Below are 69,576 nucleotides of genomic sequence, written 5' to 3'. Positions count from 1 at the left end.
GTTGTTCATTTAATATGCGAGTCTCTTTTCCCTTACACAGAAAATCCTCGTCTCTAATAGCATTAATGTATGTATTTACTTGCTTTATGTTACAATATACATAGTAACAACAAGCCTATTGAGCAAAGCTTGAGGTTTCTTCGTAGTTTTATTTGTCCTTAGAATATATGCCACCGCAGGTATATGGCCAGGGTATTTTTTTCCCAGGTTATTTGAATTCACTGTCTGCGCTGTTAGGTCCCCAAATTAATTTGCAGTTATGTTCGGTTGTGTATGTGTGTGCATGACCTGGGGGGTTTCTTTTTTCTTATTTTTTATTTACTTTGATTTACTTTTTTGAACATATAAATCATGTCCATAGTGAAAAACACATAACCATGTTAAAAGTCGTATTTGGAGAAGTTTTACTCCCACGCTAATGCTCTCCACCCTGTTCCCATCCTCCTCCGCTAATTTCTGGTATATTCTTCCTGTGTTTATAGATATGTGTAGACGCATGCATATTGCTGTTTCCTCTTTCCTGCAGAATTCATGTTAAGGGTGTAGATGGGAGCCCAGAATCCTGGATAAATGAGGCGAATTCGGGGGCACCTAGGTGACTCGGTTGAGCATCTGACTTGAGCTCAGGCCGTGTTCTCACAGTTTGCGAGTTCAAGCCCCTCATCGGGGGCTTTCTGCTGTCAGCTTGGAGCCTGCTTCAGATCCTCTGCCCCCCTTTCTCTTTCTGCTCCTCTCCGGGTGGCTCTCTCTCTCAAAAATAAATGAATAAACTTTAAAAAAGAAAAATAAGTGAGGCAACTGTCCTTTTGAACCTCACTCCCTGCTAGCCGTATGACATGAACTGGTCCCATAGGTTCTCTGAGTCTCACCTTCCTTATCTGGGAAACGGGGTAATGATTCCCACCTTTTCTGGTTTGGGCGAGGATTAAGGTCTTCCTCGTATCGCATTAGAAAATTAAATCCTTGATAGTTGGATGGTGAGTGTTCACACGCATTCTTACATGTGTGGTGGGTGTAAAGGTGTGGGGAAGGGGAATCCTTTTTTTGAAACTTAATAATGTGGGCTGACAATCTCTTACCCAGAACCCTGGGAGCCAGATGTGTTTTGAAAAATTGCACGATTTATAATCGGGGCGCCTAGATGGCTCAGTCAGTTGGGCGTCCGACTTCAGCTCAGGTCATCATCTCACGGTTGGTGGATTCGAGCCCCGCGTCGGGCTCTGTGCTGACAGCTCGGAGCCTGGAGCCTGCTTCCGATTCTGTGTCTCTCCTTCTCTCTCGGCCCCTCCCCGACTTGTCCTCTGTCTCTCTCTCACTCAAAAATAAATAAGCATTTAAAAAAAATTTTTTTTAAGATTTATGATTTTAGCAGGTGCTGGTGTACAAAATCTGTCTGCTTCCCAGTACTCCTGGCAGAGCCTGGAACGGCACCTTCTAGTCAAACACTGCATTTCTGCGGCAAAATGCACGAACGTTCACACCAAGTATAAAGATTGCATGGCCACAGGTCGGCTTAAGTCAGATTCTGCTGCTAAATGAGTCTGTGCTGAACTGTCAAAATCAATTTTTCGTGTTTGAGAGCTTCCCGGATTTCGAAACTGTGGATAAGGTGCCATATCCCAAGATCATCCCTAACCAAGTCTCCACTTTTGCAAAGCCATTTCTGACAGTGCAACGTCAGCATGTTGTACCTGCACCCCTGCGTCTTCGTATCTGTCTCTCTTCCCATAGTTAAGGGCACAGTGGACACAACCGAGTTACGGGGGTGCTGGCGCCCCTGAGGTCAGCCTTGGCCATGCTAAATAATTTCCACGTGTGGCACAACAGTACCAAGGTTAGGAAATCTATCGCGCCTACCCCAGCTTTCGCATTTACCCATTTTCTGCTCACGCCTAGCAAACGATATAGGACAAAATGCGATGGCTCAGTCACGTGCATGCACACGCCCTGCCCAGTGGACTGAGCGGAAGCGCTCTTTCGTGTCCAGGCTCGGATCCTCATTAATCAGTTGATGCGGGGCAATCCAAAGTCAGCAGGCGAACGTCAGCTCCGAGCCATCCAGGGCTAACGCACAAAACTTCACGGTGCCAGTTCTCGCGGGAGTCTGGGGTTTGAATCTGTGCTGCCGGGGGTGGGGGTTGGGGGGTGATGAGGGACCCCCCCCCACCCCCCGACGCTGGAAAAGTCAAGTGGTCCAGGTTGGCAGTGCCCCCTGGTGGCCGGAAGAAGCAAATGCAACCCCTCCCAGGAGGGAAGTGCGTTCTCAATCGGATTTGCCAAAGAGAAACTCCAAACACACACACACACACACACACACACACTCAAAGCAATGAGTCACCCTGAGCAAGAGTCATCAGAGACAACGAGCAACAGATTTCAAACACGGTTTCTCAACCTCAGAGCCACTGACATCTTGCCAGGTGATTCTTTACTGTGAGGGCTGTCTGTGCATGTTTTGGCATACCTGACCTCTACTCGCTGGATGCAGGTTGCATGCGCGTGTGAGCACGCACACGCACACATACACACAGTTTAGTTTTGACAGCGAGAAATGTCTCCAGACATTTCCAAATGTCCCCGGAGGGAAAAATTGCTCCCGCTTGAAAAGCACTGATTGAGATCCTCAAACGGTTTCAGATATTAGAACGATGAGCTAGGTCACCAAATAACTATGTACGGACTGTTTAAAGACTTGAAAGATGGAATGGAAGAAAAAAGAAAAACAGATGATCAAGGAATAAGAAACTACCAAAAATGATAGGGAGATGTTTATACAGACTCAAATAGAATGGCTGAAAATGAAAAATTAACTTTAAAAGTCGGTGGGTGTGTGAGACACAGATAAAGAAAGAATGAATGAACTAGAAGAGAGATTGGAAGAAATGACTCCAACTAATCAGAAGAGCCCGAAAGAAAGAAACCAGGAAGATGTGACAGAGTGGATGAAAGACAAGGACAATACGACAGAGAGGTTAAGATACAACCAACTGAGGCACCAGAAGGAACGAATAAAGAGAATGAGAGAAAAATAATATTTGCAGAGGTGATGCGGGAGGCTTTTCAGGGTCCATATTGGCTAGAAGTCCCAGAGATCCCTGGCAGGATGGAAGTTCAAGTTGTTGCTGTGAGTTTGCGGTAGGAAAGCTGGGGACTGAGCCGCGAGGCATTATCACCAAAACAGAGACACCAGCGCAACCCAGGGTCCACAGGAGGGCCACTCTGGCCTCAGTGGAACGGCCGCGGGATTCCTGCAGAGGGCATAATTCCCGTGGACAGCTGACCTGAGCCCGGCCCTGAAGGATCTTGAAGGATGTTCGTCCAGTGTTGAATCCAGAGACCTTGATCTGAGCCCTTTGCTTTACAGGACAACCTGGGAGGTTGAAGTGCAGAGAAGAAATGGGATGTTCTTCTAAGCAGGAAGAAGAGTCTGAGCAAAGGCACGGAGGCAAGACCGGAGGCTTCGTGAGCAAAGAACAAAAGGTGGGGCGCCTGGGTGGCTCCGTCCGTTGAGAGTCCGACTTCCGCTCAGGTCGTGATCTCGCAGTTTGTGAGTTCGAACCCCACGTCGGGCTCTGTGCTGACAGCTCAGAGCCTGGAACCTCCTTCGGATTCTGTGTCTCCCTGTCTCTCTCTCTGCCCTCCCCCGCTCACACTCTGTCTCTCAAAAACAAATAAACATTAAAAAAGAGAGAGAGAGAGAACAAAAGGAAATTTTGTTTGATAGGGTTGGGAAACATTTAAGAGAACAATGGCAAACCTGACTGGTTGGACCATGTGAAACCAACCTGGGGAAGTCCCTTGAGGGATAAGCAGGTATGTTTGGACTTAAAACTTTAGGCCAGAGGTTGGCAAACTACAGCCTGGGGGGGGACAAATCTGGCCCACTGCCTGTTTTTGTCAATAAAGTTTTATTGGAACACCGCCATACTCGTTCATTTACATATCATCTATGGCTATATCTGCACCGTGACTGTAATGATGAGTAGTTGTGAGAGCTACCTTATGGCTCCCAAAGCCTAAAATATTTACTTTATGGCCCTTGGCAGAAAAAAGTTTGTTGATCCCTGATCTAGGCAGAGGCAGCCAGCCGTGAGGCCTCTCACCCAGAAGACCCAGATGAAGAAGATAAACCCAGAAGTCGCTGAAGGATGGTGTGTGTTGTAAGAGGAGAAATGTGCCACAGCTTTATTAATTCCCTACGGTATATACCATCCCTCCACCCACGTTATCCTTATTGCTTTGCATAACCACCCTGCTGAGAAGTCGTCACTCTTCTAGTAAAAAAAAGGTGAGGAAAATGGGGTCCAGAGATATTGAGCGGCATAACCAAGGTCAGCCAGTGTCTCGGGCAGCGTTCAGATCTAATTTCAAGCTGGTTCAACCCCAAAGCCAACGTTCTTCCCACCACACCTCACGGCCTGCCAAGGCACTGAGTATTCAAGGGGCTGAGGGTGGCCCCAGGCCAACGGGTTGGCTACTGTGCCGTAGATAGCCAGCAATAGTCCCAGTTGGAGACGTGGTGAATGTTTCCCTCCTCTCTTGCAAACACACCCAGGGTCCCACTCTGACCTGGAGGGGGGTACCCGTGGTTCCTCCAGCATCGGCTCCCAACTTGTCCAACCATTGACTCCACCCTGTCCCCCCTCCACCCCATGCGTCTGGAGCCACGGGTTTGGCCAAAAACACCTATCATACATCTTCCCTCCGGCATCGTGTCACGGCCCGATGCTACAGGCAGTTGGGTGAGACGATACCATCTCCGTATCTATGAAAAAAAACCAAAAAAAAAAACAAAAAAACACGAGGGTTGGCAGTTCTGCACGCTGCCACCCACAAGAGATGACCCAGTTGATTTGCAGTGAAATTGCAACACAGCCTCTGCTCCTGCCCCAGCCGGATCCCGGGTCCTGGAGCAGAGCCCGCTGAGGCTTGTTTCCACCCCCAGACGGGCTCCTGTTCCTCCCGTGACTAATTTGGATCCTCATCTGACAGCTACCATGACCGCTCTGCCCAGATAGGGCCTAACAGACCAGCTTCTCGGTTTTGTGGTCAAACTGGTTCTTGAAACTTCCCCCAGGGTTCCAGCACGGTTTCGTCTGTCTGTGGGGAAATGGAACTGGCTGCCCCTTGGGGTTGAGCTGGCTGGGGATTGGAGAAACCAAGAGAAAGAGATCAAGAAAGTGTGAATTCTACTTAAGGCCTTGGCTATCTACATTGGTGCGTGACTTAATGGGAAGGCCCCCCCGCAGTGGATCCCAGTGGATGGGTCTGTTCCTTATCAGCTGTCCCTTGGCCCAGATGCCATGCCGCATGACCTCTGACCCTCAGGGCCACCTATGAGGAAATGGGTGCAAGCATAAGCCGACAGCCTCCCCGAGCAGATGGGGAGGAACCCCAGGCCTACTGACAGCTGCCAATGGGTTTACACCCTCCTCCTCTCCCGCCTTGGGAAACAGTCAGAGGGATATGTCAGCTACGGGGGACGCCACCCACGTCTGCTTGTTTGCTATGGTGCCGGCTGTCCCAGAGGCAGAGGGAAGTGAGAGACCACTGGCCCGTGCTTACTCTGCTGGCCTTTCCCGGACGCAGCCTACTGGCTTCGTTGCTGTAGCCACAGCGTGTGCTCACCTAGGGGGTCTAGAAGGAAAAAGACGAGCCGGGAGAGGACAAGGTAGGTGAGCCTTAATGAGCTCAGGGCCCAGCACAGAGCTTGGCACATACAGATATCATCACCATTTGTTACCTACCTGGTGAAGTAGACATTATTGATGGGACTATACGTGTGCCTTTCTGAGACGTAAAGGGCCAGGACTGTGGAGCTAACTCCTCCTGGATCCTAGCACTGCTGGACGTGAACTGCCTACGTGATCTCAGTTTACTCACCCGAGTACGTGGAGACTGAAATATACCGATGATTGCATATCCTAGTTACAATGGTTGCACAATTTATACGAAGCACTTAGAATTATGCCTGACACACACAGAGTAAAAGAGTTAACTAATTGTGATTCTTTTTTTTTTTATTTGTCACCTTCACTTTGGCCTTGAGGAAATTGAGGCTCAGAGAGAGCGGTTGACCTGCCCCAGGTCACACGACCAGAGAATGGTGACGCTGGGGCTCACTTCCACGCGCATACGGTGCCACTACTCCCCGTTCAAATATTCTGAGCCCACAAGGGTTGAGATAGAAAGAGAAACTTGGGTACCTTTCAGCCTCAGGGCAAGGTCACTGCGAAGGCAGATGCCAGGAGCAGTGGCTGTGTCCAAAGAAGGGAGAGAGTCGGCGGCTCCTGGGTGGCTCAGTCGGTTGAGCGCCCGACTTCGGCTCAGGTCATGATCTCAAGGTTCGTGGGTTCGAGCCCCGCGTCGGGCTCTAGTGCTGACAGCTCGGAGCCTGGAGCCTGCTTTGGATTCTGTGTCTCCCTCTCTCTCTCTGCCCCTGCCCTGTTCATGCTCTCTCTCTCTCTCTCTCTCTCTCAAAAATGAATATGCTTTAAAAAATTAAAAAAAAAAAAAAAAAAAGAAGGGAGAGAATCAACTGCGGCGGGTTGGGGGTGGGGAGGTGTTCATGGCTCCTCAACACCCCCAGGAGGGGAAGTAGCTCTGGGTGACAGGAGTCTGCTGATCCTGGAACACCAGCGAGTGATCGTGCAGCCAAGAGTCAAAAAGAGACCTCAAGACCTCAGTCTCCCTCCCAGAGGGCGAGGCCCTGGCAACAGATAAACAGGAAGACGGTTTCCTGACACCACGGGGACAGACGCACAGACACGAGACCAGCACCCACGCCTGAGCGGTGGCGCTGAAGTGTCGTGCACCAGCCCAACATCAAAGTGTCAGAAGCCCCTTCGGGTGCAGCATCCTTCCTTAGCAAGCCCGCGCCCGGCCACAAACGGGGCCCGGCCCCTGGAACCCGAGGGCAGGTACTCAGCCTCCAATCTTGCCAGCTGTGAAATGTGAGTGACCAGATCCGCCCCCCAGGGTGGTTCTAAGGACTGAGGTTAGATTACAGGGCAGGATAACAGAGCGTCCTCCTGTTCGGGGGGACCGGGGGCGTAGTCTGAGCTGTCTATACACGAGGTCCCTGGCGGCCTCCAAAATACCGAGCTCTCCATCGTCAGTGGTTAGAGAAGCCAGTGCCACCTCGAGAAGAGGTTGCAAAGGGGAATCGGTCGTCGAATGGGAGCCAGCCAGAATCTGTAGCCTTTGAAACTCTCATGGGAAGGCTGGGGCCTCTGATTCTGCAGGCAAAGACCAAAGCCTTCTTGATAAACAGCGCTATCTCCTTAATGAATGCATTGCTAGGGCATTCAAGTTCAAAGCCAGTACAAAACGGGCAGGCAAGAAGGGGAGAAGAACGGGAAGACAGGGTGGGGGCTGCGGACCCCCGAGGCCAGCAGACTTTTCTACCTAAAGGGCCTCCTTACTTGCCGGGATCCCCGAGACCCCGCCGGAAAGCCCGAGAAGGCTGGGCTGTGACAAAACCGGCCCCCTCCCAAGGCCTAGGGCGCACTGGTGTCGGAGAGAGCGAGAGTCATGCTCACTGCCAGAAGCATCTTTGGGCTTCATAATTGTCGCTCTGAAAATCTGTCAGGGACCCCGAGGGGCACCGAGGCAGCTCTTTAAGCCTCAGTTATTCTGGGGACTGGAGCCTTTGAAAGGAGATGCGCTAATGTGGAGGGCAGGCTGTCCTCAGCTGCTTTTCTCCCTGTCCCCTCCCTCCCTTCCCACTTAATCGGGAGCCCCTGCCCAGCCCTGCAGCCCCAGGACCCCAGTGCCTGAGGATTCACCCCTGCAGGGGTGGGAAGGAAGGAACTAGACAGCATCCAGGTGCACAGGCCAGCTTTCTGAGGACCCCAGCTTGTGGCCTGGAGTCTGTCCCCCACCCCAGGCTGTGACCCTGGGTTCTGGACATGTTCCTGCTGATGCACTGTCTCCCACTCCCAGACTAGACGGTGAAGGCATTGCAGCCATAGTATTTTTCTACAGTACAATTCACTGTTTGACCCAGGGGACATTTAGCACAGACTTAATCTCTAATGAGTACCTACCGTGACAAGTAACTTCTAATTTAATCTTGAAGCCATCTCTTGATACGGGTACTGTTATGATTCCATTTTACAGATGGAACAGTTGAGGCCCAGGGAGGGAAAGTAATTTGGGCGCGGCCACACAGTTAGTGAATGACGGAGCAGGGATTCGAACCAGGCAGGCTGGCCCCAGAGCCAGCTCTCACACTGTCGTCCGTCCGTAGCTCTAATGCTGACCCTGTCTTGAGCGGCCATCCAGACTGCTCACCCGATTGATTCCCGATCCCTGGCCCCACCTTTAACCCCCAGGTGCTTCAGAGTCAGGCCTCCCCCTCCTCAACCTCCTCTCTCCGGCTCTGCTCGCCCTCCTGGGTTCGGGAGGTGCTGCCACCTACAGGCCTCGTGTGCAAAGACGCAGAGCTCTAACAGGATCTGGGGCAGAAGGGTGGCCCCGGGGACCCAGGCCTGGCGTCCTCTCCCGCGGCGGCTAAGAGAAAGCAGAGGGGTGCAAGTTTCGGACCTGAGACGTTCTGCGTCTGGGTTATTGTTCGATGATGATCCAGACCCCATCGGGGGAAAAAAAGGATCAGGGGCTCTGAAGGAAAGTGCGCGGGAGGCGTTGAGATGAGCTCCAAGAGACACCCAACCATCTGGGATGCGTCAGTCCCCTGGTACGGTCCTGCCTGAAGACAGGAATTAATTGAGCTCAGAAAGAATATTTCCCGTTTCTGTCCCCTCCCTTTCTTTTGCAGCTCACTAAAGTCTTCAGCGACGGCACCCTAATCTAGCCGGAAGAAGTCCACAAGGCCACAAGCGTCCCCGTGCTTCAGACCTAGGATGCACTGTTCTCCACGTAATGGGGACAAGCCGCACAGACGGGTGACAGATGAAGAGAGGGCCCAACCTCTGGGGACAAACAGGTTTAGAACCTGCGTCCACGATGCCGAAGGAGCTGCAAAGCCGGGCGTTGATTGCCAAGGGACCAAGAGAAAAGGCAAGTCCCCACCTCTGGTTTTGTTTCTAGACTTGCCACCGGGTTGCTATGCCAGCCTCCATGGCCACCTCCCCGGGGCCTCAGTTTTACGTGGAAGGAGGAAGGAGGAAGGCGGGGGGAGGGGGAAGAGAAGGGTGGCTAACTTTGCAGCGATGGAGAGGTGGGCACCAGGCAAGGTGCTTTACACAGAATTTCTCCCCCAGCCCCCGAGGATGGCGGGTATTAGAGCCGTGTTTTACAAAGGAGAAAACGGGCTCAGGGAGGTGAACTCACCCCCCCCCCCCCCCCCCCCCGCCGCTGGAAGCTAAAACAATGACCCCAGAGATAACAAGCATACCAATACGATGTTAGTACTTGACATTCATGAAATGCATGCTGTGCCCTGGACGGCATATTGACTTGTTTAAACCTCACCAAAACACCGCTACTCAGGTATTATTACCTCCATCTTACAGATGAGGAAACCGAGCATGAGACGCGTTGCTCCCTACTCCCCAACGGCCAGCAGCACCACGGTCTTTCTCCCTCACATCACAGAGCTGTCACGAGGGCGGTGGCATTGGGTCGCAAAAAGGACCGCGTGTTCTTCCAGAAGAAAAGCGGCCACTGGGCCTGCCTCTGCTGCCTTCCTGAAGCGGGTCCCTCCCCGGCAGCAGCAGGCCCTTAGCCTCTGTTGATGAACTGAGAGCCCAAGAGCTCGTCCAGTTGACTGCGGTATCTTCCTGCGTCCCCAGAGCGTTGGGAGTCGGCGGTTACAGAGACGCAGAGCTCAGCTGGGAAACATCCCGGAAGAGGAGGCAAAGAACCGCTTTAGACAGGAGTGGGGAATGGCTCCCGGTTGATAAAAAAAAAAAGTCAGAGACAGAGATGGAGAGAGAAACACACACACACAGAGAGCGACCGAGGCAGAGAGAGAGTGAGGGGGGAAAAGAGACAACCAGGGACCCCAGCAGGCCGGGGCTGGCCTGGGCGAGCCCCAGTGAGCCAGCCTCCAGCTGGAGTAGGGCCCACACGGGCCGACCGGTCCCGGGGACTGACCCCACCGTCCCACGCACACCCATGCACACGCCGTCTGCAGTCTCTCCTCGAGTCCCCCCTGCAGCGCCGAGGGGTGGGGGCGCCTGGACTCTTCCGTAGGCTCTGCCCAGCCCCTCTCGACACCAGCCCAAAATGAGCATCACTCAGAAGGAGAAGCCTCTGGCTCAGGGTCACCGGCCGGTGGGTGCCTCATGAAGGCCCGTGGGTGCTGGTTCTTGGAAGTGAGGCACGGGATGAAGGCCCTAGGCCACAGGAGGGTGATGGGCACAGGAACCTTCTCCACCTGCCTTCCCCCCCCCCCCCACCCCGTGGGGAGCTCCAAGCCAATAAGACAGGGGAGCCAAGGCATCTGTATCTCTCCATCTCTGGGTGGTCGCTCCCCGTGAGCACCTCTTCCCCAAAGTCCATTTGGTTCTAGAAGGCCCCAGCTCTCAGGGGCCTGCTGCTCAGCATCCCCCGCCAAACCCACTCACCCTGCAGGTCTCGTCTGCTCTGGGAGCACGACTCGGGGGTTATCGGGCCAGTGGGGCGGGGGGAGATCAGGCCCTTCTCTGCGTCAAATTTGGTCCCGCGTGGTCCCTGTCTGACCTTGTCACAAACGACTCAGGGATGGTCCTGCCTTCACAGCAGGGGGACGGACACATGTACAGGAATTCCTGTGACACACGCAAACGCAGAGGCGTGTAGACAGGGCCGGGGAGGACGGGAGAGGCGCCTACTCACCAGGCCCGGCAGGAGTAGGACTGGGCCCTGGAGGACAGACAGACAGACAGAGGAAAAGCACTCCTGGCAGAGGCCCAGTGTATGTCGCAGCACAGAGGGCGGGGGACACGGCTGATGGGGTGGGGCCAGACTGTAAGATACACATGGGGCTGCGGTTCTCCTAGACCCAGCCATACAGACAAGGCCAGTCTCTGGTCCCCTCCACACCCCCCTCACGGAGTCTGGGCTCAACCCCGGAGGCCACAGGCAGATGCAGGGGGTATTCAAGGGCAGAGGGGGGTAACACTTTCCCACAGCACAGGCCCAGGGGTGTGTCCAAGGACAGGTGCTTGGCGAGCCCCTACTGGGCGGAGGGCTCCTTCCTGCATGGCCACCCTCCCTCAGCTCCTCTGTCCTAATGTCTTCCTGAGGTTTGCTGGCCAAGGGAGGACCCAGTCCCCACTCCCTTGGCCACTGGCCTGCACCACCTGCCCCCCTTCCTGGTTTAACGGAGGCAGGAAATCACGTCGCAAGGAGAGACTTCTAGGGAAGCCTCCCTGTGGAATCGAACATTCTGGGGCTGCAGGAAAGCCGCTGGCGTCCCTATCGCTTGGGTCACCAGCTGATTCCCCAGCAGTGCTGAGGATTCAGTAAACACCGGCCCTGTGGGTTTTCCCCGTGTTCACACAGCTGCCCCCAGGGTTTCCTGTGTGCGTTTTTGCGTGTGTCATCTATGCGGGATGACATAAGCACCAGCCATGAAAGCAGTGGGGGTAGAGGGGCTTGGCTGAGGAATCTTGATGCTAGCTCTGGACCCAGTTGGGAGGTCCAAATATGCCAGAGCCAAGCTTAGGGAGATGGCTGTTCGTCGTGGTGGCTTTGTTGGGGCTACGGTGTTAGTGCCGGGGCTGCGGACTCACGTCAGGCTATATGCTCTAGAACTTGAAGCAGAATTTCCCAGGAGCTTGCAGTGAGGAATCTTGTCCCTTCAGTGCTTCCCGCTTCCGCCTGGCCTGGGACACAGACACGGGCAGGGTCAGGCTCAAGACATGGGCTCTGCTCCCCACCCAGGGCCCAGGAGCTGGTCAGAGAACCCTCCACTGCCTGAGCACCTGTGCCTATCACCCCAGGCCCTGACCTCGCTCTCTGATCCCCTGGGACCTGGGATCCGTAGGCCTGAGGGTCAGGCTGGGCATCGGAGAAGCCAGGGCGGGGAGCCAGACACAGAATTTTGAGACTTGCCTCTTCCACTTCCTCACTGTGTGGCCCTGGGCGGGTTACTTAACCTCTCTGAGCCTGAACCTCGTCCCTCACCTGTAAAAGGGAGATTATAGCCTTCCCTTATAGGCATGATGTGTGGACGAAACAAGGTAATGCCCGGACAGTCCCAAGCTCAGCAGTGATGGGCCCCCAGCAGAGCTAAGTAAACTTTGGCTACAATTATAAGCTGTTATAAAGCACTTGGCATGGAATAAATACTCTACAAATAAGCACCATGCAAGTCTAAATAGTTATTAATTATTATGATGACTAATCATCATTATTGTTGATGATAAACGTGAGAACTGCTACCCAAACACCAGCTCCCCCACTCAATCTGTCTGCAGATGGTTATCCCTCCTCAACCACGAAGAACATTCTGGGACCCAGAAAGATCGCTGGTCCCAAGTTGGCACGCAAGGAGCACTGTCCTCCCCCCAACACTTTGGGCAGCACTGATGGGCTGGTCTCACCCAGGCAGGTGACATTCACCCAAACGCATCCCATCTGGCCAGTCAGGCTGCTCAGTCTGCCTCTGCCTGCTCGGCTCCTCCGTCTCTGGGTTGTTACATATTTTAGAGATCGCCTAAATGAGAACACCCCTTGGCAATTCCTTGCGTGCCGGCTTGTAGGCGAGAGGGAGACGTGAGTGTAGAGTGTGACCTGCGCAAATCCTGGTCCAGCTCCCAAGAACTCTGTCTTTAGGATGAGAGCAGATAGGTAAGGAGGAGGCCCTGGTGAGCATATGACTTTCACCGCCATCCTGAAATGAACCAGAGGAAGGCCTCCCGAGGAACCCGGGACCTAGCTCAGCCCCAGCATAGGAGGAGCCCAATAAATACATGGATGGATAGATGCATGGACAGATGAATGGATGGGTGGATGGATGGAAGGATGGATGGGTGGATGGATGGGTGGATGGATGGAAGGATGGATGGGTGGATGGATGGATGGGTGGATGGATGGGTGGATGGGTGGATGGGTGGATGGATGGATGGATGGATGGATGGATGTGTGAATGGATGGATGGGTGAATGGATGGGTGGATGGATGGCAGATGGAGGGAAGGATGGATGGGTGGATGGATGGATGGGTGGATGGATGGCGGATGGATGGAAGGATGGATGGATGGGTGGATGGATGGGTGGATGGATGGGTGGATGGATGGGTGGATGGATGGAAGGATGGATGGGTGGATGGATGGATGGGTGGATGGATGGGTGGATGGATGGCAGATGGAGGGAAGGATGGATGGGTGGATGGGTGGATGAATGGATGGTAGGCTGGATGGACGGATGGATGGGTGGATGGATGAGTGGACAGATGCAAGGATGCAAACATGCATACATGCATAGATGGATGGAAGTGAGTATATTAATCATACCTTTTTATTTTTGCTATTTCTGATGCTTTGATATCTGGGACTTTGCTGACCAAGGAGACACAGCCCCTCCCAAAGGCAGTCAATTCCTAGAGATAGTAAACAACTTGCCTGTGAGTATACCTTTCAGATGCAAACCAACCAATCCAAAACCCAGGCCCCTCCCAACTACCTCCTTTATCAGACTCTCCTACTCCAGGCCACTACCCACCTTCCCTAATCATCCCTGGGACAGGTACAAGACAACCAGGGACAGTCCCTATGCCCCAGAGCCTACGGAAATTATTTAGACTAGCTAATCCTGAACCTGCTCGCCCTGCCCCACCTGTCCCCTCCCACGGAAACCACTATAAAGACACTTGCCCTGCTTTCCTCTCACTCCTTCTGCCTCCAGACTGACCCCAGGACTTCCCCAGGGGGCCCGGCACGACATGCAATGAACACCAGTCCTTGGGACTGGAAGTAATAAGCTCTGTCTTCACTGGCAATCCTCTCCTCATCTGATGGCCTCGCTGTACTTGAATAATAATAAAACCTGCATTTTAAAACAGAGAGGGGTGGAAGAAGGTGGGGGGGAAGGAGGAGAAGATGGAAACAAGGGTGGAGGGAGGGAGGCAAGGAGGCAAGGGAGCAAGGGAAGTTGAAATGAAACTGGGTCTCAAGTTACTGGAGGGAAGACCTGACGCGCAACTTTGTTCTATGCTTGGAAGAACCAGCTTCCTCCTAGAAGATTCTGAATATGCTGGAGAGAATGTTTCTTCAAAGTGTCAGAGGCCAGCGATGAACACAATGTGTTCTCAGGGCCTTCGGGGACAGACCTGGATCTGAATCATGGCCCTGCTGTTTACTGGCCGTGAGACCTTGGACAACTGACTTAACCCCTCTGACCTCATTTCCTCAACTATTATACACACACACACACACACACACACACACACACACATATACCTACCTTCCAATGTCTTTGATGCTAGAATAAGAAGACACATGCATAACATAGTGCCCAGCTCAGAGCAGGCACTCCATAAATAATGAATGTTATTACTTGGCTCTTAGGCTGTCCTGCACCCCCAGTGCCATCTGCTAGAAAGACTGTGCTATTAGGTCTAAACGTCTTCCTGACTCAGAAGCCCCTATTTGGGTCTCTTGGTCTCGGCCTCCCAGAAAGTTGTCTTAACCTCCCAGAGCTTGGGGCTCGGCAGGCAGAACGCTCGCTGCCCCGTGTGAAGGAACCTTCCAGAAGGGCCCCTGCGCCCTGCGCGATCCTCTCCCTGACCCCTGCCTGTGGAGATTCTGTCCGGCTTCCCCTGCTGATTTGAAAGTGAGGAGGGATGGACCTTTCCACTGGAATAGCATTTCAATCTCCCCATCTCCCCGGTACACCATCACTCAGTAAAAATAGCTAATTTTAAAATGGCTGCTCTTATGATGGACGAGATTAATGGATCTTGAAGAGCAGCCAGTATCCAACTGCTCCTGCAGCCATGATGAAAGCTAATAATGTAGAAAATTCTGCCAATTCCTTTAATTCATGAATATTTAAGCCTGTGAAAAATCTGTCAGATTATATCATTTTTTTCTGGTGATTTTCCGCCTAAGTACATTGGTGGCGGCCTGCCAGTTGCTCAAGAAACTTCAGTGGGAGCAAAATCGTTTTTGTTGTTGTTGTTGTTACTATGGGCTGTCGTGTTCTTGCTGAATTTATCCCTCATCCCAGGACTGAGTCAGGTTCGCCTGAGACAGCCAAAGGCAACTCCGGGGATTTTCACCTCAACGAATAGATGGATTCCTCTCCGAGCCCAAAGGCTGGAAGAGGCCTTTGAGAGCAAAGCCCGTGGTTTTCAAACTGTGCTCCACGGTACCCCAGGGTTCCCCGGGGTGGGGGGGGGGGCTCCAGGGGATCTCCAGGAGGGGGTGGGGTTGGGAATGCGGAGTGGCTGGGGCTGCGGAACGTGAGCCTCCCCACCCCCCCACCCCGCCCCCACCGAGCCGTTCTGCTTTCCGTATTGAGGTTCCAAGTAAAATTTCCTTGGAAAGAAGTGTTGCCCCAAATTTTAAAAAATTAAAAAGGGGTGAGTATGGAAACCACGGCTTAGCCCACCCCTCAAACAGCAGATGAAGAAACTGAACCCCCCCCCTCCCCCAAAGGGTAAGGAGTTCGTCCACGTCCTGGAAAACGTCAGCGGCAGCACCCGAACCGCGGCCGGGGTCCCCTTTCCAGCACGTTCCGGCCGACCTCTTGACGGTCCAGCTCGGCCAGTCTGGGGGGAGGCAGGAAGTGGGGCTCTGATGGCAACAGCTCCCTGGCCACCGCGGAGGGGCCCCGTCCAAAGCCAAGACGCTTCCCTGCAGAGACACGCCGGAGACAATGAGCACGTTCAGTGACTCGGGAGGGAGGGGCAGCCAACTTCAGAGATGATTATCGTTCGGGGACTTGGCTGGAGGAAGGAGCGAGCTGCTTTTTATAGGAACGGCCGTTCCTCGTTTTGTTCTCCTCGGGTTATTCTCCAAAGAGAGCGGCTCAAGTCAGCTGGCGGGAGCGCCAGGCAGAGGCGGCGGCTGTGGCCGCGATGGCCCGGGTTCAAGGCTTGCTCCAGCCGGTCACGTCCTCACCGGGGCGGCCGGCCGGCCCCCCCCACCCTCTGCCAGGGGCCCAGGTCGGCCTCCGCCTCGCGGGCCGGACCCCGGCCAAAATCAACAAGTCTTTTGTGCTTCTCCTTCAGACACTGTATAATTACAGCCAACACGTACTGGCCGTGCGCAGCGACCGTGAGGCAATCGTTGCCGGCTCTCAGATGCTCTTGGCACTGGGTCCTGGAGAGCCGCGCGGGGGACCGCGGCTCCAGTTGGCTCGCGCTGGCCGAGAAAACAAGAGATTTTCAGGAGTCGTGAGTGGGGCGCTGGCACGGCACCCACGGTGGGTCGCTCATCGGCTATTTCCTTGACAGTGGGTTGCGTCCTGCCACCGACCCAACCGGCTGACTCACGAGTCAGTCACTTTAAAACTAAATAGGCCGTCGAGGCCGACCGGGCCCAGCGAGCAAAACAACCCCGGGCTGCCGACAAAACGGGCCCCTGCCGCTTTCCGGGTGGTTTCATTTTTCCTCTTTTTGCCTTCTTGGTTGCAAACCCCGAGAACGAAACCGCACACCTCCCCCCTCCAGCTGCGCTGCTCCCAGGGGGCAGCCAGAGGGGGTCCCCGTGCAGAAGGGAAGGCGCCCCGGCGACACGGCCCCTCAGCAGGTTCACGGTTCCATCAGGCAGGCTGGAACCGGGTACCCCCAGTGCCCTGCTGGGAGCGAGGCCCCGAGGGGGAGGGGGCCAAGTGCTAGGTGACCACTGACCGTGGCTGGGAACCGCGCCCCCCCCACCCCCAAGGCTGGCCTGCTTCGTCCTCTCCATGGCTTTATTGGGAAAACAGCCATGGCCTCTATTTACAGATGAGGAAATAAAGGCTCTCAGTCTGTAATTCGGATTGAAGGGTCCCGTGGAGGGAGTGGGAGAGGTGGGGGCTGAACCCGGATTTGCCTGACTGCAAGACTCTGCAGGTTCCCAGGCTCACCATCCCATAATATCTAACGTTTTGGGTGTACCAAGTGAGGTATGTGGGCCTACAGGGTGATCGACACCCATAGGGCCCTCACCCCCACCCCCGACCCCCTCCCTCCAGGCTGCCGGTCAGGCTGGGGAGCCAGAGAGGCAAGGTGAACCAGACGAGTGACCGGCTCACTGCGATTGTGGTCGAATGCTCAGGAAGCACAGGGTGGTCTCAGCACGAGGCAGAGGGCCTGGCTTGGCCGGAGAGGCCTGAGGGACGGGTAGGAATTAAGTGGGCAAAGTGTTGCTGGCCCAAGGAATGGCAGGCACAGAGACCCTGAGACCGGCAACGCGGGGGGCTGACCTTCCGGGACCTTCAGGACACAGAGGGAGGGGTCACGAGGGTAAAGAACTTGTCCCAGGGGCCTTGAAGGCCAACCAAGAAATAGTTGGGGGGTCGTTATCCTATGGGGCAGCCCTTGATGGGTTTTAACCAGCCGCATAATCAGCTCTGTTTTTTTAAAGGGTCCCTTGGTTGTTTTCTGAATGATAGATCAGAGGGGCAGGGGTGGGCAGGTGGGGGACAGTGGTGGCTCCTGCTTGAGGGTCAAGCTGAACCAAGCACGTCACCTCATCGCAGTGACGTTCCTAAGGACCTATCGGCTAATTAAGGCAACCTCATGATGGACAAAGTTTATAGACGTGGAAGTAACCCTAAAAGGGCAGAATGTCCTGTCGCCCTGGCAGCAAATGCATGGCCTGGGGTCCTGTGGCTCTCAGTGCTGTGCGCTGTCCCCCCCCCCCGCCCCTCTGCGGGTCTGGGAAGAGCCGGGCCAGAGCCGAGGGCAGCCTGCGCTGACTGCAAAAGCGGCACCCCCTTTCCCTCCTCCCCCTCTTCACATCGCTGTGAGTCACTCTTCTGAGCAGTCCCTTGTGTTCCCCTCAAGGTGGCTTTGAAATCCACTTGACCAGATTATACCAGTATTGAAGAAGATGCCGGTGTTTCTGCTTCCCTGCCTTTGCCCTGGAGGTTTCCTCCGCCAAGATGGCGTCTCCTCCGCCAAGAGGGCCTCTCCTGGTCCTGCCTTGGCCATCTGGTGATTGGCGGTCAAGTGGAGCTCCAGTTGCCTGATCCCTTCTCACCCCACCCCCACCTCCTTCCTTACCCCTCCCCCCAAGCCTGGAAGAGCCCAGGGCCAAGGGAGATGCTCAGCGGTGCCAGCTGCACGGGGGTGGGACTTCTCTCCCTCCAACCCCTTGCAGCGTCAGCTGGGCCAGACCCTCTGCCCTGGCCCAGAAGGCCTCTGGCTGGCCTGGGCACTGAGTCTGGGGACAGGCGCCCTCCCCCCACCCCCGTCTGGCCCTCCCTCAACTGTTCCCACCCCCTTACGGGACACAGCAGGACTGAGATCCGGGCCCCAGTGTAGGGTAAGGGCAGAGGTGTCCCAAGCCCCGCAGTGTGGGCGGGCACCATGCTTCCAGCTCTGTAACGTCTGCTCTTTTGCCACAAAAAGCCCTCGGGGAACTCATGGGGAAGCAAGGGCAGCGTCCGGGGATCCCTGGGGCGCTCGACCCAACACCACCTCAGAGCATGAGAATCTCTGCCACCGTGTCCGACCTCCATTCTGCGAATGAGGAAGTGGGGGTTTCAGGGGCCGTCGCTCACTTTCTGCTGAGTGGAAATGAGCAGAGGAAGAAGCCAGGCCTGCTCTTTATATTGCTTCCTCCATCATGAGGAGGGAGGCAGGAGGAAACCTCCAGGACCCTGTCCCCCTCAGCCAGCCCGTGGTGACACCCCCAGGACCTCAGCACAGCAGCCCAGGCGAGGTCTGGCACGCAGCTACGGGCCTCTCTGCCCCATAGAGCGCCCTCGGTACCCACGAAAGCATCCGCTTGAGAAGCTGATTCGGGGCTAGGATTCGCTTACCCCGAGGCTCCTTGGTTGGGGCTGTTGAAGTCTTTCCCGGCCCCCTCCCCAGCCCCATGACGGCCCTGCCCACCCTCCTGGGGTCCCTCCCACCCCAGCACTTTATCACCACTCAGACTGGGCCTCTCTCCACCCCCAGGTTGTGGCGCGTGGTGTGGGAAGAGGGGGTGACAAGTGGGATTCACAGGCCAGCCGGTCCTGGCGGGGGCCTCGCTCACCAACACCCACATCACGCAAACGTATTGCTCAGAAAACATCGGAAATGCGCTGATTCATAAATATTTAATGCCCTCACAGAGGAGCAGCCCTGGGGGGAGACGGAGGGAGTGTCCCGAGAGGCGGTTAACTGCCTCCGGGACAGAGGAGGCCAGGCTCTCCCCGGGGGCCAGAAGGCCTCTCCCTCCTCCGGGCCGCTCAGCCGGCCAGGCCCAGCCCTCCAGCCCCTTTCCCCCAAGTGCTGAGCAGGTGGTTTCACTTCCGGGAGCTGCTGCCCGAGGATGGCCCTCCCTGAGCCCCGGGGAGTGTCTGCCATGGGGAGGCTGCAGTCAAGATGGCTTCCAGGCCTGGCTAGTCAGTCGCTCAGCCCTGCGGGCCCTGTAGACAGCCCCAGTCAGGTGGGAGGGGGACCCCCAGCCAGAGAGACCCCAGGGAGGCCTACCTGCCGGCTGTCAACCTCAGGTAGGAGTGGGGGTGGAGGGAAGGAGGGGGAGAGAGAGAGAGAGAGAGAGAGAGAGAGAGAGAGATTGAGAAAGGAGCTAAGGACCCAGCCTCAGCCGGGGACAGTCGATCCCCGGGGGACAGTCACCCCCAGGGTGATGCCGGATTTTTACCCCAGTCTTGGGAAAGCCCCCCCACCCCCGACAAGAAACAGACATGGGAAGGGCCAGAAGGAGGCTCTGGGGGCAAGCACTGCCATGTTTGGGGGAGAAGGCAGGCCGGCTGACTGTTCCCTGCATTTGGGGTGGGCGGGGACAAAGGGAGACACTGTGCACATTGACTCACTGCCCCCCAGCCTCTGGGCCCTGCGTCTTCACACCTGCAGCCCCACAGGCCTCCCCTGGGTCCCCATGGTAGCTAGTCTGCATCCCCAGGGGACTGGCCCCTAGGACAGCATCCTCCCCAGCCTCCTTTGCCTGCTTGTCCCGCTGGGGCTCAGTCCAGGGGAGGCCCGCAGGAGAGGAGCCGGCGGTGGAGACGGGCAGGGGTGTGCCGCCAGCGGTCCCCACATCCTCCATGACCACAGCGTCTCCTCCAGGGTCCGGTTCTCAGCAGGTCCCCACAACACTGCCCCCCCCCACCCCTCCAGCCCAGCTCCCACCCCAGCTAGTCTTGGGGTGCCTCAGCCCGTCTCACGGGTCCCTCCGTCCCGCACAACCCCTCACCCCTCCGTGAGAAACCTCTGTCCTCAGTTCCCTCATCTGAACCCTTGGGGCAAATCCCCTTCCTGCCAGGACCCAACTCCCCGCTCCGCCCTCACTTTCTCTTCCTCTTGGCCCCTCAGAAGAGAGGCAGTGCTGCCCCCAGAGGGGCTGGCATGGGACCGGGGAGAGAGGGCGGCTTCGGGGACCAGGCAGGCCTGGCACCAAGTCCGGCGGTGTCACTGAACATCCACGGGGACTTGGGCCGGTCCCTTAAATTCTCCATGCTTCAGTTTCCTAATCTGTAAGCTGGAGAACAGGGGCAGGAGCCTCCTTGGGAGTTAAGATGAAATTCGACCCTCTGCACACTTGGAGCCCTCACTGTCCTAGAGGTCCACAGCCAGTGGGGGGGGGGGGGACAGCTCCCCCAGGGACTCCCCAGAGTCCCTCCTGTATCCCCTGGGTCCCAACACACTGAGCTCTCCATGGCAGCCCGAGGGGTCTCAGGAGCCCACACCCTCTGCCCCCAGACCTCAAAGCCACAAAGAAAGAAATGACTGTCGCGGTTCCTGATGACAGCCTCAGACCACAGGGAGAGGGCTGACTCACCCCCCAGCTAGCAGCCTTCCCCCCTGCTTCTGCTGGGTTCCATCCACAGGCCACCATGTTGTCACCTCCTCTGTGCCAAGTGCAGGGAGTGGGCAGAACAGCATAAACACGAGGAGCTTGGTTCTCAGCTCAGAGTGCCTGGGTTCCGATCCTGGACAGAGGCTACATGAGAGGATCACCCCATCACCCCCCAGGCCCCGGCACCAACTGCCCGGAATTCAACAGTGGCCCCCTATGAGTGCCCGTTGGTCCTTCCAAGGGATCCTGAACCAGCCTCAGTATTCAGGGAAAGCCATACCGGGCTACCTCTTAATAGTAAAAATAGTAAAATGATCTAACTAACACCACAGAACCGATAGCCACTTTCTCTTATTCCAATCAAAAAAATACTTACCAAGTGCCTACTGTGTGCTAGGCGCTGTGCCAGGAGTGAGATGGGATGAGAAGCAAGCAGAGACCAGGATTTCATCCTTTTCCCAAGAGCGATGGCGGGGCTATTGAATGGGGAGAGGGAATGTGTGACCAAATTTGCATCTTGAAAGGATCCCTCCGAGTGCAGCATGAAGAACATCTGGGTGGGGTTCGATGGGCACGGAGGTCACCGGGGGACCTCACAGCAACCAGATGGGACACCGAGGCCACACGGACTAGTGATGGAGCAGGAGAGAGAGGGCGGATGGAGTGGAGAGATGCCGAAGAAGTAAAATTGTCAGGGCTGAGTGAGGGGGTTAACATGAAATGGTGTGGGAGAGAGAGGGAAGGGCCAAGGATGACACTGGCTTGTGTAAGCAGGTGGATGGCATTGCCATCTAGTGAGCTGAGGAGCCCTGGCGGGGAGGGGCCGCCTTAGGGACCAGGGGTGGAGGGAGGAAGACCCTTTGGTCTTCAGCATATTAAGTTTCAGGTAACGTTGAAGATTCTCAAGAAGACGCCAAGTAGACAGCGTGACATATGGTCACGGAGCTCAGAAGGAAGCCAAGAGACCTGTATTAAGAAGGAAAGCGAGGTGTTACACACAAGGTCAAGGGAGACAAGGACTGAAAAGCGTCCACCGCTGGTAGCGATACAAAGGTCATCGGTGCCTTGGCAAGCGCTACTCTGGGGACACTGGTTGGGCTGGAAACTATTTCATCAAAAAAGTGTTCCCGTCTAGGCTCTCTGCCAGGCGGGAGGTATACTGGGGACCTCAGGGGGGCCGCTCCGCACGTTGTTCTAGCTCCCCCGCCTTTCTGCCAGACGCCTGCTGGTTGGCGAGGCCGTGTGACTAATTCCAGCCAATGCACTGTGAGCGGAACCAGCGGAAGTCACTTCTAGCCCGGGCAGGTGCGAGATACACCACAGCTCGTTTTCCTTCTGGCGGGGGACTGGCCAGGCTCGAGGGGGTGGCCGCCCTCTCAGCCTGAGCCCGGAGTCATCATGAGGAACTGAGCCTCCCCGCCATCTTTCTTTGGTAGTCTCCCAATGTTCGGCCACAGTGTCCCTCACTCCACTCAGTGTCCTGTCTGCAGACACCCTCCTGTTAGTGGCAGCCTCCAAAAAAAAAAAAAATGAATTAACGAAGAAGCTTTTCTCACTGATTGAGGCTTGATGTCCCAGCTGACAAGGGTTCCTGGCACACCGGCGAGCCACAGCCCTCGGGCTGGGAGTCCCTGCTCGGGCAGGTGACAGGGGAGACGGTGTAGGCATGAGATAGCGAGGATGTGCACAAGGTAGGAGGAGGCGACAAGGGTGAGGAAGAGGTGAAAACAAGAGGCAGTGAGAAGCAAGAGCATTGACAGAAACTAACAGGGAGCTTCCGCATCGACGTGGGCTTGCAAAGCAATCGTCCTGTCAGAAGGCGGGGACGTTTTAGGAACGCGGGCTTTGTTGTCAGAAAGACCTGAGTTCATATCACCCGTCTTCCGTGTATTTGTTCTATGACGTCCGGCGAGGTATGGATAATCTCTGTCTAATGTGCTCTCCCGGCCACTGTCCTCCAAATCTTCCCATTGTTCCTTGGTTCCGAAGCGAAGCTGGAAGATACAGGCCGTGCTGGCTGTCACCCCCGGGTCCCAGATCTAGGGCAGGCGTCACCCACGGCTCACAGCATTCTTTGCTAGAAAACCAGATGCAGCCTCAACATCCCTCTTAGCGCAGTGCTCCAAGCGGCCGCCACCGATTCAGCACAGTTGGCTTTGAAGATAAAATGTCCTTGCTGTCTGCAGCCTTCTAAGTGTTTTGCAATGTCACAGGTTAGGCCCCCCTGTTCTTCCTGCCTGGCCTCTCGGCAGTCTTTCTTACTTGTTTTCTTTATTTTTCTTAATGTTCTTAAAGGTTTTTCTTTCTTTTATTTTCGAGAGAGAGAGAGAGAGAGAGAGACCGAGTATGAGCGGGGGAGGGGCAGGGAGAGAGAGGAGGAGACACAGAATCCGAAACGGGCTCCAGGCTCCGAGCGGTCAGCACGGAGCCCGACGCGGGGCTCGAACTCGTGAACCGCGAGATCGTGACCTGAGCCGAAGTCGGACGCTCAAGCGACGGAGCCACCCAGGCGCCCCTTCCTTACTCATTTCATGTTCCTGTGCCTATTTCTGGTGAAGAACCACGGTGAATGGCATCTATCCACTCGTCTGATAAGTGACCCCCACCAGGCAGGAACCATGACTCTTTATATTTAGATGCTTCCCACCTTTCTCTCCGGCACTGCCCACTGGCCCCCGGTGGGTACTCAATGCAGATGAATAAAATAAAGGAAGGGTACCCGGGGGCGGAAAGGGGAAAGATTCTAGGGCTCACACTTTTCCTCTGTAATATGGGATTAGTGCCTCTCTGTTAAGGCGAACAGAAAAGCAGGACCACGCGTGCAAAGCACAGTGTCTGGGATCCAGAACAAAATGAAGGCACGGCGGAGGGAGTTTGCAGGAAGAATACGCTGGGAAGGAGGGAAACCGGAGGCAGATGGGGAGAAGACAACTTCTTAATGAGCCCTGACCACGTACCAGGCACTGTTCTAGGCCCCGGGTGTACTCAATGGTGAAAAAAAAGACAAGCCAGAGGCAAGACAGATCGCCTCCTTTACCTCCGCGCTGGATGCGGGAGCTGCCCCTCTAAGACTCTATTCATTTCCCAGGCCTGTAGGATCAAGGCCAATCTCCTCGGCTTGGCATTGGTATAGTCAGGACAGGTAGGATCATGCTGCAGTAACAACCGCCCCCCCCCCCCCCCCCCCAGATTTCAGGGGATTGCACAAGTTCGTCACTCAGGCAAAGCCACACGCATCTAGGGACGCTCCAGGAATGGTCTTGTCTGTGTCGGCCCCAGGTTTGGGGCTGCTCTGTTCCGGGGCCACCTCCAAACACCATGGCCCGTTTCTCTTCTTGTCGCTGGTGGGGTTGAAACCCCAGTCCTATGCCAGGGCCCTCGCCGGGCCACCTCGGAGCCGCTGCATTTACCCTCCCCCCTGCAGAGAAGACACTGCCCCTCGCTCCTGCCCTCGCCTGGCTGGCACATGCCAACAGAGCCTGGGACTCCGACGCAGTGCGCCAAGCTGTGCCGTGGGATTCAGAAAGGCAGGAGGGACGCAAGGTGTTGGCCACGTTCCCTTGGGACCTCACCCTCTCCACCTGAGAAATGGGCAGAATGGCTCTTGCTGCCCGGGGAGGGGGAAAGGTCGCCCCTTCCTGCCTCTGAGAAGAAGAATAAAAACCCAGCTGGCTGGAGTCTTCACCTCTTCCTGGAGACAGTCCCGACCTGAGGGCAGTTATAGGCCGGGCCTGTGGAGTGGAGAGAAGAAATCGGTCTTGAGGCTGGGAGCTCTGAGCCCATGGCCACTGCGTGTCAGCTGAAGGGGAAGCAGGCCAGGGAGTTCCAACTAGAGGAAGAGGAAGAAGCAAACAGGCTCATGTCCCTGGCTCCCCGCCACGCCACTGCAGCGCGTTAGAGGGGGCACCTGCTCGGTCCCTTCATCCCTCTTCCTCTGGGTGTTGTGGTCGGGCCGGGGGTGAGTAAGCCGTATGGTTCCCCAGTGTGGTCGCGGCCACAGTCACCGGACCCTTGCTTCAGTCCCCTGCCCTGCCTGTGTGGACAAGCCCCGTGACCTCTCTCGCCGGTCCTCCCCCACCGCTGGCGCTCCCCCGGTGGCCTCTGCTTCCCTCGCCCAAGTCCAAGTCAGAGCACGGTCAGCCCCAAACCCCAGCCCGGCCTGGCCCAGCTGGCCCCTAACTGGAGCACAGGGCGCCGCCTGTGACCACATCTTGCAACGTGACTCACTCCATCTGTGGAAAGACTGACACAACTGTAGGTGAGGAGTCATTTCTGCTGATGAGGAAACCGCAGCAACCCAATGGGGGTGAGAGGGCAATCCATCAGGGCCATGGGGACCCGCCCTGAGAACAGGCACGAGGGAGAGGACTCGGGCTTTCGGCTTTCGGGAACCACCAGCCGCACCAGAGAACCGGGGCCAGAGAACAGCCCCGGGGCGCATGGCTGGCCACCTGCTGAGACGTAGCAGGGCTGGGGCCAGGAGGAGGGCTAGACTATTCATAGGCAAGGGTGGGTGCCGGTCAAGGACGCCAACTCTGCCAGGGACCCCCAGGCCATGCATCTTCCGCCCTCTGCGATATAAAGGCGGGTGTGGGGGGTTCTTGGAGGAGGCTGGGCGATCATGAGCGGGAAAGCCTTCTCTGGGGGCTGGGGCTGGTGCCTGGACCAAAGATGGGAGCCATCTTGCCACGCGGGAAGCATCTGTGTCTACTTCTAGAGCATAAGCTCCCGCAGCCAGAGCAGGTGCTCAGGAAATACTACTGAATGGAACCTGAAATCCCAGAGGCCCAACAGCCCGCAGGCTGTGGCCTGGCTCATCTCCGTGCACCTGCACTGGGTGCCTGATCTAGTGCTCGTTTCCAAAGGCCGCAAAGCCCAGCTGAGCCACCTGCCCGATGAGACCTGAGTTTGTTCCCCCGGCTATGAAGGATCAAGCCAGGGCACCGCCCTCTTGTGGGTTTACAGCACCCCCTCCCTCCTCGGAGCTCGGCGCTTGCTTCCAGGACTTGGCAAAGGGTCCGGTGGCGCCTCCTGACGGTCCTTGTACTGGATTCTTTTCCTGTCTTTCTGTTATGTCTCCACCTTCAACATAAGCCATTCCAGACACGGGCTGCGCTGGCCTAGAGACACCACCCCTGCCCCATAGCCACACCTCAGCTCTCCAGATCTTGACACATCGCTGCAAGAGAGGCATTGGGACCTCATTCTACTGAAGAAACCCGGGGCTCAGGAGGCTGTATAATCCACAAGGACGCTAATAAGAGGCAGACTTAGAACAAGGACCCAAACGCTCTCCAAATTCCCTGCTCAGAATTCTCTCCAGACTCCAGCCCCATGAACTAGCTTCCTCCATGGGGTCTCCCGGTGAGGGCCAAAGATGTGAGGAGCCCTCCAGGAGGTACCAAGCAGAATGTAAATACAGGAGAAGACAGCAGTTCACCTTTCAGATCTACAGGTCACAGACCCCCCAGCCCAGGAGCCACATGAAACATGTGGCCCTCTAGCTCCCACGCCGGAGGCCCCCCCAGGAGCAGCACGTAAGGCAGAACTTAGCCATCAACGTGCAAGCCTGACCCCTGGTGACCATAACCTTGAACTGCATGGCCAGCCAAGGGGGCGGAAGAGGTCAAGAGGTTTGACACTGACTGCGGTGCCATAGACCAGGCCAAGTTCTCACCTGCACAGAGCTTAAGGGTTGGGCCGTACCTCTCAGCCTTCCAGGCCAAGTGGCTTTGGAACCTCATGCGGCTAGCTCTTGGGGTGTGCTCATGAATCGTATATCCCAGGCCACCTGACAGGCAAATAGAGTTTTAGCCCTTTCTACAGATAAATAAACTGAGGCCAGAGCAGTGAAAGAAATTCCCGAGTCCAGTCAGTTAGGGAATCAATGGCAGACCTTATACCTGAACCCAGATTTTCTGACTTAAGAGGCTGTCCTCTCTAATTTTCCTAACATCTCCACTCTCCAGGTCACTAAAGGCGAGAAAGCCATAGGAAAACCTAGCCTCTAGGACACCCCACTTAAAAAGTGGATTTATGGGGCGCCTGGGTGGCGCAGTCGGTTGAGCGTCCGACTTCAGCCAGGTCACGATCTCGCGGTCCGGGAGTTCGAGCCCCGCGTCGGGCTCTGGGCTGATGGCTCGGAGCCTGGAGCCTGTTTCCGATTCTGTGTCTCCCTCTCTCTCTGCCCCTCCCCCGTTCATGCTCTGTCTCTCTGTCCCAAAAATAAATAAACGTTGAAAAAAAAAATTTAAAAAAAAAAAAAAAAAAAGTGGATTTATTTAAAATAACATAAGCGTAGTAAAATAAATGCGTTGGGGCGCCTGAGTGGCTCAGTCGGTTAAGGGTCCGACTTTGGCTCAGGTCATGATCTCACGGTTCGTGAGTTCGAGCCCCGCGTCGGGCTCTGTGCTGACCGCTCAGAGCCTGGAGCCTGTTTCCGATTCTGTGTCTCCCACTCTCTCTCTGACCCTCCCCCGTTCATGCTCTGTCTCTCTCTGTCTCAAAAATAAATAAGCATTAAAAAAAAAATTAAAAAAAAAATGAGTGCACTATTTGGGACACACTTACACTAAAAAAGCCTTCACTGTTGGTCTGAAATTCAAATTGAACTGGGTGTCCTGTATTTTATCTGGCAATCCTAGACTAGCCGTCACTCTGGGATGGGAGAGGATGGCAGCTGGTTTAGGGGGCCCCGGGACCAGCCTGGCACCTGGGAGGCATGAAGCAGGAGACCCAGGCAGGGAGAGGGGAGTCCCTGCAGGCGCTGAGCAGGGGAGCGAGGTGCTGGTGTGTTTCTTTCCTGGGGGATTATTTTGACAAGCATGTGGGGGAATAGGCTGAAGGGGAAGCTGCTGAGTAGGGAGGGCCAGCAGGGATGCATGCTATATGATTTGCATGCGGGTTGCAAGCGGGTGGGGGGGGTGGGTAGGGGGTAGCGGTGGTCTCTGGCCGTATTCTAAAATTTTTTTTTAATGTGTATTTATTTTTGAGAGAGAGAGAGTGTCAGAGTATGAGTGGCGGAGGAGCAGAGAGAGAGAGAGAGAGACATAGAGCCCGAAGCAGGCTCCAGGCTCTGAGCCATCAGCACAGAGCCCGATGCGGGGCTCGAACCCACGAACCGTGAGATCATGACCTGAGCCGAAGTCGGACGCTCAACCGACTGAGCCACCCAGGCGCCCCTCTCTGGCTGTATTCTAACTATGTTCCTCCCAGCTCTGCCTCCTCAGACACTCACACCTGGGTTTCCACCCCTACCTCGGACTTCTGTTCCTTTCCTCCTCCCTCTGCCTGTTTTCCTCACCCCCCTGTCTTCCGACTGCCTTGTCCCTGCTCATCTGCAGCAGTCAGATTAACAAAGGGAAGAGGAAGGAAGCCACTTTGCTGTTTTTTCTTTCCCACCTCAACCTCCCCAGCCCTCCCCACCCGGGAGGCGGCGGGGGGGAGGGGGGGTACCCAGCCAAGTGGCCAGTGGCCAGCCTTCCTGAGAAAAGCCTCCCCCTTCCACATGGGCCTGAGAACCAGAACAGGAAAGGCCTCCCGCTGGCCGTCCCCTAGAAGCAGGAGGCTTCTGGGCCCTTGTTCACCCCTCGGGCCGAAGGCTGAAGATACCAGCCCCCCAAGACACAGCCCTACCACCCCCCTGCTGCCGGCAAATGCTTCCTGATGTCCAACAGCCCCACCCCCAACCCTGTTCTCCCGGGGGAATTCTATACTAATTTCCCCTGAGCTGAACCTCAGAGGGAAAGCCGGTCTTTCCAGGTCAGTGGTTTTCAAACTTACCCCCAGATCAGGTCATCGTGAGGGTGGCGAGGGGGGCGCCTCTCCGGGGGGCAACTCCAGGAACCTGTCCCTCATGTCAGCCACAGATTCCATTATCCTTATTCTGTAAACAGGGCTCCTGTGAAATTCTTGTTTTTTAAGAAGGGATCCCCTGCTGAAAAATATTCACCTATATACATCTGAACCCCATGGGTGAGTCTGTGTGGTGATGCTTTGTTCTCTTGTAGGAAGGCTCCCTGAGTTCAGCCCTTCCTACTCCACATCACCATCACCGGACCCTTGCCCCCTCAGCTTTTAGTCCCCTCCTGTCTTTCTCCCCGAAGCTTTAAATTTTTTTTTCAACGTTTATTTATTTTTGGGGGGGGACAGAGAGAGACAGAGCATGAACGGGGGAGGGGCAGAGAGAGAGAGGGAGACACAGAATCGGAAACAGGCTCCAGGCTCTGAGCCGTCAGCCCAGAGCCCGACGCGGGGCTCGAACTCCTGGACCGCGAGATCGTGACCTGGCTGAAGCCGGACGCTTAACCGACTGCGCCACCCAGGCGCCCCTCCCCGAAGCTTTAAATCCTGGTGCCGACTGGCCCTCTCTCCAAAGGTCTCTTTATCAATCCCCACAGCAGCTCCCTAGCACCACATTGGCTGTGGTTTCGCGGCCCATTTTACAGATGGAATCGCTGAGGCCCTGAGGTAGCACAACCCAAAGCGGATCCTGGGAGTCTGACCTTGGATGCCGGCCCTCCCTCGATGGGCAACTGCTGTATCCCCAGCCCAAACTGCTCGCTGGGATCCCCGTCCAGAGAGGAGTCCCCAAGTCTTTGGATGGCCCGGCTCGCACCCAAAGGGAAGAGTTTGCCTCGAGAGCTGGGAGCTCCCTGCCAGCAGCGTTCAAATCAGTGTGGCCCAGCTTCCCCGTGGAGAAAAGAATGACGTTTCCGGGGTTCTCGGCCCGCGTAGCCTCCTCTCTGCAAGCATCCAGGAGCCCGCCGCCTGTCACCTGTTAATGGTAAGAGAGGAACAGCCCCCCATGCTGGGAGACAGCTCCCGGCTGAGACAGATGCTCAGTCAGGGCTGTTACTCACCCACACGCATGCTAAGAGGATATGCAAAGCCCTGCTCACGGCAGTTGATTGGCCCCCCCTCCCCCATACAGCTCTGCTACGTTCCGTCCACTGGGGACCCCAGAGCCATCCGGGGGCTCCCACCCTTCACTCGGCATCACGACCAAAACCACAGAGGCCCAAATGGCACCCACAGAAGTTCAGCCGACCTGGGTCACGCCTGGGCCTCAGGACTGCTTGAAAGCTGCCCAAGTGAGGGGTACCCTCTGGTCCCACCTCTCCCTTTCACAGAGGAGGAAACTGAGGCCCGAGGGAGGCTGGTGACACATGAAAGTTAGGACCCCGGACCACTGGTCTGGAATCAGGGGTCTTTGTACCCTAAACCAGCGCGCCCCACGATAGTCAGGTCCGTGCTGTGAGAGGTCAGAGGAGAGGGACGAATACCCTGGTTCCCACCCCCAGATGGAAATGCTGGCCTTCCCTCCTGACTGAGACACGTCTTCCTCCTCGGATTCTTCTCCATGAGTCAGATAATGGGTAGGTGACTCGGAGCAGGCAAACAGCCATTTCAGGCCTCGTTAGCAGTTGTGAGCACCTACGTTGTGCAGACACTCTTGCTAAGTCTTTGGCTGGCATTTTCTCATCGCTGAGCTCTGCCATTTCTGGCCAGAATCGCTCAATGTTCTCCAAGAGGAAAATGCAAGCTGGTGTCCATTAGTGGCTGGGTGGATAAAGAAAACATGGTCTAGGTACATAATGGAGTACTACTTGGCCATAAAAAAGAAGGAAATCCGGCAACAACTTGGACGGACCTCGAGGGCATTATGCAAAGTGAAATGAGTCAGACAGAGAAGGGCAAACACCACGTGATCTCCCTTACACGTGGAATCTGGAAACATCAAACCCATAGAAACAGGGAGCAGACTGATGGTCACCAGGGGCTCTGGGTGGCTCCGTCGGTTGGGCGTCCGACTTCGGCTCAGGTCACGATCTCGCGGTTCGTGAGTTCGAGCCCCGCGTCGGGCTCTGTGCTGACAGCCCGGAGCCTGGAGCCTGCATCGGGTTCTGTGTCTCCCCTTCTCTCTGCCCCTCCCCTGCTCATGTGCTGTCTGTCTCTCTCTCTCTCTCAAAATGGTAATCAGGGGAGGTGAAGGATGTGTTCGCTAACCTGATTCTAGGAAACATTTCGCAATACATACACGTATCAAATCATCACGTTCTGCATCTTAAACTTACGCAATGTTATATGGCGATAAAGCTGTGCGTGGAACACAGGCGGGGCTTCACCGGATTTTCTTAGCCATGCCCCGCCTCACAAAATCCAAAAGGCCTTGCTTGGAATTTCTGTCGGACAGCCAAGGAGCTTCAATCCTTGCCCAAGGCAGGCAATTCCTGGTCCGACTCCAGGGCCAGGCCTGGCCACGACTCTGGAAGGTGCCGAGCACAGAGCCAAGAGTTAGGCCGCCTGAGTTCTCGTCCCAGCTCTGCCATCATCTGCGAGGCAAGTCATTGTCCTCAGTGTCACTGTTCATTAAATGGGAGGGTTGAAGTCTCTCAAGGATACTTGAATTTATTTTGTGCCGGACAATGCTTTCTTTTCCTTAATTTTACTTATTTTGAGAGACAGAAAGAGAGAGTGAGCAAGCAAGGGAGGGGCAGAGGGAGGGGGAGAGGGAGAGAAGGCCTCTTGGGAGCAGGCTGGATCCACACTGTCATCCCAGAGCCCGACTCGGGGCTCGAACTCACAAACCGTGAGATCACGACCTGAGCCGAAGTCAAGAGTCAGACGCTGAACCGGCGGAACTGCCCAGGCGTCCCCACGCTTTCTTCACATAAAGCTGCATGTGGGCAGTGCCTGGGTGGCTCCGTCGGTGGAGGGTCCGACTTCGGCTCAGGTCGCGATCTCGCGGTTCGTGGGTTCCAGCCCGGAGTCGGGCTCTGGGCTGACAGCTCGGAGCCTGGAGCCTGCTTCGGATTCAGTGTCTCCCTCCCTCTCTGCCCCTCCCCTGCTCACGCTCTGTCTCTCTCACTCCAAGATAAACAAACATTAAAAAATTTAATTAAAAAAAAAATAAAGCTGCGTGCAGAACACACAGATGATCGTGAACCTGACAGAAGCAACAGCCACGCTCTCAGAGCTGGGCACACACAGCCCTCCCCCTCCCCCAAGCTTCACTCTGGTCTGTGAGGCCCCCTTTGGGTCTGTCACCCTGGGATTCGATGGTGGGGGCGGGAGAGGGCGTGGTGGTAAGAGACCGCTCAAGAAAACGAGGATATCTGCGCAGAAGGGTCCAGCGTGCCTTTTTCCCCAGAATAACCAGGGTAGGAAATTTCTTGCCCATTTAACATGACTCTTACAGCTAAGGAGGTGACGGTGCAGGGAGGAGTGCTCCCAGGGCACCAGGGAGTGCTCCCAGGGCACCAGGGAGGAGACAGAGGGGCAGATGGGGCCCCGTAGCACCCTTGGTTCGCAGCCGCGTTTCCCCTTTCCTGCAGGATGTGAGCTCGGGTGCCCCCCCCCCCCCCCACGGATCCCCACGGATATTTTCGTGTGTCGCCCAATCTGCGGAGTGGGCACATCAGGGCCGTTGGAAGGACTGTGGAAACCATGCGAAGGGCCCAGAGCCGGGCCCAGCAGTTACTCCCCAGCAGTTAGGACTTGCCAGCTGTGGTTTTCCGTGTTGTTATTTTGTTCCCTTGCGGTTTGTATGCTCCTTTGATTGGGTGGGGGCGGGGGAGAGTCATAATTCTTAGAGCCCTGGAAACCTCATCTTAGAGATAAAGAAAGAAAGTGAGGCCCGGAGAGAGAGAAGGCCTTGCCCAAGTGCGCGCGGTGAGTCAGAACCGAGCTGGGCTCTGACCCAGGACTGCAGACCCCGGGGGAGCCCTCCCCGAAGGCGGAGCCCACAGCGTGGTTTCCTCTCCCTGCTCAGCCTGGCCCTGGCCTGCGTGGACTCATCCTCCCACAAGCCCTCCGCCCTCCGGCCGGCGGTGCAACCACTCGCCCCTGGGGACGCGTCGGGTTCCTGAGGCCCAATGTGGCCCCCCCCCCCTCGGAGCATATCCTCTCTTCCCTGGCGGGCCAGGGCCTGTAATTGCTCTAACTGGCCCCTGGGGAAGGGGGAGCCTGGTCCTCGTCCACATGAGTCAGGTTTCCAGAGAAGAAACCTCAGGCACAGCCACATCGCACAGCCTCGGCCTCGTCTCCACTCCCCACAAACCACTTCCTGCCCTTTCCTGGCACCACCAGCCCGAGGCTCCTGGCAGCTGCACAGCCCTGGTCTCTGCTGCCCCACCGGTCCCGGCCCACCCCCGGCCCACTGCAGGCCCACCCTCCCGCCCGCGGGCAGGGGCAGGAGTCTGCCCGTCCGGGTGCAGGGGCCACCAGCCGGGGCACCGAGGTCGCGGAAGCCCCCCCACCCCACCCCGAGCTCGGCCTAGCCCCGGCTGTTCATGAACCCTCAGTCACTGTAACTAGAAGGTCCTCATGTCCTCCCTGTCTGCCCACAGCAGAGGGAGGGACGGAGAGGCCAGGGTGGCAGTCCCCTGCCCACCCACCCGGGGCCGGGGCCCGACTACATCCGTCTCTCCGCGCGAGGCGGCAGGAAGGACGGAAAGAGCCCGGGCCTTGGAGTCAGGCAGGTCTGAGTTTGAATTCTGGCTTTGTCCTCACCCTACTGGGACTTGATCTCGGTGACTTCACCTTTCTTAGCCTCGGTCTCTCCACCTGTAAAATGGGGAGTATATTACCTCTCTTCCAGATGGGATGGGGGAAGCAACTGAACCCATACACGCAAAGGCTACACAGGGCCCGGCACACAGTTGATACTTAGCAAACACTAGTGTCCCTGTTCTTCCACAGCGTGATGCCAGTGGCTCTGGTGAGGTGATGACAGGTAGCACAGGGCTGGGTCTTGCCTCCAGTGGGAGTCGAGAGACTGGATCCAATCCCAGCACTGCATCTGACTTGCTGTGTGGCCTCAGGCCGGAGGGACGACCTCTCTGGTCCTCAGTTTCCTCACGCAGAAGTGTGGGGACTAGATGGTTTCCAAGGCCTCCCCTAGCTCTTGACGCTCCAGGACGGGGGCTTGGGGCTGATAGGACAGTGACACTGGGGAGGGCAGAGGTGAACGGGATATAGTTATCACCATCAGCAGGGCGATGGGTAGTCTATCTGTGACTGTGACGCGGGCAGGGCTGGGGAGGCGTGCTCGCTCAGATAGGGCGCCGGAGGCAGCTCCCAGAGGCACAAGCGCTGGGTGGGGAGATGGGCCAGTGCTCCAGACAAGCAAGCACCCAGCACCTCCCTCCACCGGGCCTCCCCGGCCCCTCTCTGGAGTCAGGCCCAGTGAAAGGGCACCACAGGTCCTAAGAAAAACCGAGGACCGTCTCCGCCTTTAGGCAGCTTTTGCTAGGGAAGGACAGACTTCACAGCACGTGATCAATAACGATACTAATAATAACAGCACATCATGACATTTACTCACGGCTCGCCCCAAGCCATGCCTGTGTTGAGCCCTTAATAAGCATCATTTCATTTAATCCCCAACAACCCCAATGAGATCATCACCCCCATTACTTTGACTCTGTAGTTAAAGCGAAACGTAGAAAGACTATAGTCCCCGGCTCTGCGGCCAGCAGCGAGGGTCAGCATTCAGGCTCAGGCTAGCCCCCCCACCCCCCAGCGAGCAGAGGTGCGGACAAAGTGCCAAGGGGGCCCAGAGGACAGGGCCGTTATCTGTGGGGGGTTTGGAAAGGTGTCCAAGAGGCAAGGCCAGTTGAGTCCGTCGCCGACGATACTAGCTGCCATATACATTGGGCACTTGTGAATGTCACGTACTTTTCACCTTCCGGTGAGGGTCTCATTTAGCTCTCGATTCCCATCCGTGTGGTAGGGGTTCGTGTTATTTCTTTTTCACGGAGGCACAGAGAGCTCAAGGCAGGGGCAACAGAGGCCAAGCCGAGAGAGCAGATCAGAACCCGCCAAGCTCAGGGAGGGGCAGTGGCTGAGTGGCTGGAGCCTTAGGCTCTGGGAATAGAGGCTGACAGGCAGGCAGGGCCCAGTCCTGATCCCCCGCCCAAGGGCACACACACACCCCCTGCAGAGCAGACGCAGGTCTTCATGTCACATCAGAACCTGGCGCTCGAGCTTCGGGGCCTCCCTCTCCCCGAGTGGCGCTGTTAGCCATCCTGTGTGTGGCTGATGTACAGCCCCTGAGCGAGCAGACACTGGGGCCCCTAATCCTCTCACACCCAGAAAGCTGGGGAGAGGCTGGGGTGTCCGGCCTGGAACTCGTGCCCTCTGGGAGAGACAGGGACCCTCCTTCTCGCCCTCCTTCCTGAACCAGTAGAGCAATTCCAGTGTGATTCATTTTTGGGAAGACAAAGAGTCAACAAAGCGGGAGAAGAGACTAGGTCTTTGTTTCCCTCGACTGGAGATGACCGGAAAAACAGGGCCGAAAATGCTGAAACTCGGGGCGCCTGGGTGGCTCAGTCAGTTGGGCGACCGACTTCGGCTCAGGCCATGATCTCACAACTTGTGAGTTCCAGCCCTGTGTCGGGCTCTGTGCTGACAGCTCAGAGCCTGGAGCCTGCTTTGGGTTCTGTCTCTCTCCTCTCTCTCTCTCTCTCTCTCTCTCTCTCTGCCCTCCCCCACTCATGCTCGCTCTCTCTCTCTCTCTCTCTCTCTGCCCTCCCCCACTCATGCTCGCTCGCTCTCTCTCTCTCTCTCTCTCAAAAATAAATAAACATTAAAAAAAATGCTGAAATCCAGGTTGGCAAACAAAAAATCAGTGGCAGATTAATTTCACCGTCTCACCAGGGAGTGGAATCCTGTACATTAAATATAGGATTATGGGAGATTAATTTCCCATCTCACTGGGCTGGAGGGAGTAGCCTGGAGGGAATTCACAGGGGTTCCATGCCTTTGGGGTGCAGGGGGTCCCGTTTCAGTGGAGGAGAAGCAAGGATTGTCCAGGGGTAATGTGGCGGGGCGGGACGGGCAGGAGGGTCCCAGCCCCTGAGAGCTGGGAGGGAGGCATTCATTTTCACTATGGTCGTGACTCCTTTCTGTCGCTTCTCCGTCCTGCAAAGGTAAGTCCAGATTCATTCCGTCTTATTCACATGCCCTCTGTGTACCCATTCTGTCCTTCTTTCCTTATAATGGATTATATATACGTGTGTGTGTGTATATATATAATACATATATTTATAATTTATAATACATATATATATACACACACACACATGTATTATAAATACATAATATACCCTATTTAATCTTTACGTCGTGGTTACTAAGGGCCGGCGCTCTCCTTCGAGTCATTCGGTCCCTGCAGAATTTCTATTATTATCCCCACTTTACAGATGAGAAAACGGAGCCACAGAGACGATACGTGGTAGAGCTGGTAAGCAGCGGAACCAGGCTTTGACTCCAGGCCAACCGGCCACCAAGCCTGTGCTCCTCGCTCCTGCCTCTCCAAACGCAGGGCTTCGTAAATGAAGCACGCCTGTACCCTGTGGTGTCGTCTGGGCTATTCCTGGCCCCTGCTACGGCGGCCCGTCTCGGACCGAGTCCCGCCCTGCCCGCATCCCTCACTCACACACGCATCGTGAGGCTCTGCGCCAACTAGAGGCATCTCGGGCAAGCTTTGAACGTTGTCGCTGGGCCCAGGGTGGCGGCCCTGGGCTTCAGCTGCTGCTGCTTACAGGTGGAGAGCAAGCGGGGTCCAGCACAGAGACCTGCCCACCCACGCGGTCAAACGCTGGCCAGGGGTGCTACGGCCCTCGCTGTGGGGAGGGTGGGGTGCATACAGCCGGGGCCAGCCAAACCTCGAATGGCAGGGCTGTCCCAGCTGCCTCCCAGACCTGCGGTCAGGACCTGGCACCAGAAGAGGCTGGCCTGGGAGAAGGGAAGGCCACGGCTTCCCAGTCCGCTGCAGCCCAAACCACAGTGTGGCAGAGACAGGAAAGGCTTCATAAGGCTCCCAGCCAGGGGCAGGGATGTGCGAGCGGGTTCTGGCCCGACCGGGATCTAGTCCTCTCTCGGGGATGGCAAATAGCCTTGAACTTACAGGTGAGAGCCAATCGGCTGGTAGTGGCTGCCCGGAACATTCACTGATGATGCCAGAGTCACAGCCTGGCTCAGCAAGGAAGAGTTCTGTGATCGATTAGCCATGTCTGCAGCAGGGGCAGCATCGGAGGTGGGAGCATGATCGGCACCCGGAGCCATTCCCGTTAGCTCCATCATATCACATTACCCCCCCCCCCCCCCACACACACACACACACACAACAGGGCTTCATCTCCCACTCCCTTCCCATTCTGCTCACCTGGAGCCACGGCCCCCGCGGTCAAGGTTCTCTGACCACATTCCGGAAGACGATGCTCTAGCCTGGGCTTCAGGCAGCCTTCGTACCTCATCGTGTTCCCACTGTCTCCAAAGCCCCTCCAGCCTCACCCGCCTGGTGAACTCGTTTTCATCCCCCCGACACTCGTCGACGCAGCGCTGCCCCAGATCCCTGCCTTGACCGGTTCCTCACTTTCTCTTCTGCTCGTTAGAATCAATACAGTAGTGTTGCGGAGGGATTCCCAGATCCGGGGCCAAGTGCATTACATGCATCATCTCCCCACCTCCTTAGACACTCTACATCATGTTCTAAGATGATCCCGTTTGACAGATGAGGACCCGACACTGAGCGATGGTAGCTACCTACCCCATTTCCCCCAGCTGGGCCGTGACGGAACCGAGATCGGAGGCCGGCTTGTCTAATTCCACGTCTCCATCCTGATGCCTGCTCTCGCGGTAACACACCAAGGGGGAGGCCCTTATGAACGTCTCTGTCTTCCCTCCGGAGAAGTTGTTTCCCAGGTGGCCACGGCCATTTCTCTCTCCTGTCCTCAGCAGCTAGCCCACGGCCTGGCACGCAGGAGGCACTCGATAAATGGTAGCTGAACGGGGGTTGATGGGGTGATGGAGAGCTCGCTTGCCCTGTCCCCCTGCCTCACTTCTGTCCCAGTCCTCCTCCCAGGACTTCCCCCAGCCCTGCCTGTCTGATCCGGGCAGTCCGTGTTTAACAGGGCCTCATGGGGACAGAGTCCCTGTGGCCTCCCAGGCGGGGTGAGGGGTTCATCTTTCCAGAGAGGTTGTAAACTCACAGTGAAAGAAGGCAAAGTATATGTTTTCTGTTTTAATTAAATTCCATTATTTATTTTATTTTATTATTTGATTTTATTTTTTCCTTCCTCTGCCTCTTTATCGACTGAGTGCTTCCATTGTATCAGGCATGGGCTGGGTCCAGGGGGAACATGTCCCCCTTCTAACCCAGTGTTATCCAAGTGGGCGCTGTGGACAATCCACTGCTTTAAAATCTTTTTTCACATTTATTCATTTGTGAGAGACAGAGAGAGACAGAGCATGAGCGGGGGAGGGGCAGAGAGAGAGGGAGACCCAGAATCGGAAGCAGCAGGCTCCAGGCTCCGAGCTGTCAGCACAGAGCCCGATGCGGGGCTCGAACCCACGGACCGCGAGATCACGACCTGAGCTGAAGTTGGACACTTCACCGACTGAGCCACCCAGATGCCTCTAACAAGCCACTGCTTTAAAACACAGCTTCCTGGACTCCCCCCAACCCTCCAGGCTCCAATTCCAGAAGACCAGGGCAGAGCTCTGGATTGCCCAGCTTTAATGTGACATTTCTGATACAAAGCCATCAATGGCTGTAGAAATCCCCAGGCTGGCATCCCAGCCACCAGCTCTTCTGGTGGCTCAGTGTCATTGGGTGCCCTGGTTCCCCGGCTGCCCACAGGGCACTGGGGGTCCTAATTCTGGCTGTTCCTCCTTCGGACTCAATTTATATACCTCTTCCCTGGGGAAGCCCTCTCCGATTCCTCAGGCTGGGATCAATGCACCCTCACTTTGCCATCCATCAACTCGTCCCACTGTGATTGCCTGGTTATTTGTCTCACCCTCACCCTAGACTGTGAGCTCCCTGAGGGGAGAAGCCTCTTACCAACTGAGATACTCTGTCTAGCTCATCATACGTTTTTGTGGATTTAAAGGAAACATTTTAACCTGCCCAGTACAGGCTGGCTTGAAGGCATAGGGGGCCGTCTATCTATCCGGGCTCCAGGGGCGTGCGGGTCCGGGTTGGGGCCAGAGCAGAGGTGGGGAAGCACCGGGCACCAGCTCCCCCAAGGGTGCGGAGGGGGAAGGCTGGCAGGGCCCCTCAGGTGGGACAGTTGGATGTGAGCACAGACGTGCTATGGTCTGAAATGCAGCCCCAAATTCTGCCTCAGAGATTCTGAACTGCCAAGGCCTTAAGGGACCTCCGGAAGTCGGCAGCACGGTCTTCTCCCTAGGAGCTCCAAGTGGGGGCTGCTTTCGCCCACCCAGAGATTGTTGCCTCGTGACTCGGCTCTCCCCTGCTGATCCCTAAGAGATGATGCTAACTGGTGGCTTCATTAGCAAGCACATCCATACGACCAGCCATGCCCAGCAACAAGCGTCGGGTCTTGCTACTGGCTGTGTGACTTTGGATGCACAGCGTGCCTCTCTGGGCTTTATTTCTCCCACCTGTAAGACGGAAGTAACTGCAGCTGTGCCTCACGAGGCTGTGGGGAGAAATCAGTGATACAGCAGAAGGCCCGCGACGTCTCCTTCCCTTCCCCTCCATGACTGTGTCCCACCTCTCGCCCTGAGAGCTTCCCAAAACTGGCCATCCGCCGGCCTGAATGTCCCCTCCCAGCAGCATCTTCCTCGGTTAGACCAATCTGCCACTGCCGGGCCCCGGAGAGAGCAGAGATTTTTCTGTCCACAGTGCTTAGGTGACTCATAATTTCCTCAAGGCTGAAACATGCCTTTTCTGAGTGGTGACCCCCCCTCCCCCCGACCCCGAGAGGTCCTGAGGTCCTAGGCTTGCACTGGGCTCAGTGACACCTCTGTAGCCCGGTCACCTTCCCAGTGATGGGCCCACCCAACGGGCCTCGGGAGGAGGGTGTCCTCTGTTCAGCATCTCCAGGGGACCATATGCAGCCCATGGCACATGGGCAGTGTTGAGTCAACGCTGGTTAATCACATGAGGTCCCCGTAAGGTAACACGTCCCTCAACAGGACGAATCAACTCCCCCTCCTACATCAGCTGCTTCTGTTTTCTTCCAGCGCCTTATCTCTTGCCAGGAAGAGAGATAACTAACTGTCTCTGGGCAGGAGAGAGGAACTAACTAGGTAGGACCCGGATGCCTGTGCACCTTCGTTTAAATTTTTATGAAATGAGGAAATTCTCTCTCCCACCGCTAAGTTCCTGGGGTTAATGAACCCAGTCTGGAGGAAAAGACTCACTGCTCCTCTCTGGTGGGCACGCGGGCGGGAAAAACCTGGTGCCCACCCCTTCCGGGCCTGTGGGAGAAGAGGGCTCCCTTTTCCTCCCCAATGCCAGGAGTCAGAGGTGAAAATATCTTGAATTCTCTTGCACTCGGGCTCACACCAGAACGTACCTCTGGGCTCCAGCAACATCCAGGATTTGAAAAGTGAAACACAGAGAGCAATTCTGTCAGGAGACGGGGAGGTACCAGCCCCCAGGACAAGAAAGAGAAGCCAGGAGCGTGCGTGTAAATGCTTGGAGATCCCCCGCACGTCGGAGGCCCCCACAGCCCGCTTTAAACACCCTTGTGACCCGTCATCAGGCCGCACGTCTTGACAAGGTGCATCAGAGTCTGGGACTTCACACACTCTGCCTGTGCAGAGGTGGCTTCTGAGGTCCGAACAAACAGCTTTTGGCAGGAACTTGCGAGAAATGATTCCTTGTTTTGGGGGGCGGGGTGGGGAGAGCAGATGAAGGGGGACAATGATGGCTTCAGCGGAAAGCGTGCCCAGGTGCTACATGTCAGGCAGACCCCCTTTGCCCAGATCCCCTCCCCTCCCCTGGACTGGCCAGTTGGAGTCACCAGGATGAGGACTCCGCATGTCTAGGGTTGGGGGTGTGGGCAGGGGGAGGGGACATCATCTGCTCCGGGATCTCACACAGCCCCGTGTCACCACGGGGGGGCAGGTGGGCCTGCCTCTGGAGCCAGCCTGGTCTTAGATCCCAGCTCCGCCACTGGCTGTATGACCTCGAGCGTGTCACTTGACCTCTCCGAACCTCAGTTTCCTTTTCAGGCAACTAAGGACAATAAAACTACCTCCTTAGTTGTGGTGGGATGGAGTGGATCATAATGAGTGTGCCCGAGATATTGTTTGAAATCACTGTGTGGGATCTCTTATTGTTTGTGTTAGCCCTTCCGCACTTGATCGTAGCCAAAAGGTGGAGAAGCGAATGTTAACCCTTCTGGTCAAGGAGAAGAGGTTGGCCTGCCCCTCCCCTTCCTCCCCCAAGATCCCTGGCTGCTGTCAGCGTACCTTCCGGGGACTTCTCCCCGGTCGCAGCTGCTCTGTCCCCAGTAGCCACTTCACCTGGATGCCACCTGCACCCTCTGTCATCCCTTGGCCTTGCCTCACCTTCGGAGAGCACACGAGATGCCCCAGCACAAGCGTAGCTTGTGGAGGGGGAAAGACTCCGGCCTCTGTGCGGAATCCCAGGGGGTGGGTGGGGGGGGCTCTCCATGAGAGGTTACGGCCACCCTGGAAGGGACTCAAGTCATCCAGGAAGAGAAGAGCTTGGACATCCAGTCCCCACCCTGCCATCAGCCCACTGAGTCACCTTGGGCGAACCCCTCTGCACTCTGGGCCTGGTTCTCCTTTGTATGATACAAAGGGGGAGGGACCAGAGCTGTAGATTTCAAACCGCACGGTCCGGGGGCCCGTCCACACCCATCCACGGGCCCGGGAGGGCAAGGCTGCAATGGTGCAGCTCTCTCTGGTTTGTTTTCTACGCCGGGGCCCCAGGGGCATTGTCACTTGAGCAGAACCGGCTCTCGCGACCTACCACCCTGGGCGTGCGCCTTAAACCCCGGGGCGGAGTAAGGGGGAGGCGGTCAGTTAAGCTGCTGAGTGAAGGAAGGGAAAGAGAGAGCCACGGAGATGGGAAGGGAAAAGAAGAGAACCCGGTAAGCGAGGGGCAGGGGCAGGATAAAAGACGGCGGGTATAGGTTTCCGGGGCCCCCGCCCGCTGGCACGCACATCGGCCTCCTGAAGGGCTGGCTCACCGGGAGGCCAGGAGGGGCCGCTTCCCCTTGCCTGGCAGGTGCCCCATCTTCTGCTCTGAATATTTGATGGCCCCGCAGGAAGGATAGCGCTTCCCGGGTCGGGAGCAGGGAGCGGTGGAGGCAGAGCCAGTAATGAGCCCCCCTGGGTCCCCCCGTGCGGCAGTCATGCCTGCATCTGGAAACCAGCTGGGCCCTCCCTCCTCGGCAGCACCCCCTCCATCCAAGCGCTGCTTGCTGATTCCAATTGAAGCCCGCACCGCAGGAGCCTCGGGCCTCACGCGGCCAACGGCCGGGGCTGGGGGGCCAGGCCGGATGCCTACAGAGGGCTGGCCCGGCCTTCGTCCCGCCCGCGCACCTGCCGGACCCTCAGCCTCCTACCGAGGCCGCCCAGCGCTCTTCTCTGGGCAGAAGAACCAGAGGAGAGGTCCCAATGCTCAGTCAGGACAGGCGCTGGCACCTGGCACCTCCACCATGTGGGAGCGAGGCAGGCCCATGTTACAGATGAGGAAAATAAAGTCCAAAGCAAGGAACTGGTCCACATCCACGCAGCTGCTGGAGCCCTGGTCTTCTGAGGCTCCTTCCGGCAGCAACGGCCCCCTCCTACCGGGCATGTCGTGTCAGTGTCTGTCTACACGCGGCGCTCACAAGGTGAGAAAGAAAGAAGCCAGGGCAAGGAAAAAGCTGGAAGGCTTGGGATACCGATTCTCAGCGTCGTTTAGTTGTCACCACTTCTTTCTACCCTTTGGGGCGGGCCGTTGACATCGTCGGTTTACGGATGACGAGGCTGAGGCTCAGGAGAGTTAAGTTTCAAGTCGGTTGCAGCGGCCCCGGCGGCGGCGGCTAACAGATGTGTTCATTCCACAACCCCGCTCGGCCTCCCGGGGATTCACAGAGCACCCCTGGGGACTCTGCTGGGCTCTGTGCTAAGAGGACACTGGGGCAGGGGAGGGGGTAGATCTTGAGGTTCCTGACCTCGAGTTGCTGGTAGCCTTAAGGCGGGGGGCGCCTCCTGCAGGAAGATTCCCTGATTTGCCCAGCCCGGACTATGACTTCGCTCTAGTCCTGGTGCCCTGTGCTTTGCCCTCATGGTACAGATCCCAACCCTCACCATATGTGGGCAGAATTATCCATCTGAAGCCTCTGTCCCTTTTCTACAGGGCGGGGACCGGGCGTGCCTGGTCCTGGACGGAGCCTGGTGCTTGGAGAAGCCCGCAAACGCTCGTCCCGTGAAGGAGTGCCCAGATGGATGGATGGGTGGACAGACGCCTGTCCACGTGGTGAAGCAAGCAGTTAAGTGGGAAGTCAGAGAACAGAGAGAGGGGAGTGCAAGCACAAGCCCGAGAGGGAGTCTAAAAGAAAGTTTCCGCGTGTGTGGGTGGGGGAAAGCAGAAAAGCAGCAGCTGTTATCTTTAGCAGAGCTTTCTGGAGAGAGATGAACCCAGGGTCACATGGAAAGAACAGTCAGGAGACCAGGGTCACTTTCCACCATGGTCCCAACTTGCTGGTGACCTTGCTAGGGGCCCTGACTTGCTAGGGAGTGGGGTTGACCAAAAGCCCCAGGCCCCGGAGCCCTGAAGCCCTGGCAGGGCAGGGCCGACCCTGATGCGGCCAGGCGGCTGTGTGTGTGTGTGTGTGTGTGTGTGTGACTTCTACCTCGCCCCAGGTCCACTTGGGGCCACTGGGCCCCGCTGTGTCTCACAGCCACGAGGCCTGAATCTGCCAAATCTTGGCTCCGTGCATCGGGACAAGTCACTGTGAGCTTCGGGGTTCCCATCTGTGACGCCACAGAGGGGCTTTGAACCCCTCCCTAGTCCCCCACCACGAAGTTGCTGGGAGCTCCAGTAGAATCCGGTTTGTGTAAGAAACTGTATATCCATGAAGTGCTACCTGCAAAGACATTAGGATGGAGAGATTTGTCTTCTAGCTGTCCTTCCTTCCCTCCCCGGCCCCCTCTGGCTCCCATAATGTCCCGTGTGTGTCCTGGGGTCCTTCCTTTTAAGCAATCCTAGTGCTAATGATGGCAACTTAAGTATTCTTTCTTTCCAGGAGGAGAGGGGTCCTCTGAAAGCCAAATACAGGCTCTCTCCCGGGCAAGATTCCGGCCAGGAATGAAGGAAGCTGGCAGGACGAGCAGATGCCCGTTCAACCTGCTCCCTGGGCCCAAACATCCCTTGGGACCCCTGGAAGCTTCTCCCCAAATGCCACTCCCGGAAGCTGGGTGGGGCTGCGCTTTGGGGAAGGAGAGGCGGAGCTAAGATGTTAGGCCATTCCTCAGGGCACCTCTTATCCACCCCTCGCTGCACAGACAGGACCTCAAGAAGGGCCAGGAGCTGCCCAGTGTTACCCAGTGAGTCAGCCCCAGGCCCCCCCACTCTTCTGACTGCACTCATGTTGCCTTCTCAAGGTGCTCACCGGCTGGGCCATCGTCCTGCGGGATCTGACGGTGGCAGAGGTGAGCAGCACCCCTGGGTTCATCTGCCTGTAGCACGGGGGCATCTGGGGAGCTGCAGAACTTGGCCAGGCACCCTCCACCCCAGGGGAGCCCAGGGGATCCCTCGCCTCTGTTAGGAAGGCTCAGATTTGGAAGCCAAATGCAGGCTTGGCTGCCAAAGAGTTCTTGGCCAGAGGCAAACGCCTCCAATCCTAACAAAGGATCAGCCCCTTCACTTTCTAGCTGCTAGCCTCCCCCTAAAACCCAAAAGCGACCCTCTAGTTTGGCCTTGAATGCCGAAACAGCGACCCCTGCTGGTGGCCAGGTGTTTGCATCACCAGGCTCTGACCCTGATGTCTTAAGGCAGCTTGGAGAGCAAGCTGGGCAGTAGGCACAGACCAGAAGGAACGGAATGACCATCTATGCCTCGCCCCGATAGCAAAGGCCCAGAGGGAGAACCCTTAGTTCCCAGCCTTCCGGGGCCCTCCTGGAGTTGCCCAGACCTGCCCTCCCCAGAGTTGCCCTCCCTTTCGTCTGCACAAACAAGGCCTTCTGCTTGCCAATGGCAGCTCTCTTCTCACCCATTATACTGGGCCGCTTGTGCGGACGGATACAAAGCTGGGAAATTCTGAAAGGCAGAGCCCGCCCAGGCTGCCTGAGTAATTCAGGCCACCCGCTGTACTTCCATCAAAAGCCCCTTCCCTTGGGGATGTTAATGGGGAAAGCAATCTGATTAAACTAATTCACACTCAGGTGTGGCTGACTAATAGCACTATTGAGGGGGAGTGGGGAGAGGTGGTGGGGATTACTTCTCGGGTGTCTTGCCAACCCCAAACAGAGGGAGAAATCTCAGACAGCTGCCCAGCCCATGAAACCAGACACAACGGCAGTTAAAGAGAAGAGCCGGGGGGGGAGGGGGGGGGGTTTGTCAGGGAGTTCCCTGACATCCCTGCCTGGGAAAAGGGCCTCCACGGTCCATTACGCATTCAGGAGATTAATCATAGAATCACAGTCCCAGCAGAGTCCGAAGGACCTTGCAGGCCAGCTGGCCCCGAGTGGTATGCAAATGAAGGCAGAGAAACTCGCACAGGGGCATTCGCACGGTGCAGTCACCTGCTGAGAAAATTCTGGGGAGCAGAGTAACGCTGATGGCCAGAGCCCAGAGCGTCATCCAAAGGTCTCCTCCTGGAAATGTCCAAAGAGGCCCCAGAGAAACTCCAGAGAGCACGGAGGGACTGGCCTGCCCAACCTGGCCTTGGGAGGCAAGCGGTTCTCTACCTCCGCCAACAGAGAAGGAACAGGGAAAAGGAAGTGTAGCAGAGACAGGGCTCAGCCAGAGGCACGCGCACCGGTACCCAATGGCGGGGTCCGTGCCCGTGTGATTGAGTAAACGGTGACTCAGGAGATGGTGTGAACCCAACTCTAGGGGAAGGGCCCCAGAGCAAGTGCCCCTGCTCTGCCCACCTGGTAATGGTCCTAGGACTAACAGAGGCCACGCAAAGAGGCAGGTCAGGGGTAAAGGGTCGGTGTTCCCAGATGTCCTCTGCCCAAACGTCCTCTGCCACAATCCCTTCCGTCTTCCGGCCAGGCTCCTGTGGCGGGCATCTCGGGGCACCCAGCTGTGACTTAGGCAGGGTATTTCCCCCAGAAGAGGATGTAGGGGCCGCGTGCACCACCCTGCGTCAGGTCAGAACTCAAACTCAGGCCTTCAGATGCCGAGGACAGCACTCTGGACATAGGTTGTCCTCTACTGTTCGTGCAGACGGCCCAAAGCCAGGTAGCCATCCCGCCAGGCAGAGCCGACCCACGGCATGGCACTCACATGGAAGAGACCTGCCTGGCCAGGCTCCAGGAGGTGGGTCTGAGCAGAGGGGGAGGGGGATTGATATTTATTGAGCACGTAGTGTGAGCCGCGCCTCATTTACTCACAACGGCCTTGGGAGGTAGGGATATAGCCTCTCCAATGTACTATTGAAGATCTTAGATTCAAAAAGGTTAAATGACCCTCCAAAGCCACACAGCTAGAAATCTGTAGGACTTCCGAGTCTTCAGAGAAGCCAAGGGAAGTGGGGGGGGGGGGGGGGGCAGGGGAGGGGCTGAAGTTAGAGCAGGTGGTTCCGGGGATAGCGCGCTACCGGCCGCCCCGCCCCTAGTGTCGTTCTGGCCACTCCCACTCACAGGTACACGCACTCTTGTCTCCTCCCGCCCATCCCCCAACACGCGCACACACGAGTTCATAGTACAGAGCACAGCCATGCCCACCAGGCACGTGGCAGGTCTGAACTCCCCCTGGGAGGGTTAGGGGAGGGAGAATCATGCCTTTAGAGGCCCCTCCCCGCCCCCTCCCTCCTCTCTCCAAGTCGGAGGCAGCAGCTGCCTCCCCAGCGTCAGCATCAAAGATTCATCAAAGCGGAGGCCCTGCAAAGTGTGTGCTTCACATCTCTAAATGTGCTTCTTCCCAATGAAAAATTCAGTGGAAAACGCAGAGAGCAAAAGGGGGGAGAAAAACAGGTTCAGGAAGGAAGCAGGGAGGGAAGGAAAAGAAAAGAAAGCTACCTCTGAGTTGTGGTTCTGCTGAGTCCACCCACGTTTATTGATCATCTGCCTCACTCGGGGCCCTGGGCCAGGCACAAAGGCAAGGCCAAAGAATACAGTGGCACAGGCTGTGCACTGCACAACTCCAGAGGATCCATTCCTGGAGACAGCAGAGGTGGTTCTGCAGAGGAAGCAGGCTGGCTCCTGTCCACATGGTGTGGGAATCCAAGGCCTGGGTCTGCTTCCCCACTCCTTCTTCATCTAACGTCCTTGAGCCTTAGATTTCTTAAATCTAAATGGTGGGGGGGGGGGGGGGGCGCGGCTTACGGTATTCACGCTTCTCATCCCGGCTGTCCCAAGGAAGACGTGCCCTTTGTGATAAGAAGAGAGAAAGCAGATAAGCGGTCCTAGAGAAAAGCCCAAACAAGGGGTTTGAGGGTAAAGAGGAGGAAGGGAGACGGCTGGGGAGTCTCCAGTGGGGAGACCAGGGGAGGCTTCCTGGAGGAGGTGATTTTTGACTCACTTTATGAAGGATGAGGAGGATTTCTGTAGGCAAGCCAGCGGGACAGACGAGCAGCCACCGAGGGGCCAGGGAAAGGGACAGTGTTGGCAAAGGCCTGGCAGTAGGAATGAGCAAAAGGGAACGTCTGGTTTGGCCTAGAAGGAGTGGAGGGGAGGGTGATGGATTTAGTCTGTAATAAGACAGGGAAAAAAAAAACCCAGGGTCGTTGCAGGGAAGGCCTTGTGGGGCCCACGGGTGTGGGGAGGGGCCAGGAGCCAGTTCAGCTCGACCCCCTCCCTGGTTTTGCCACCTCAGATGAGCCACAGCCTCAGTTTCCTAATCCATAAGACAGGTAGATATCAGGTAAAGTCATCTACGAGTTCCTGGTTCCTTCGGCCTGGACTTCTAAGACGTTGGCTCCGCTGGCCATGGGGCATCACGGGGAGCTTAGATTGACCTGCCCTGGCTTTCCCATTCCCTGGAGGGCACCCCTGTCTCTACCCCACATCCCCATTTCCAAACAGCGGGCCGACAGCCCCGGTGTCCCCAGCTCGGACCCGGGAACCCCCAGGGCGAGCAGCCATAACCCCCGGGCCCCACGTTGAACTGCACCCCAGCATCCCCGTCAGATGCAACCTGAGGTTAAGCCTCTGCATCCTGCTCAGGCCCGATGGCCCTGTGCAGAGACCAGAGCGACACCCGTGAAACAGCCGGTCCCCGAGCCGCTGACACTTCCTCCTGCTGTGACAAGACCTTCCCCATCTCCTCATGAGAAGTGAGGCGCCTTCTCAGCCCAGCTCTGGGGCAACACAGAGAAGCGGCTCCCGGCGTGGGCTTGGGGGTTAGTGGTCTGAGCGGGGAGTCTCAGCACGATCTTGACCTCGGACGACTTCCTTATCCTTTCTAAGTCTCGGTTTGCGCCCTCCTGCAAAAGAGGACTTCTACCAGCTTTCTCATAGGGCTATGAGGATGATTACGTGCCTGAAGGTCCTGCACATAATATGGGTTCAAGAGTATGGTGGAATTTGCTGGCGGGGCAGCCTTGGACCAAGCAGACGATTTGCAATCAACCGGGTGGGTCGTGCAAGGTGAATCCTTCCAACTGGGGCTGGCCGGAGGGGCAGGGGTGATTTGCCCAGAGTTTCAAGGGCTTGGCGCTTGGCTCCACGGCGCCCTCTTCCTGCCAAGCCTGGCCACTACCCCTGCTAGTGCCACCCGGAGACTCGAGCGCCCCCTGTGGCCGCACTTTCGTTCTCCTGGCACCAGGGGAAAGTCGGCCACCGCAGGGTCCCCACAGCCTGTGAAGACTTTTCCTGGACGCAGCAGCAGGGGGCCCTTCGTCGGGGCCACGCGAAGGCAAAGCAGCTCCCAAGTAATACCTAATAGGCTTCTGCAAGCTCACCCTCTCCCAAATTAAAAGGGATCGAGTTTCTCCAGCGAGCATATATTGGTTATGTTTAGGAAAAAAAAAAAAAAAAAAAGAAACAAGATAAAAATTGATTTTAAAACAACCACAAAACGTGATTGGAGGTGTTGGGGTGCGAAAGAGAAAAAAGTCCGTTTTCCGCCAGCTTCGTTGCAGGGGTGAAGGAAAGTGGGGAACAGGAAATTACGGTTCCCAGATCCACTCCTGTATACTCTGCCTGAAAAATAAGGTTGTCCAGTCAGCACGGGGGATCGCAAACCATGGCGCGGCCACAGCCTGCAGGCTCTTCTGTGAGCAGGTGGGATCCCAGGCGGAAAGGCACCTTCTCGGGGCGCCTGAGTGGCTCAGTCTGTTAAGCGCCCACCTTCAGCTCAGGTCATGATCTCACAGTTCGTGAGTTCAAGCCCCGCATCGGGCTCTGTGCTGACAGCTCGGAACCTGGAGCCCGCTTCGGATTCTGTGTCTCCCTCTCTCTCTGTCCCTCCCCTGCTCTGTCTGTCTGTCGGTCTCTCAAAGATAAATGCACATTAAAAAAAAAAAAAGGAAAGAAAAAAAGGCACCCACACCACCCCCTGCTCCTGGGGTCACCCCTGTAGTCGGCTGCAACTGGCTTACGGCCCTCCCTTTGGCCATGGCAGAGCGCCTTCAAATTCAGGGTTTCAGAGCAACCCCCAAGTGACCAGGAGAGGATGACTGAGCCTCCCCTGGGGAACGAGGACGGACAGTCGGCCCGAGCACCCTCACATGTAACCCTCATGCCTCCAGCCCTCTGGGTTGCAAGGGTCACCTTTCCTTTGAGAACCCAAGAACAGCAGCCCCAGCACCCATCCCAAGTGCAGGGGGGAGCTGGTGTTTCCTGGGATTCCCCTCCGAGGATTTCTGAGCCTGTCCATAGGACACTGGTTATTTCCTATGACTCAGCTCCCCAGCCATTCGACGTGGGGACGCCTGCCCACCTTCCCGTAATCTGCTTCTCCAGGCCACTGCGCCCAACATCTCCATGAGTGTTCCATCTCAGCCCTGGACGCAAGCCAGTGTCTCTAGCCTCAAACTCAGCGAAGAGCGAGCTGGTATTTCAACACAATTTTATTGAAGGTTTAGGAATCATGTTTGTGCAACACGGAGATTAATTTACAGCTGCGGCTGGAAGTTGCTAGTCTTTTCTTTTCTTTTTTTTTTTTTAACGTTTATTTATTTTTGAAGGAGAGGGAGACAGAGCGCAGAGAGGCAGAGAGAGGGAGACACGGAATCCCAAGAACTCACGAGACGTGAGATCCCGACCTGAGCCGAAGTGAGATCCTTAACCGACTGAGCCACCCAGGTGCCCTTAAAAGTTGCTGGTCTTCAAGTTCATAGTCCAAAGCCTGGCCTCACCCCCACGGTGGGGTCTGTGCTAACAGCTCAGCCCAAGGGCTCTTGGGCTCAGCTCCCGCCCAGGCCCAATCCCGTGCCCGGTCACCCCCATCTGAGGCGAAGGGCACGCAGCTTGCGCACCTCACCTGGCCCGGTTCGGTCTCAACTCTGGGCATGTCAAGAGACAAGAGGACACCAAGGACCCAGCACAAGAGTGTTGTAGATCCAAGTGTTGGCTGAAGAAGCAGGGTGCAAGTACCCCCCTTAGGCTCCACGGGACCGGGCTCTCCTGACCTACCAGGGACATTCGAAACGAGACACTGAACCTCTCAGGCTGCAGCCTCAGCTCTCGGTGCCCTTCACTCGTGTGTCAGAGATTCCTCGAGAAACACGGGCAGGTTCTTGCTGCCCCGACCAAAGGCCTCAACAAAGGATTGACTCCCAGAGCTTCCCAAAGGAGATTGAATTCCAATCTCCTTCCTAGACTGTCTCAAACGTGTCCAGGCCCCCAGGGGCAGATTTTCATCTCCAACTTTATTTGAAAATCCAATCCCTACCCGATACCTGATTACATACATGCAGAATTGAGAAGCCCTTTGTCCAGCGTAGGGAGGGAAGAAGTGTTCCAATCAAGATTCTTTTGTCTGTCATCATCTGGCTCCTTCCCTCAGTCTGTCTATCTATCTATCTATCTATCAATCATGTATCTATCTATCTATCATCTAATCTATCTACCCATCCATTATCCATGCCAATCTTTGCTGAAATAGTCATGTTTTACGTCAAAGAATCCAGTCGCTCACCGGTTAGACTTTCAATCCTGAGTCTCCTCCAGAGGTTCCCATGATGCTAGCCAGTCCTGTCCCTGTCACTTCCACAGACTCCATCCACACCCAGAACTGGGGTGATTTACTTTCCTTCAAAGCACGCCTTCTGCAAAATACCCGAGTCGGCTTCTTTATCGGAATCACTTTATTAAATTTAGAACCTTTCATTTTTAAACATTCGAAACATACCGAAACAAATACTAGCTGGAAAAGAAAAGCATCTATTCCCAACACGCAGAATTAAAAGCACTGTTAACTCCTTGGCATAATTATTTTCAGGGTTTTCTACTTTACCACAACTAACAGGGGGAAGAAAACACTGGATAATTTTTGTTTCAAAAAATGTATATGTTCGGGGTACCTGGGTGGCTCCGTCAGTTAAGCATCTGACTTCAGCTCAGGTCATGATCTCATGGTCGGTGAGTTCGAGCCCCGCATGGGGCTCTGTGCTGACAGCTCAGAGCCTGGAGCCTGCTTCAGATTCTGTGTCTCCCTCTCTCTCTGCCCCTCCCCTGCTCACACTCTGTCTCTTTCTCTCTCAAAAATAAACATGAAAAAAAATTAAAAATATATAAATATATGTTCATTATAAAGAACTTAGGCAAAGCATAAAAGTACAAAATCAACATTAACTATCACCCAGAAATGACCATTATTCACATTAGGTAAACATCACTGTGGATAACTGTCTCTGCATTTATATGAAAAGCAAGTCAAATAATTGGGTACATACGTAGAGAAAAAGTCAGAAATACTTTAATAAAAATGGGATAATACCATATATGCTAAGCTTAATAAAAAGTATTCAATTTAATTTCGCATGAATTTATCCAAAGAGAAAGAAATTGACATGAAACAGAAGGCATCGTTGAACTTCAAATGTTTTTTTTTTTATACCACGCACACACACACACACACACACACACACACAAATGTGTTAACAATTCCCGTAAAGTTAACTAAAGAGACGATGAGAAGCATTATATTTTGTGATTGTTATTTTCTTAAACTATGTGTTGCATTATAAACAGTACCAACTGAGGGGCGCCTGGGTGGCTCAGTCGGTTAAGCCTACGACTTCAGCTCAGGTCATGATCTCACGGTCCGGGAGTTCGAGCCCCACGTCGGGCTCTGTGCTGACTGCTCAGAGCCTGGAACTTGTTTCAGATTCTGTGTCTCCCTCTCTCTCTGACCCTCCCCTGTTGATGCCCTGTCTCTCTCTGTCTCAAAAATAAATAAACGTTAAAAAAAATTAAAAAAAAAAAACCAGTACCAACTGATTTCCCCCACTCTCTCTAAAGACAGGTTTTATTTTTCCATTTCTATTAGTTACATTATTCTTTTAATAAGATTTATAATATTCATATTTGACAGCTATAACTCTCACAGTTGTTGGAAACTCTACTTTTAAGTGGATTCTGTGATCCCCATTGGTTTTTCTTAATTCCTGAACTCTTTAACTCATAACTTAGCTGGCTGGGCTGTCCTTACCAAGTACAGCCCCCCTCACGGGCTCATGGATGATGTGCTCACAAGTTCTTTTACATTTGGAAGCATATGTCTGCTTAGTCTTTTTTTTTTTTACTGTTTATTTATTTTTTTGAGAGACAGAGCACAAGCCGGGGAGGAGCAGAGAGAGAGGGGGAGACACAGAATCCAAAGCAGGCTCCAGGACTCCAAGCTGTCAGCATAGAGCCCGATGCGGGGCTTGAACCCACAAAATGTGAGATCGTGACCTGAGCAGAAGTCGGGCACCCAACTGACTGAGCTCCCCAGGCGCCCCTACCTAGTCTTTATACTCAAATGATGGCCTGCGTGCAATATTTTTAGGCAACACTCTAAGATCACCCCAGAGCTGTGGAGACATGATTTTACGACCTTTGGGAATTGATGATTGCAACGGAGAAAGCCTGATTTGCAACCCCCCCCCCAACCCTCGTTGGCGATTTGCTTTTGCTTTCTTGATATCCAAAGATATTGGGGGATTTGGAGACTTTCTGGTTTTTGTTTTGTCCTGGAAGTTCAATAGCCTACCTATGATCAGCAAAGAGTAGTTCTGATCACATTTTCTTGGAACATGGTATGCCCTTTGGATCAGCAGGATTATTTCTTTCCTCGTTTCAAGGAACCTGTCTGGCACCTCTTTGAGTACATCTTCTATCTCCTTTGTTGGGCTCTTGAGTTCAGGCAACACCTGTTATGCTCAGGTGTTGGAGCATCCGTGTCTCATCCGGATATCTTGTCCCTCCTGTCTAATCGCCATAATCCTTTGACTTTCCTCCGTGTCAGTAATGTCGATGTCCTCTACGTTCAACGCTATCAATTCCTTCTTGCCTCTTTCTAATTTATTTAGCGTGCGTGAAGCTTTCGGGCCCTCGGTTTACTTTTTTAGCTCTTGTAACCTCCCTTGGAACTTTAGACTTAGGATTTATGCACGTATGAGGTTGTTCTTACATGAGGCGGTAGCGAAGAATCAATCTCCTTCTGCTCTGGGAGTGTCTTTTCTTCCAGGTTGGGTCCTTTCTTCTTTCGGCTGTAGCACGTTGGTGTAGTTGCCCTGTGGTTTCTGTTTATTTTCCTTTGGTTTAAATAGTTCCGGACGTCCTGTTTGCACGCATGCAGTGAGGGTGTTTCTCGACTCTTTTGCACACCTAAGACCAGTTTGAGCTCTGAACTCCCGACTGAGGCCTGGGTAAAGCGTTTCTGTCCACTTTCCTTCAGCCTGAGGGATTGGGAAGGGTACGGGGTGTGGAGGCGCTCGGCTAAGGCATTAGGCGCTCTTGGTTAGAGTGACTGGGCCGGGGGCGCCTGGGTGGCTCAGTCGGTTAAGCACCTGACTTCGGCTCAGGTCATGATCTCGTGGTTTGTGAGTTTGAGCCCCACATCGGGCTCTGTGCTGATAGGTCAGAGCCTTAAGCCCGTTTCAGATTCTGTGTCTCCCTCTCTCTCTGCCCCTCCCCCGCTCACACTCTATCTCTCTCTCCTACAAAAAGAAATAAACATTTTAAACAATTTAAAAACAAAAAAAAGAGTAACTGGGCTGACTCTACTTTCTCGTTGAAAGCTTGTCAAATGGCCTGTGCCAGGGTTCACCCCACCTGCTTTGAGGATGTACTTTATCACCGTGGGGAATATCCTGAGGGAGGCATCATCCCCCTACCTGGGAGTGAGGCTCTGAAGCCTTACTTGGTCTTAGAGCGGGTGGCCTCACTGTCCACTGTCTCCCATTTCACACCTCCTTTACAGCCTTGCCACTATCCAGAGACAGAAGAGGAAAGAGGGAGGGGGATCAAGTCATTTTGCATTGCTACAGACTTAGGAGTCTTCTGGAGAAAAAAAACAAAAACAAAAACAAAAACAAAAAACAAAAACCTCCAGCCTTTTTATCTACCTAAAAAGAATCCTCACTGGGTACATCACTCCATTCCAGAACCTTCTGTTTCTTTTCTTGGCCATCAGTGTTCACAGTTACAGGACTGGGCACGCCTTTCCTCACGGGGTTGCTGTGGTTGATCGCTTGCTTATTGGAGTTTACAGTTTTTAAATTCATTTTCTTAAGTATTGCAGGAGGGGATTTCTAAGATTCAGTCTGCAGTCCCCCGGCTGCCTCTTAACAGTTTTGGTAGCTGTGTTCGTTTTGTTCATAATAATCAACACTTATCGAGCATTTGTCACCTTCTAGGCACCACACTAAGCGCTCTGATACTTAACCGCCTCACCAAATACTCCAAACAGTCCTTTAAGGAGAGTATTATTAATGAGTCCCATCTTAAAGATGAGAACGCTAAGACCTAAAACAGTTAAAGGATTTGCTCAAAGCCACCAGCCAGTAGGCAAAGCCTAGACTGGCCACCAAGCCCTTGAAGGCAGCCCAGGCTTTTACGGAAGCAAAAGAACGTGGAGGCTGACCATGCCGGAAATGGCTTCTACTTCCGCCCTGAGCGGTGAGAGCGGCGTCTCTCGCCACTTCCTGTGTCACGTGAGTCAGCGTCGCCAGGGAGCCACGGTCACAGGCCACGCCTGTGTGCCCTACTTCTCAGTATTCTACTCAGTATACTACTTCTCAGTATTCCAGGGGGACGTCAGGGCCCTCCAGGCCCACCGATGGCACAGCGCTGCCCCGAGGGTGGCCTCCCGCTGCAGCGAAGTCTCTACTTGGGGTTCCTATCCCAGGGGCCCCCCATCTAACCCAGAGTCACCCAGACTTGTCCTGCCAAAGCAAGTCTCAGATGGGCCTCCGGGTAACAGAAGGGCCCCTTCTGATGGTGAGAGGCCTCCAGATTTTCATTTTAAAAACGTATGGGAGGGGCGCCTGGGTGGCTCAGTCGGTTGAGCGTCCGACTTCAGCTCAGGTCACGATCTCGCGGTCCGTGAGTTCGAGCCCCGCGTCGGGCTCTGGGCTGACGGCTCGGAGCCTGGAGCCTGCTTCCGCTTCTGGGTCTCCCTCTCTCTCTGCCCCTCCCCCGTTCATGCTCTGTCTCTCTCTGTCCCCAAAATAAATAAACATTAAAAAAAAATTTTAAAAATAAATAAATTAATTAATTAAAAAAATAAAAAAATAAAAAATAAAAACGCATGGGAATTTTTGCTTTCCGACACGTTTGACTTAATATTAAAATCGTCCAGGGAAATTGGCCTTCCAGGAAGAGAGGCTATGCTTCTCCCGTGGGTTCGCTTCCCTGGCACTCTGCCTTTGGTGGGTGGGTGAAAAGAAGATTTCCCCTCCACAGCCACCCCAGAGACCACGGGCTGTTACCCTTCCTCGGTTCAGAAAGGAGAAAACAAACGGTTCGTAGTGAAAATGGGCGTGAACGGGAGCGGGCCTCTTGCCCGGAAGGTTCGCCTTTCCTGGCTCACCTGCCTCAGTGCACTGCCTGGGCACACGGGCCAGGCCACAGGCAGGGGGAGGCCACTTTTTCTAAATGCATCTCCACACCATCCCTCAGACTGGGCGGTTTTCACAGTGTGGCCCTGTCTCCGGAGACGTGTTCACCGTGCCCAGGGGAGCCAGCCAAAGCTCACTGCCAGGCAGGGTGCTGGGGGCCCAGACACAGGACTCCCCAAGGCCTCCTCAGTCACTCACGGTCCCCTCCCAACCCCTCCAACCTCCAGAACCACACCCCCCGTTCTTAGGTCTTAAAATCGCTTCTATTTACTGAGCAACGATAGGCCACAGGGTGTGAGCTGCTCCGAATTCGTCACCTTTAATCTTCTCAACAGCCCGGCAAAATAAGGCGTTGTTTTTTGGCTCCTATTTTGCTGAGTAAAAAACTGAGGTTAAGGGGCTTGCTGTCAGGCATACAGTCAGTAAGGGGCATGGCAGGATTCAAATGCACTTGAGTTGCTTCACGGAAGTCTTAGCTCCGCGATGGGGACCCACAAGCCCGTGGGCCGGAGGCGTGGCGTTTCCTTCTGTGAGTCTGAGCAGTGGACAGCGTGAGGTACACTCAGATTCGTCCCTCTTCTGAGCAGGGTCACGCCTGTGTACTTCCCTCCTCTTTCCCTTAGGGTGACATCTTTGCCCTGAGGCTTTTTCAGTCTTCCTGCAAATACACCTGTAAGGGCCTGAGGCCTCAGCTCTGCAGGACTGCCCTCTTTCTGTGACCCTTCCCAAGATGGATGGGGTCCCACTGGACAACACGATCCTTTTCCGTTCAGGAAGCGCGTTCCTGTGCCCTGAGGGGGTTTCTCTGTCCCCTGCAGTCACCCTGGACCCCTAATCTCTCCTTTATACCACTGAGTGCTATGCTGGCCCTGCAGAGATGTACCTGAAGGAGGAGCCCACACAGCCTGGCTGCAGAGAACACACACACACACACACACACACACACACACACTTTGAGAAATTGAGCGACACTAGGGTTATCAGTTGGCATTCTGTGCTCAGAGTCATGTGCATGACACAGGGAAAGAAACAGGGGAGAAAGAGAACACTTAGTTGGGTTGGGGCTAATCAGGGAAGGCTTCAAGGAAGAAGTGAAATCAGAATTGAGCATGAGTTGAATAGACACTTCTCCAAAGAAGACATCCAGGTAGCCAACCGACACGTGGAAAAATGCTCCACATCACTCATCATCAGGAAAATACAAATCAAAACCACAATGAGATACCCCCTCACACCTGTCAGAATGGCTAACATGAACAACTCCGGCGACAACAGATGTTGGCGAGGATGCGGAGAGAGAGGATCTCTTTTGCGCTGTTGGCGGGAATGCAAGCTGGTGCAGCCACTCTGGAAAACAGTATGGAGGTTCCTCAAAAAACTAAAAATAGAACTACCCTATGACCCAGCAACTGCACTACTAGGTATTTATCCAAGGGACACGGGTGTGCTGTTTCGAAGGGACACGTGCACCCCAATGTTTATAGCAGCACTATCGACAATAGCCAAAGTATGGAGAGAGCCCAAATGTCCGTCGATGGATGAATGGATAAAGAAGATGTGGTATATATACGCAATGGAGTATTACTCAGCTATCAAAAAGAATGGCATTTTGCCATTTGCAACTACGTGGATGGAACTGGAGGGTATTATGCTAAGTGAAATTAGTCAGAGAAAGACAAAAATCAGATGACGTCACGCACATGAGGGCTTTAGGAGACAAAACAGATGAACCTAAGGGAAGGGAAACCAAAACAATATAAAAACAGGGAAGGGGACAAGACATGAGACTCTTAAACATGGAGAACAAACAGAGGGTTGCTGGAGGGGTGGTGGGAGGGGGGATGGGCTAAGTGGGGAAGGGGCACTAAGGAATCTACTCCTGAAATCATCACGGCACTGCATGCTAACTTGGATGTAAATTAAAAACTAAGTAAAAAAAATTACAAAGAACTGGGCATGAGTTCTGTCATCCTTACAGTGTAGCAAAAAGTGAAAGGAGATCCTGGTAAGCAGAGGGGCAGAGCAGTAAAGAGCCTTGAGGCTGCACCTTGCAGTTAGAAGACAGGACCGGGAGGTGAGGCCAGCCACGGGGAGGCCAGGCTGTGTGTAGGCCTGCTGCCCCCTTCTCTGCATGTTTCTTCTTATCCCCTGCCCCGCGCTGGCCACCAAGGGAGTATACAGTGGGCACCGGTGGGGTGACAGCTTTTCAGGACGCCCATTCCCAAGCATCAGCCCCTGATGGATGTAAAAGCGGGATCCCAGGGTCGTGAGGATCTTTCAAGACCCTGCCCGGGCAAGGACGACACCTCCAAGCCCCTGAGCTTGGCCGATCAGACTCTCTCCCCTGGTAGATTGAAAAGGAACCTGGGAGACACAGGGCGGTCAGGGGATGGTCGGGCAGAGCCAAGGCCTGCCAGGGGGAGACTGCAGAGCCCAGGTGCAGCCTGGCTCCTGCCCTCCCCAAGGCGGAAGTTCACCAAGGAGATTTCTTATTTTGCTTAAGTCCGCCAAGACTGGTTTCTGTCGTTTGCGATGCAGATACCCTCCGTTGATACAGAAAGGAAGGTGGGCAATTTTCCCACTGGGCACCTGTGTGTGCTGGGAAAATTAATGCTGTCATCTCTCTGCATATTCCCCTGAACCACGTGGAGGTGGGCATTCGTGTTCCTATCTTACAGATACGGAAACTGAGGCCAGGCTCCCGAGGCCAGGCCTAGCACGCCCAGTGCACCCGGCCCGGAAGGAACAGAGTTGACCAGCTCACCCTGGTCTGTCCGTGTTACTTCCCGTTTCCCCCTTCTCCCACCCCAACCTGGCGATCACTAATCTACTCTCAGTCTCTAGGGATTTGCTGACTCTGGACATGTCAAATAAATGGAATCGTACAATACGGGGCCTTCCGTGCCTGGCTTCTTTCACTGAGAATAACGTCTTGGAGATCTATCCCTGTTGTAGCATACTTGAGTGACCTGCAGTCACTACTTTATTCCTTTTCCCGGCTGAATAATATTCCATTGTATGGACATACCACAGTCCGTTCATCCGCTCATCTGCTGATGGACGTTTGGATCGTTTCCACCTTTAGGCTATTATGACTAACGCTGCTCCGAAACTCACATACAGGTTTAGTCTGGACGCTTGCTTTCAATTCTTCAGGACATACGCCAGGAGTGGAATTGCTGAGTCATACAATAATTCTATGTTTAACTTAATGAAGAAACGATATCCTTTTATGTCTTTCTTTTCCTGAAAATGTCCACAGCCTTCTCCCCAACATCAAGGCACTGTGGCAAAGGACAGAGGAGAACAGTGTTCAGAGACCAGAAAGAAACCCCTTGTGAAATTTTCAAAAACGACCTTGTCTACGGCGGCCTGAAGGTTTACCACGGACAGGCGCGATGTTGAGCGCCTTGTAAAGCTTTCTCCAGGGCCCGGAACCAACAGAAGCCAAGAAAACCGTGTTTCCCCAACCACCCTGGGACTTAGGAGGGGCTGAGAGGGTGCCGTGGGCGGTGATGGGCGGCCTCGGTAGTAATCTGGTTCCGGCCACCCCAACAGAGCCGCGGCTCGTCGCGCCGGGCGGGGCGGGGGGCGCGGGGGGGCAGGTGCATCACTGCAAATTGGCATTTCAATTCCCAAACACAAATGAAGCCCAAAGTTGTCATCAAAGGAGAGATGAAGACAAGGGTCAAAGTGACTCCACACTCCCGGAAGAGAAGAGATAAAAGAAAGCGAATTGAACAGTCTTAAAGAGGTTTCAAAGGTCTTAATGCAGGTTAATGCCGTTAATGAAGCTTAAAAAAAAAATTAGCGGTTGCTCAGTTCGCATTTTCAGCCAGAAGAACTGTTTGCACCTTCCCTCGTTTCAAAGCCTGGATGTTTCCTCTTCTGAAAAGACAGCCTCGGTTATTTGAAAAGGAAGAGGAGGTTAAAAATAGATTGGCGATAATTGCCTCATCCATAATAGCAACAACTTATTTCTCGGCTCCCCAAACTGAGCCTCATAATATGTGATATATTTGGCTGCCCCCAAGCGGTCCTTGAACCAACGCGGTAGGGGCTGCGGGGTGAGGTGTGTAAAAGCAAGATCGAGGGTTTGCCTTTCTGCTGGATACTCCGGTTCTCCTGACATGGTGGAAAGAGAAGGGAGTCCAGATGGACCCAGAAAGTCCTGAGGTTGGATCTGTCGCCTGGTGTCTGTTCTGAACATCAATATTACGTAATAAACAAGAATCGGGCAGTCGGCCTTCCAGCATGGCTGGTGGTCAGGGTTCTGCGTGACGGTCTCTTGGAAGAGGTAAGCGCCGGTAAGGACACAGTTCATCCCAAGACAAATAAACTCAGCAGGTGGCGGGGCCCCAGGCAGAATGCCAGTCCATGCCGGGAGGGTCCCAGGAGCCAGGCGGGTCTGCTTCAGAGGAACGTAAAAGCCAGACAGGTTGGCGAGGCACGAGGGAGTGACACCAAGTCCTTGTCTTCATGATCTGCATTTTATTCACCATCACCATTGCCATCATAGTAGCTAATGCTCATTGAGCACGCCTCATGTGCCGGGCCGTATTCCCAACACTTTACAAATATCTCATTTAATCCTAACATCGATCCTATGAGGCTGGCACTATTATTATTCCCATTTTGCAGAAGAGAAGCTAAGGCTCAGAGAGACACGGTACCAGTGAGGAGCTGAGGTACATTCTGGGCCATCGCTTTCCATCACGGTAAGTCCCAGACATGGGTCAGGGCAGGCCCCAGTTACCATGGAGGGTTCCTTCAAGATCTCCCCGCTTCCAGCCAGGGACAGGTGGGGTTCTGGGGCGGGAGCGAGAGTCAGCAAGTGGGGCAAAGCTTCCCTGTGGGGTTGGAGGAATCGGGAGGGTCTTGAGTTACGGAAGGAGTGCCCTCTTCTGCAGGGACCCAGGAGGGACGGGAGTGATGCAGGCAGGGACCTATAATGAGACCCTTAGCAGAATTTGCTCAGTACAGGCTTACTGGGCAGGTAACCCCAGATGGTCCCACTTTCGCTCAACCAACGATCATCAAATGCCAAGAAAGCACAGTTCGTATCCTGAAAACCTCTCGGTCGAGGTGTGGGGAGGAGACTCTGAAACGGGGAAGGATAACATTTATAAAACCACGGAGAAGTGAAATGCACAGGCTCTTGCTACATCACCGAGAAAAAGCACCAGACTCAACAGGGGAGGGGGCATTCAGGGAAGGCTCCCCAAGGGAGGCGATGCTGGGTGATGGTCATGGTGGGGCCCGCTGTGGGAGCCTGGACACCCAGGCTGCCGGTCTAACTAGCTGCTGATATTTCCAGTTTGTTACACGTTAAGGACAGCTTTCAAGTCCTGGGCTGTCCGGTGGGGACCAAGTAAGGGAGGAGGAGTAACTCACGACCCAGTGCCTTTATTAGGCCTCCTCTGACATCAGAGATGGGGGCAAATGAGCAAACTCTTCTGGCGGGGGCACCCGCCTCTCTGGATTTATCCATTTCACTTGAGAAAACGTCCTAAGCCCCAGAAAGACAACGGGGAACAGAGGACACCGGTGCCCGCCCGCATGGGGCTTACAACCCGAGAAGCCTGGGCTCCCCTTGCTTGGTTTCAGGAAAGCTCGGGGGAGGCTCAGGCATTTAGGTGAGTGATCTTACACAGAAAAGAAGAAACATTTCAGAAGTGACTGAATCCACGGCGGTGAGTGGCCTGGGCGTATCCGTAAGAACAGCCGCCTTTGAAAGAATCAGAGCGCTGATTCTTGAACACGCCTGGACAGAGCCCTGGGGGGGGGGGGGGGGGGGGGGAGGGGCCTGGTTCTCAAAGGGGAATCCTGAGGACTCACCAGCAATGCCGATTCCCAGGCCCCATCCCTGGACCTGCTGCACCCGAGACTCTGTGGGTGGGGCCAGCGATCGTCGGGGATTTCACACGAACCCTTATCGGTCCTGCTCCACACTCCAGCTTGCCAAGCACAGAGCTGGAGAAAAGCACAGTGGTAACCACACCCCCCGGTCCCTGTGCTGGGGTGAGTCCAGGAGCCGATGAGGCCCCAGACCCCCTTCCCTCTAGCCCCGGCCTGCGGGAGTCAGGAATCACGGTGGCGGCGATGGTGGCGGTAAAGGGGAAGATGGAGACAGTAGTCAGCTGTCGCCACCGTAACCATTCACTGAGCCCTTCCTAGTTGCATCTCCATTCATTCCTTACCTGCGAGATTTGCCTCGATGTTACGTTCGTCCTACAGGTGAGCGCACCGAGGCCTGAAGAGACTGCGGTTCCCTCTGGGGTCCCATAGTGTCATCCAAGTTATCCCGTTAAGCGTGTGCAAAGCAAAAGCAAGCAATTGCTCAATGCGACGTCGTCAGTAGCTCCCAAGTGTTCGCGACGTGTAAGATTCTAAGGGCAAGCGCCAGATGAAAAGAAGATTCTCCTCTCCTTCCCGCCCCCGAGTCACTTACAGCACAGACGCTCTGCGTCCCACGGGCAGGCGCATCCTTAAGAGAACTGACCCCCGTGGGGCGCCTGGGTGGCACATTCGGTTGACCGTCCGGCTCTCGGCTTCGACTCAGGTTCATGAGATTGAGCCCCGCATGGGGCTCCGCGCTGACAGCACTGAAGCTGCTTGGGAATTTTCCCTCTCTCTCCCTCTCTTTCGGGCTCCCCGGCTCTCTCTCTCTCTCAAAATAAATAAATAAACATTTTATAAAAAAAAAAAACGATCATTGACCCTGGTCATTTGCAGATTTGCTCTTTTGGATTTTAGTTGTCGGCTGGCAACCCTGAATCCAGAGGTCTGTAATCGGCGGCAGCTTCGCCGAGTCACCCACCGACATCCCAGGCTCTGTGACCCTGCGGTGGGGGAAGGAGACCAGCAAGCGGGCATGAACAAGAGTCTGGCTTGGGGACCCTCTCAGCTCCCGTTCCCTGCGGTCTTCTCAGCAGGTGCAAAGGCTATTAGAAAGGGATGGAGACTTTGCTTCCTTTTGGAAGGAAAAAAGCCTGAATGTTTATGGCTCAGTGGCTTTGCACAGATCTCTGGATGTACTCCTCCCGTGGACAGGGTCTGTGGCGTTCTGCTAGTCTGTGCTTATGACAGCAATAATATGTGTGGGTTGATGCTTCTCTCTTACTGCCCCCAGCCACGGAAGGCCCTGGTGCACCTCCTATTCTCCTGCCCCGACTCCCTGCTCTCACGTCTCCCGGTTCTTCCTCACTCCACTTGGATGGACATCACACACCAACGCCATCATATTTGCACACTGGCCTGCCAGAGGAGGCCGCGAGCCACTCAAGGGCAAGCCTGGTCCCAACGGTCTCTTTCCCCCAACGCTTAACACGGTGCCGGGAATCAAGGCACCACGGGAGAGTGTTTGTTGGATGGGTACGTGAATTATTTAGTTAACTGATTGATTCATCCATTTTGCCATAGCCCCGTGGATGTGTCAGGGGAGGTGCTATTTCCCTTCGGTTCCGGAGGCCAGAGAGGGTAAGTGACTTGTCCAAGGTCATGCAGCCGCTGAAGCCCTAGCTTCTAGTCCAGAGACGTTATGCAAAGTACCTAGCCTGATGCTTGGAAGACAGCATAAACGCAAGGTGTTCTAATGTCCCCCCCCCCCCCACAGCTTTGCACCTGTAGATTGGCAACAGAGCTGGGACTAGTTTCTTCTTCTCCTTCTCCTTCTTTATGTATTGATTTCTTTTGAGAGAGAGAGAGAGAGAGAACACAAGTGGGGGAGGAACAGAGAGAGAGGAAGAGGGGGAGAATCCCCAGCAGGCTCCGTCCTGTCAGCACAGAGCACGAACCGGGAGATGGTGACCCGAGCCGAAACGCTTAGCCGACTGAGCCACCCGTGAAGAGTTTGAGTTAGGAACCTGCCTCTGAGGCTATCAAGCCAACCTGTGAAGAGAAGCCAGCACTTAGCCCCCTGTTTTCTTCTCACGGACGGACGCCTATCCCGTGCCCCGGGCGCCAGCCAAGAAGGGTCAGTGAAGGAATTAGTATATCCTTCCACGCTTCCGTTTGCAGAGGGCGCCAGCGTTGAGGAAATTTTCCCCCATCCCATTCTGCGTGTGGTCCTCAGGGAGCCCCTGAGACCTCGGAGAACCGGCCCAGTTCTTCCACCCGCACGGCCCCCCTCAGTTTGAAGACAGCGCCTTCCATTGCGAGCATGTGCCTGCAGGATGCACGTTCTTTCCGTTATCATCAGCGGTACTCCAGCTTGCTGTGCTCGGGGCGGCAGAGGGAAGACAAGTTTATGTTCTTTATTCATCTCCCAGGTTGGTGGCAGAACCCTTACTTTATGTCAAGGCCATGTCTCCTCTCAGTTTCGGGCTCCCCGGGGTCAAGGTCTCTGCCTTCCCCTTAATGAAGTCCATATAGCATCCAGGTCTCCATGGGGCCCGGCACTGAACTGGCACCCGGCCCAGCACACATGCGGGGGAGCAGTGAAGCACCCCTGGCCTGGGGGCGGGGGGTGGGCAGGCCACCTCGCCCGGTGCCATCCAGGCTTTGCAAATCACCCAGATAACTCTCCAGCCAAGAGCCACGTCTTTGCTGGGGGAAGGGAGGCTTAAATTGGTAGCTTCCGAACGTAACAAGCTCAAGACCAGACAAAGGCTGCTGAACAGCCCCCGTGGGAACCAGCGGTTTTATGAGCCCGTCATATTTACTATTATCCAATGAGTCATCGGCGGCGTGTTTTCATTTTGAGGCTGCTGGACGAATGGGCTCTCATCGGAGCCGCTCTCGATCCATTATTTATGCCCACTCTTTGTCCTCTCCCAATTGCACCTTTGCAGACCAGAGCCTTGGTCTACATCCACCCGCAGCATTTCCCGGGCTGATGCACATCCTTCATTTCCAGCAAAGCCTGCGGCGCTTAAAAATAGCAAACTAGGCAAACACTCTGATTATGACATTTCTAGCTGATATTTCCCTCGCCTTTCATTAGGGAGAAAGCTAGCATTAGGCAAACCCGCCAAGTCCGATGGGTGGAAAATTAAGAACGCCGTGTTTACGACTTCTGCTCAGACCCATTTCCCGGGAAGCTTATGCTGGTATTGTAACAACCCGGGATCAACAATTTGAACGTGTCTGTGGTGCCTAAAGATCCCTTGGCTGAGGCCAAGGAAGCCGGAACAATTAGCCGATTAGAAATCGCCCTTACGTTGGTACTCAGCCCGCAAGAACAAATCGCTCGTGAGTGCTCGGAGCTGGCCTACGCCTTTTGGGCCACGAGAAAATATAAGGCTTGTGAAATTTAAAGTGACTCATTGCATCCAAGTTTGCATTATGGTATCGGCCACTAATGACCCGTGATCTTGGCTAAGTAAGGAAAGGGTCTACTTTCTAAGATGAGGGGTCAACAGGAGGGCAGTTCCCTTCATGGCTAATTGTCCTGCTGCTGCTGGTGTCACGGCCCAGAGGGCCGTGTCACCTGGATCAGGCAACAGCCTGGCACCTCAGGGGAAGGCAGTTCGGGAACCCCCTAGTGGAGCTGCGTGCATCCGGAGGGATGGGTGGTTCTGGTAGCCAGAAAACAGCCAGGAGGCAGGGCAGTGGACGTCGAAGCAAAAGCATGTTCCAGGCTCAGTTGAACACTCCGTTGGAGCTTGAATCCTGAGCACGGCCGCCAAGAGACTAAAAGAGGTTGGCGCTCATATTCACCGGCAGTGGCAGCGGTAACGCAGCCCCTGAGGACTGTTCTTTCCTCCACAGTGCCTGTTTCTGAGAGCCACACCCCACCCGTGTGCTGTCCCGGCCCCGGTCCCCCTGAGCTGGCTCTCCAGCACTCCCTCCAGTTCTGTGAGTTCTGCCACAACGTCCCAGTAAACCCCCTGATGCTGACATCAGCCAGAGGGGTCTCTGTTGCTGGCGTCCCAAGTGCCCCAGCAGGAAAGAGCAGGAGAACGAAAGCAGGACACGGATAAGTGACAAGACCGAAGCCCAGTGGTCCAGGGGAGGGGCTGAGTCGGAGAGAGAGACATGGGCCCAGGGCTCAGGGCCTGAGAAGCCAGAGAGCACGCTCAAAGGACTGGCTAACGCATGCCTCGAAGCTCAGACATCGTTCTCTCAGGCAGAGGGTACTGTCGTCAGTGGGTGAGACAGCCACGGGCGGTCAACTGTGGGGTCACTCCCAACCTTGAGTCTTAACAATGTGACAGCTCCGGCCGCGATCCGCCAAGTGCCCATTCTGATTTTGACCCATGGCGAGAAGAGATGTTCGCAAGGCGAGCACGCTTCCCGCCCGGGATGATTTGAGTGTCATTGTGAGAAAGCAGGGCGTCGGATTAGAATGACATCCTGACTCACTGGACAAACGTTTATGGAGCTCCTATTCCCAGCAAACACCTGCTGTGGGCACTGGAGGAGTCCCAGGTCCTGCTTCTGTGCATGCAGCACTACCCAGCAGGGCGTGGTAAGTGCCCAGAGACGGGGACACACCCGGGGTTCAGAAGCCAAGAACTCCTGGGAGCCGGGAGGAGGAGAGAAGACGACAGGGAGCAGTTGGCCTGGGAGCTGCTTCCTGAAGGAGACAGAAGGTCTCACTGACCGCGATTCCAGTCGCAGGAGCAGGAAACAAAAAGGCAAGTGGTCTGAGCCGGCTGGTGTACCTTCAGTCCCAGGCCGGGTGGGGAAGGTAGGCCAACGTCAGATTGTGGAAGGCCAGGCTGGGAAGTCTGGGGAACCAATGGGGAACTGATAAGGACTTGGAGCCAGAGGGGGATGGCTCCAGGCCGTGTCTGGCAGAGAATTTCTTGATAACAATGTGTGAGGCCAACGGGAGACGGGGAGAGCCTCAGCATAGTCCTACGAGCTTGGAGGCTACTGCAATAGTCCAGGCAGGACCCTTCATTTGAGGCTAACGGTGGGAATACAAAGGAAGACAGGGATGGAAAGCCTTGACGGTGGAAGGACTGGAAGGCCTGGCCTTGGTACACGGGTGGGCATGGGGAGAGAGGGTAAGCCGAGGTCTGGGCCAAGATGTCTGCTCAGTTCCGTTTAATTAACAGACGTTTCCTGAGCACCTGCCGTGTGCCCAGCAATGGGTTGGGCCGGGAGAGGCAGAGGGGTGGGAAGGAGGCGGGAGAGTGGAAAAGGAAAGAACTAGAAGGCCCAGGTCCCGGAGGGCCTGAGATGCTCCGTTGAGGAGCTGGGGCTATTTCTTTACGGCCAGGTTCTTACCAAAATGCGCTCCGCACACGTGAATTTTCCCTTTAGCCCCTGTGAGGGGACAGACACTGTGTCTCTTAATTCCTCCCCTGCCAGTTTCCTTGAGTGAAGGCTTGAGGGTCAGAGAAAGGAAGTACAACCCGGAGGAAAACGTTGTGCCGTCATTAGAAGTGGCTACTCCGTGAGCCGGGGGGTGCAAACCCAACCCCAAGCCACGGTCTTCACCGGGGGGGCGCTTCCTGGCCTGGTTTCCAGGCTGCTTCAGACTCCTCTCCCAGGATTCACTTCAGCCCAAGACAATTACGCCACCCTCGGCTTGTTTCCGAGTGAAACGTATCCACCAAGAGAAGACGCTCCTAAGAGTGCACGGCACGCCGTCCCCAATTGTGCCCACGTAACATCTGGCGCGAGAGGACAGGACCCAGTCAAGGCTCAGCTGTGCCACGCCAGGGCCTGCCCCCTTGCACCACCTCCAGCACGAGGGGCCGGGGTTAAGCCTACATGTCCCTCCTGCAGTGAAAGTCTCCGTTCGGTCCCCACCGGCCACCTCGTGACGGAGAAGACGCTGAGGCTCAGGAAGCACCAGTCACAAGCAACGGGTCAAGCATCGAGAGCAGAGCTGGGACTTGAACTCGGGTCTGCCCCTCCTCTCACCCAGGAGGCCTGTGGCCGTCCCTGCCAGGCAGCGATGGGCACGTGGCGGGCTGTTGAACCCTGAGGCCTTGACCTTGGGAGAGATGCGTCTAACGTGGGAAACTCGGGCACTGAGAAGATAAAAACGGGTAGAAATGCTGTGTTTCCGTCTTGTGCTTGGGACTTGGTGTTTCGAAGCCTTTCAGACGCCGCCTGTGGTCAAACACCAGGCCTTCACAGCAGCCAGGCCCGGCTGCCTTGACCTTCCGGCCAACCAGCCTTACCCCAGCCCGCCTGCCGCCCCCAGCGTGATAACCGGCATCGGACTCTTGGATCAGCTCCCTCTTCTCAAGCAGGTTTGCCTTTGCCTTTTGTTGAAAGGAAATCAGGGCTGAGACCCGGAGGAGGAGAAACGGGATTTCCCCGCCCCCCTTCCCGAAAACAAAAGCAAAGTTGTGCGACAGGCAATTACTTGTGCTTTCATTTTCGCCGCTCCTGATGCAAAGCGGGAAGGGCGAACTCACCGGGGCCCAGACCTGCCCCAGGACTCGTCCAGAGTCGCAACTCACGGGCTTAGGCATCCAGCTGCCTGACCGTCAGCAAGCGATTCTCGCCTCCTTTCCACCGGCTGTATCTTTATTTCGAAGACCACACACGCGTGCCTGCACACACACAGCCTCTCGGAACCAATTAGGTAGACCCTGGGGTGACTTATCATAGATCAGTCACAGCATCACAGGTGGGGAGCTCTTGAAAGGTTGTTAGCAAACTAATGAATTCTGTAATAGCTGCTCAATAAGTCCCAGGGCTGAGGGAAGCTCCCGGAACACATACCTGTACTTGAAAGAGTAAGTTAAAACCATGCGTACTGTGCTTTGGATAATCTGCGAGCACCGCCCTCTTTCCTGAGAACGTTTGGACAAGGAAAAACACGTGGGGATGGAAGGCCAGGGCTGTGGGGAGGTAGACCTCAGGAAACCACCTGACTCTGGTGACGAAAAGGGTGAGAGCCACCCCCGACTCAGCACTAGGCCGCCGCCACCCCCGGGCCCGCCACGGTGGTGGCAGGCAGGAGGCCGTGAGCCCCGAGGATCCGTGTGTGCAGGGCTCAGTCCTGTGCGCTGTGAGAGGAGACTAAATTAGGAATATGGTTCCTGGACTCAAGAAGCTACCGCATTGGTCAGGAGACACCCTCCCTACTTTGGGAAAACTCCCGGGGAAGAGAGGGTAGCCTCCCCTTGGAGAGCTCTCGAGTTTGTTGAAGACATATGTCCTCCTGAAGTTCCTGGCTGGTGGAGAGGACACGGGCTGTGCCCTCGGGGAAGGCCAACCCATCTGCAGGTTGGAGGGGAGGGGGGAAGACGGAGCTCGCCTTCAGGAACCCTCCAGGCTGAGGGGGAGGATAAAGATGTGCTCTGATCGGGGAGGGGCGTGGCCCTTGGTCTCATGGGGGGGTATCATCCGCGCGTCCTTCACTCTAACAGGGAGTTGAGTCACGGAAAGTGGTGCCCACGCGTGTGTGTTTCTGCCTTGCAGCACCTTGTCTGGAATCTTCTCTTATATGCATGGCTTATATTGACGATCTCCTTGAAAAATATAACCCAGCTCAGAACAGGGCCTTCTGCCTGCGTGTCTCCAACTGCATTGGCACCTGATTTAGCCAACCCCCATGAAGTCGCCATCCATCTGCACACGGAGAGGCCAGCCAGTCCCTGGAAGGCGGGATGGGGGGCCTCTTACACCCTGCACAAGACTCTCATCCCAGGCAAGAGGCTCCAGGGGCTGGCAAGTTCGAGAGAGAGACGAGGGGCCGTGACGGGCCGCCATCAGTTTCACAAAGACGGCAACGGAGATGGCCATCCAGCTCTAGTCTCAAGAGGCACAGAGGGGACAGTGGAGAGAATGGAGGGGACAAATGAAATCTGCGCCTGCTTCTCCCCACCTCCCCTCTGTTGTGCTACCCCTAATTCCCAGGCCCTAACAGCC

At 55.3% G+C, this 69,576-nt stretch overlaps 1 protein-coding gene and 1 long non-coding RNA gene across 15 annotated transcripts; one reads left to right on the top strand and one right to left on the bottom strand.

The window, feature by feature from the left end:
* Positions 1-19,135: 19,135 nt before the first annotated feature.
* LOC125168978 (uncharacterized) lies at positions 19,136-33,812 on the bottom strand. 12 transcript variants are annotated; one of them, XR_007153372.1, is made up of 6 exons: positions 30,928-31,549; positions 29,356-30,412; positions 28,634-28,736; positions 21,228-22,845; positions 20,834-20,984; positions 19,136-19,531 (listed from the first exon to the last, which is right to left on the bottom strand). It is a non-coding gene; the product is annotated as an uncharacterized LOC125168978 (long non-coding RNA). The 12 variants fall into 12 exon arrangements; XR_007153373.1 differs by having other exon boundaries at positions 19,136-19,460; XR_007153370.1 differs by lacking the exon at positions 19,136-19,531 and adding an exon at positions 33,365-33,812 and having other exon boundaries at positions 19,557-20,984; positions 30,928-31,185.
* A 7,840-nt stretch (positions 33,813-41,652) lies between these two features.
* Positions 41,653-44,944, top strand: LOC125168474 (uncharacterized). 3 transcript variants are annotated; one of them, XM_047863637.1, is made up of 3 exons: positions 41,755-42,480; positions 42,990-43,121; positions 43,879-44,944. In XM_047863637.1, exons 1-3 carry the CDS (start codon positions 41,965-41,967, stop codon positions 43,942-43,944), a joined length of 714 nt encoding a protein of 237 aa, XP_047719593.1. In that variant the 5' UTR covers positions 41,755-41,964; the 3' UTR covers positions 43,945-44,944. The 3 variants fall into 3 exon arrangements, 2 of the variants coding, with proteins under 2 accessions (XP_047719593.1, XP_047719592.1); XR_007153157.1 differs by lacking the exon at positions 41,755-42,480 and adding an exon at positions 41,653-41,733 and having other exon boundaries at positions 42,990-44,944; XM_047863636.1 differs by having other exon boundaries at positions 42,990-44,944.
* Positions 44,945-69,576: the final 24,632 nt, after the last annotated feature.

The sequence above is a fragment of the Prionailurus viverrinus genome, chromosome B3 (assembly GCF_022837055.1).
Source record: "Prionailurus viverrinus isolate Anna chromosome B3, UM_Priviv_1.0, whole genome shotgun sequence".
Classification (NCBI taxonomy): Eukaryota; Metazoa; Chordata; class Mammalia; order Carnivora; family Felidae; genus Prionailurus; species Prionailurus viverrinus.
This window is presented reverse-complemented; position numbering and strand designations above follow the sequence as displayed.

What these genes read in the sequence shown, in the direction of transcription:
- LOC125168474 (XM_047863636.1), top strand. Translation starts at nt 41,965, where the DNA reads ATGAGCCCCCCTGGGTCCCCCCGTGCGGCAGTCATGCCTGCATCTGGA. An exon ending in CTACACGCGGCGCTCACAAG is followed by an intron (nt 42,481 to 42,989) that starts GTGAGAAAGAAA and finishes CCTTTTCTACAG; the next exon opens with GGCGGGGACCGGGCGTGCCT.